Here is a 72,089-nt window from a genome sequence, read left to right as displayed (position 1 = left end):
AAGTTTAGTATGTCAGAAAAACAGCACAAATGAAGACAGAAAAGATAAGCTGGAAAACATTGATGTTAACCAAAAGGCAAAGTTCCTCAATATACAAACAAATTTGCATTAAAATATTATCCTGAGGCACAAAATATGTGAAAAAACAGATCAAAGAAAAGTGGATATCAATAATCAGTAAATGCCCTATAGTAATGTTCAACCTCCCTTGTAAATCACAAAATGCAATTTTTCATGTATATATTTGAATATGTTTTTAAAGTAATCTTTTAGAAAAAGATTCATATTGATGCATGGCACAAACCAGCCACAATATTCTAAAATAATTATCCTCCAATTAAATTAAAAAAATATTTTTAAAAAATAAAACAAAAAATATCAAGTATTGATTATTATATGAAGAAAAAGTACTCTTATATAGTCTGTAGCCTGTACTAATTTATTCAAATTAGTAGAAACTTCATGGAGAGTGATTTGGCAACATCTAAAATATTGTATTTATTTGCAAACAGTGGCTGAAATAGATGACAAAATGTTTCTAGTTTTTTAATTACTTTAAGCAAAAACAAATATTTATCAAAAGAAAATGGATTAAATCTGGCATTTCTGCATCTAAAAGATAGAATACTTTACTCTTATTAATAGCAATTAATAACAATTAAAAACAATTAATAACAATTGTGTTGCTATATAAATATATGTAAAGAATAACATATTGAATAACAATTGCAAAAGGTAGTGAATAATATGATCCATTTTGTTAAACAAAAATCTGAAAATAATTTGTATTTATTTTTTAATCAATTTGTGAAATGAAAATAATTATAGTGTTTAAAAAATGTTTTTCTTTGAACTTGAGGCAGATGATACAGAGAAATAAAAGATAAAAAGATAAAGGCATTTTATAAGGAAATTTCAAATATTAATCATCATAATGAATGTGTCCCTTACCAAATTACCTTGTCTCTAAAGCTTGTGCATTTGGAAATTTTTTAATTTAAATGATAGTAAGATGCTGCGATTCATGGGATCGCAAAGAGTCGGACACAACTGAGCGACTGAACTGAACTGAACTGAACTGAAGATGCCTTTAAATATGATGCTGTTATGTGGAAGTTATTTTGTATTTCACTTTACAAATGTCAGTAAAACAGCAATACTTGATAAATATTACTCTTGTTTTGCAGCTTGTAATGATAGACATAAAATGGATATATTGACAGTCAACCAGGTTATAATTTATAATCTTCTAATTATTACCTTTATTGTTTCTTCATATAGATTATTTCCATACTATTACTGTTCCCTGGATTTACAAATAATAATAAAAAATTGTAGGAAAACTGTTTTCATTTTCTCTTATTCTATTCTATAAGAAGGAGATCTAAAAATAATATGTATATATGCAAAATACCTATATAGTCACCTTTAGGAATTGTATCTAATATGAAATGCCAAATGCTTGAGTTCTAATTAATTCAAATATTATAACCTTTAAGATACAGTTTGCAAGTATTTAAATATTCACAATGTTTTCTTAACCTGGTGTAAAAGCAATAACAATAATGTAGACATGTAAGTTTAATTGGTAATCAAGATTTTATTTGTTAAATAGATACTTGAAGAACTTTCCCAGTGGACTGAGAGAAATGACTTGCCATCAACCAGAAATGTTTGTATTCTCTTAGAGAAAACTTCCATTGTTGGGCCTGCCTATCTGATAATCAGTAAAGCCAGTTTACTGACACCAGTCTGTGGTGAAGAGGACTACTCCACTTATTGCTGGTCCCAAACAAGGAGGTACTTCCCTGTGACTCAGTGGCAAAGAATCTGCCTTCCTTGCAAGAGATCCAGAAGACTTGGGTTCAGTCCCTGGGTTGGGACGATCCCCTGGAGAAGGGCATGGCAACCCACTCCAGTATTTTTGCCTGGAGCAACCCATGGGTAGAGGAGCCTGGCAGGCTACAGTCCATGGGGTCTCAAAGAGTTGGGCACAGCTGAAGCAACTTAGCACATCCACGTTCAAGCGAGGAGAATGGACAGCTCCTGCTCAGAACACTGGAACTACTCGATGGCTTTCAGGGGCAGGTTTTTAAAGCCATTGTGAGAGAGTATCACAGGGGGTGTGATCAGCTTATGAACAATTGTCTGATTGCTTTATTGTGAGGTAAGTGGTGATGAGTCAGGGATTTCAATCAGAAAACTTCTGGTTCTAACTAATCTGGGGGTCTACATGCTAGTGGTAAGCATGCAGTTAATTTCTTCCACTTGGTGTGGGTTTTAGTACCTGCAAAACAGATACTAAAAAATATAGCTCTGAATATTATCTATAGCCTTCGAGAAGGAACTAAAGTTCTCAAAGGACTAAACTATTATCATTTTGTTTTCCTTGACTGCTTTCCTTTATCTCTGTATTTTCTCACTTCTCTGATTTAATCTGTTCTTTGGAACTAGGGGGATGCTTAGAAGAATAAAGATTTTCTATGAATGGGAGGAAAGGGACATAGGATAGGGAATCTGTCCCAGGAATGATCCAAAGATACCTGCTCTGTTTCATTGTCTTGTTTTGCTTCATCATGTATTCAGTTAACCTTCTATAAAGTAATTCTTTGACTCCAAACTAAGCCAAACCTAATGTTCTTCCTAGAAACTTTGGATTTTTTTTAAACAAATAATCCATGTCTACAGAAGTAAAGATTTAAGATTCCAGTGTAGTAAAATTTGATCACAGCATTAGAAGATGACCAAAGTAAAGGGAATATAATACAGGCAGAGAGGTTACAGAAATCAAGTAAAATCAGCAGTAGGATATCTATATATTACCAAAAGTTTATGGATTTTCTAGTTGTTAGAAGAATTGTCTGCCACATCTGTCAAAATAATGAGCCTGGATTTGGATCCCTCTGAGTGTCATTGTTTGGAACAAAGAATCCTAATCTGCATCTATTTATCAGGATTAGGGGAAATAATCAGGAGGAGATACCTCTAAATCTTTTGCAGTGAAGACAATGAAAATGTTAGTCACTCAGGTGTGTCTGACTGTTTATTACCTCATGAACTGTAGCCTGCCAGGCTTCTCCATCCATGGGATTCTCCAGGCAAGAATACTTGAGTGGGTTACCATTCCCTTCTCCAGGTGATCTTCTGGACTCAAGGGTTAAGCCCTATCTCTTGCATTGCAGGCTGAGTCTTTACTGTCTGAGTTACCAGGGAAGCCAAAAGTGAAGTGTTGGTTGCTCAGTTGTGTCTGACTCTTTGCAACCCTATGGACTGTAACCTGCCAGACTCCTCTGTCCATGGGATTCTCCAGGCAAGAATATTGGAGTGGTTGCCACTCACTTCTCCAGGGGATCTTCCCAACCCAGGGATTGAAGCCAGGTCTCCTGCCTTGCAGGCAGATTATTTTCCATCTGAGCCACCAGGGAAGCCTTTGTAATTTCATATGAAATAAAGAGATTTTCTCAACCTATCTGGAGAATCTTTTAGAAATAGTTTACTATGAAGCTAATGAAACACTCTGTGGCCTGAAATTTCTCATGGTCATTCCTATCTTATTTAGGAGTTTTCAGTCCATACATATGCCATCTTCAGTCTGAAACTGATAATTCAGTGTTCGTGTTGCTCAATAAATTAATATGTAGTGCTCATCCTCCAAATTCCCAGTGATAATTAAAGTATTCCTAAAATGTAAAGATTAAACTTTACATGTGTAATTATCAAAGTCCCTTTCTCAAAATTGGTTCAGCAGCTTAAGAGAATTCAGTGAAAGGAATGAAAATCAAATGTGATTATTAAAAGTCAAATAAAAGTGCTAAAGCATTAAACATTTTCTAAGACAAGAATTAGAATATCATGTTATTATATAAGCTTTGGAAAGTGGCTACTGGTAAAAGTTGTTTGATTTCCTCTTATATAAAGAGGAAAAAAACTTTTTAAACTGTGATACTATAAAATTAACTTCATGATAATTCAAAAGAGTCTAAATTTTAATAACATCTAACTTTATGTGCTGTGAGAAAAAATGGATAAGACAAGAGAAAGAATGATAACCTATATCAACCTAATAAATCTAAGAAAAAGTCAAAATTGTAGTAGCTTCCTCAAGGGAATAAAAGCTCTCTTATTCCACTTTATATGTGAAGGAGAAAGTGAAAGGCAGAGAAAAGCATGTAGCAGAAAGTATGGTCTGAATAAATCTCATATATTGTTTTCAGAACCCAGAATCCTGCCAGTGAGTACACTTTCATGGCTAATTATAATCAAAGAAAATGTTTTTGGTCAGGTCTAGATGATGTTAAGGGTTTCCCTGGTGGCCTACTGGTAAAAGAATCTGCCTACTAATGCAGGAGATGCAGGAGGCATTGGTTCAATCCCTGGATCAGGGAGACTCACTGGAGTAGGAAATTGCAACCCACTCCAGTATTTCTGCCTGGAAAATATCATGGACAGAGGAGCCTGGTAGGCTACAATCCATGGGGTCACAAACAGTCGGACACGACTGAGCACAAACACAAGCTGATGTTAAAAGCTGCATAGTTTCCACTATAATATGTTGCATTGGTTGTTTTCTTAACTTGAAAAGTACCTTTTATTAACTGAAAAAATAAAGAATATTTATCTCTCTTTATGTCATATCTTTGGCTTCCCAGGTGGCACAAGTGGTAAAGAACCCAGGAGACATAAGAGACACGGGTTTGTTTCCTGGGTCTAGAAGATCCCTTGGAGTCGGGCATGGCAACCGACTCCAGTATTCTTGTCTGGAGAATCCCCATGGACAGAAGAGCCTTGAGGCCTACAGTCCATAGGGTCGCACAGTCAGACATGACCAAAGTGACTTAGCACGTGCGTGCACACACACACACATACTATTTTAAAAATATTAGCCATTTATATAATATGCATGACATTTATATGGAATTTCATTTAGAAATAAAATACTGGAAAAATTCTATCAAAACAGTTGACAGGGTTATTCTGTGGTAATTCAGATTAAGCATATTTTTGCTTTTCTTAAGAGTACACCCTCTTCCTTCCTTGGTTCCTATTAAGTAATTAAGCAACCCCCTCAGCTGATTCTTTATTAAAAAGAAAGAAAGAAATGAAAAAAGAAAGAAAAGGCTATGGATACTAAAATGATTTCACCTTAGTGTTATAGGTTTCCTGCTTCTTTTTATTTAGTATAATCATACTATTATACAACATCACTATCTACATTGCAAACAGATTTAAAAAAAATTCTAATTAAGTATGACTGATATGAGAACAGACTCTTTATTTCACAGTTTTATGTCATAAATGTGTGATGTTGTGCTAACATGATGAAAACTTTGGGAATGTAGGTATGATCATTAATCACTGAAATAAACTATATTGTATAGACAAATCCTTAAAATTAAAAAAAAAGCTTCAAAACTGTTTTCTTTCCTCAAAATGTCTACAGATTTCGTTTATAGAGTAAACTCTAGAGCTATGAAAACTGAACATAAAAATGAGTGAAAAGTTTCAAGTTACCCTATAATTTCAAAATAAAGAAAAGACCATTAGATCAGTGTGCCCATCTTCAAGAAATACATAGCATCATTTTTTACCTATATTCCTCTGTGATTTGTCCCGCTTAATTTTAAATGACTAAGTCAATGAGACTTCCTCTGAACATCCTTTAGGATATTATCTCACAGCCTCATTCTAATAATGTTAGGAATTTTGGTAGGTTATGTGACTTCTCAAGACATTTTTATGCCTTGATTCAGCAAACTGTTGTTCACAGATGACTTAATAAAAAAAAATTCTTGATATAGAATCAGATGATTGAAAATTCATGTGCATTTTGCATAATATTTGCCAGCTATTACCATCTTGTATAATGTGTGATTATTTTCATGACTCATTTTCCTATATTATGATTTTACATAGTTGGTAAATAGAGTTACTGTGAACTGTCTCGTGATGACTAAAAATGGAAGGTGTGGAAGTTAAGTGCAATCAAGCAAAAAAGATTAATTAAAAAAACTTACACCCTCAGGTAGCTTTAAAGATCATGAGCTTTTTTATACTGTTTCTGTGATATGACTACTAATTATCATAAATTGCAGTTTTGACATTCTTCAAAAAGTCACTTCAGGAAGCAGTGACCATGGGCCAAAGGCCAAATATGTATTTGAATGTACTTCATAGACACACAAACTACAGATACACACATATAGATAGGTGCAAAATATACAGCATACATATGTATGTACATATATCTCTCTATATAAAGTTATCTTTCTGTGTCAGCTGTATTATAATAGTGTTATATGGAGTTGTCAAGTAGAGGATCTAGGTTAAAATGTAGGTTGGAACTATCCCTATATAAAATAGTATATAGAGACATATAAATAAGTGAGAACTCCCCCAGGCATAACTATAGAAGTATCGGTAAAGAAGAGGGAGCTAGAAAAGGTTTGTGGGTGTGCCATCATTGAAATAAAGGACAAACACCAAGAGATAGTGAAGGACAGGGAGCCTGGCATGCTGAAGTTCATGGGGTTGCAGAGTCAGACACGACTTGGTGACTGAATAACAACAAAGGAGACTCTATAGGGAAATCGAAATGGGAGAACTGAGAGATAAGAGGGAATATCAGAGAGTACACAGATTTCAAGGGAGTGATCTAGGCTTATGTCTGCATTAGTTATAAGACATAACAAAGTTTCTAAATGCCTGAATGCTCCATTTATATCTACTAAAAGATGAAAAGGCAGGCTAATACAGATTTTAATAGCAAACTAAATATGATAATACTTAAATCTCTGTGAAACTTAAAGCCATTTTATATTATTTTATTGTATGTATCATTACTCCATTAATTATATTTGTGTAATAAAAGTTAGTTTGCAGTGATCCAAGTGAAGAAAAATTTGTCATGGGAAAAAATAGAATAATATATTCACAGATGACTAAAGAAAGAAGCTTCTATTTATAAATATTTCTGTCATACACTGTACGTGGTGCATTATGCTTACTGTATGTCTGTTATTTTTTACTTCTTTGGTGTTTACCTCAATAATCAAATCTAATAAAATAGTCATATTCAACAGGAAGGACTAGCACAACTAAATTCCACTACAGACTAAATCTTGATCAAAGCATTCCACCAATTTTTGTGAATAATGTTCTGAAAATTATTCTTAAATAACCATAGTTTAGCCCCTGAAAATTCTTTTTATTGCTTTCCATATGTAAAACTTTGAGAATGACATATATCTAATATCTTGGTCAAGAATCATCCCATTCACTATATTACTTTTGCAAGTATGATTCCTCCAATTTTGTTTTTCTATCATTATTGCTTTGTTATTCTGTATGCCTCTATAATACTGAACATTTAAACTGAGTTAGGTCTGGCCTTAAAGTAAGATTATAGAAAAGAGAAATAGTTCAGTTAAACTGTTTTTCAACCATTAAAAGAAAAAAAAAATTAAGTTTATCAGTATTGTGTATGGACTTACCAGGTTACAAGGTAGCACTAGTGGCAAAGAACTACTGTTTCTTTACCACTAGTAAGAAAAGCGGGTTTGATCTCTGGGTTGGGAAGATCTCTTGGAGGAGAGCATGACAATCCACTCCAGTATCCTTGCCTGGAGAATCCCATGGAAAGAGGATTCTGGCGCGCTATGGTCCATAGGATAACAAAGAGTCAGACACGACTGAAGCAAATTAGCAGCAGCAGCATTATATACACAGATTTTTTTCTTATGTAAGATTACCTTAGAATAAAATCCCATCGTATTTGTTTATACATAAGGCCAAGAAAGGTCAAATCTTTTGGAGACCTTCCCAGTCAGAACCGTATTATTTACATTTTTCATTATATTAAATATTATTTTGTTTGTAGACATAAAACCAACTTGATCCCTCTATTATATTAGAGAAATGACAGAAATTAAAAATCCATCCTCAGGTTAGTGAGCCTGAGGAAGGTAATGCCCATTGCTAATTTTACCCACAGCGCAGTGCAACTTTAGACTCAGAAGGTCTCATGTTTGCTACCGCTGGTGTGTGTTATCACATAAAGCGCAAAACAATGAGTTAAGACAAAGTACACATATTCAATAAAAGAATACTTTGCATTCTATATCTAGTTTGTGGATTATTGTAAACGCGTACATATTATAAAGAGTTAGCTGGTATTATCTGGACTAAAAGTGTTTACAAACTTACCTATCTCTATTACAGTAAGTCCCCTACATATAAACGAGTTCCATTCCGAGAGCATGTTTGTTAAGTCCAACCTGTTCTCAAGTCCAACAAAAGCAGCCTAGGTATCCAAATAACAGCAATCGGCTATATAGTACTGTACTGTAATAGATTTATTATACTTTTCACACAAATAATACATGCAAAACAAACCAGCACAAAAATAACATTTTTAACCTTACAATTCAGTACATTGAAAGTACAGTACTGCAGCACAACAGTCAGCATATAAGGGGTGACATAAAGTGAACAACAAGAAGAGTTACTGATTGGAAGAGGGAGAAGGGGCGGGAGATATTAGAGCTGAAGGATCATGAGAAACATGAGACGGAGGGCCAGCGGCCATTTCATTCATGCCTGACGTTCATGGAATACATGTTTCCATCTTTAAAAGTTCTCAACTTGAAGATTTGTATGTAGGGGACTTACTGATCCTTGAATTTGTTATATAATTTTCCATTCTCTGATGTCTTGTATTTCACTGTCAAAGAGTAACAAATATTACCAGTATAATTTCATAATCTATTGACATACAGATATCAATTGAATACTTTATATTAATCACATGGAAACTAAAGTCTGGTAGGATCATATTGAGAATAAAATCAGGAACAGTGAATTTCAAAATCAATTTTATTACCATGGATATTGAAAATATAAAGGCTCATGAGTACTTAACTGATGTGAGGACATTAAATGTGTTACCAATGGATCGTTATTTAGACTTCAAATATATTTTATTTTGACCAACTATGTCAACCAAAAGTGTATCTAAATATCTTTAAATTTGCTGATCAATTTCCAGTTTTCCATAATCCCCAGCACTCTTCTATGTCTACTGATCAGTGTGCTTTTGATTACATCTTTAATCTCTTCTTTATAAGTATTTGAATTTAACAACCTTATTTTTACCCAGTAAACTTAGAAGTGTAGAGATTGTATGTGTACAGTCAGATCAGAGGCACATACAGTAAATGATATAAAATGATGTTTTAGAGTAACTTAAATATGGAGATATTTATTTAAATTACACAAACATTAAAAATAGTTTAAAAAATAACAAACTTCAGGAAGATTGATAAGAACTGCTTAAAAGTCCCACAAGTATTTAGATAAATAGTACTGAGTTCCCATAGATTATCAGTGTGATTATTTTATATCTGTATGACAAGATATTCACAGAGGCAGCAACATATGAAGACAATATATGAGGGCACAAGACATATCATACTGCTTAAAAACAGGCAATGGACTTCTTGGGAAATTAAAAACAATTGCTGGAAAATGAATTCTCTCACTTGTCAGCATGGTAAAGTACCAGAATTTTAACTTAACTCCACTTTAGAAGCCCTATTTCTAAATTCAGTCACACTGGGAAGTGTTACGGATTAAGATTTCAACAGTTACATTTTTGAGGGAAACAATTCAGTGCATACTTTGGGTAAGCATACAAGAAAATGGAATAATGATTTTATAGCATTGGATCTTAAGTTTACGTCAAAAACAGTTTATAGTACTTCATTTATACAGTGTAGTCATAATACTTCTGTACTTTGTGAGTGCATTGGCTGTGTGTGTGTGTGTGTGTGTGTGTGTGTGTATGTGTGTGTATAGTGGTCGGAGAGACCATGCTGACTTCCAATTTACAGTGTTATTATGCAGAGTTTATTTTGTAAAAACTTGGTTATTATAAAACTAAATATATATGATACTTTGATTCTAAAAAATGTTATTTTTCATAAGTTCCTTAATAAACAAGAGATATGAAAAGCAAAGGAGAAAAGGAAAGCTATACCCATTTGAATGCAGAGTTCCAAAGAATAGCAAGCAGAGATAGGAAAGCTTTCCTCAGTGATCAGTACAAAGAAATAGAGGAAAACAGTAGAATGGGAAAGACTAGAGATCTCTTCAAGAAATTTAGAGATATCAGGGAAAATTTCATGCAAAGATGGGCTCAATAAATGACAGAAATGGTATGGACCTAACAGAAGCAGAAGATATTAAGAAGAGGTGGCAAGAATACACAGAATAACCATACAAAAAAGATCTTCATGACCCAGATAATCACGATGGTGTGACCACTCACCTAGAGCCAGACATCCTGGAGTGCCAAGTCAAGAGGGCCTTAGGAAGCATCACTATGAACAAAGCTAGTGGAGGTGATGGAATTCCAGCAGCGCCATCTCAAGTTCTAAAACATGATGCTCTGAAAGTGCTGCACTCAATATGCCAGCAAATTTAGAAAACTCAGCAGTGGCCACAGGACTGGAAAAGGTCAGTTTTCATTCCAATCTCAAAGAAAGGCAATGCCAAAGAAGGTTCAAACAAACCACACAATTACACTTATCTCACACACTAGTAAAGTAATGCTCAAAATTCTCCAAACAAGGCTTCAACAATATGTGAACCGTGAATTTCCAGATGTTCAAGCTGGTTTTAGAAAAGACAGAGGAACCAAAGATCAAATTGCCAACATCTCTTGGATCATCGAAAAAGCAAGAGAGTTCCAGAAACACATCTATTTCTGCTTTATTGACTATGGTAAAGCTTTTGATTGTGTGGATCACCATAAACTGTGGAAAATTCTGAAAGTGATGGGAATACCAGACCACCTGACCTGCCTCTTGAGAAATCTGTATGCAGGTCAATAAGCAACAGTTAGAACTGGACATGGAACAACAGACTGGTTCCAAATAGGAAAAGGAGTACATCAAGGCTGTATACCCTGCTTATTTAACTTATATGCAGAGTACATCATGGGAAACGCTGGGTTGGATGAAGCACAAGCAGGAATCAAGATTGCTGGGAGAAATATCAATAACCTCAGATGTGCAGATGACAGCACCCTTATGGCAGAAGGTGAAGAAGAACTAAAGAGCCTCTTGATGAAAGTGAAAGAGGAGAGTGAAAAAGTTGGCTTAAAGCTCAACATGAAGAAAACTAAAATCTTAACATCCAGTCCCATCACTTCATGGCAAATAGATGGAGAATCAGTGGAAACAGTGGCTGACTTTATTTTCTTGGGCTCCAAAATCACTGCAGATGGTGATTGCAACCATGAAATTAAAGACGCTTACTCCTTGAAAGAAAAGTCATAACCATCCTAGACAGCATATTAAAAAGCAGAGACATTACTTTACCAACAAAGGTCCGTTTAGTCAAGACTATGGTTTTTCCAGTAGTCGTGTATGGATCTGAGAGTTGGACTGTGAAGAAAGCTGTTCGCCAAAGAATTGATGCTTTTGAACTGTGGTGTTGGAGAAGACTCATGAGAGTCCCTTGGACTGCAAAGAGGTCCAACCACTCAATCCTAAAGGAAATCAGTCCTGAATATTCATTCGAAATTCCAATACTTTGGCCACCTGATGCGAAGAAATGACTCTTTAGAAAAGAAGACCCTGATGCTAGGAAAGATTGAAGGTGGGAGGAGAAGGGGGCAGCAGAGGATGAAATGATTGGGTGGCATCACCGACTCAATGGACATGAGTTTGAGTAAACTCTGGGAGTTGCTGATGGACAGAGAAGCCTGGCGTGCTGTAGTCCATTGCAAAGAGTCGGACACGACTGAGTGACTGAACTGAACTGAACAAGTAAAAGTTACTTTCCTTTTTTCAATTCCAAGGTATTTATATTTCATTTAGATTATTTAACCCAAGTAAAAGCAAATAAACAAACCACTTCAAAGCATAATAGAATATTATTTTTTGTATATAAAAAGGAAAAACTGAAATTTATACAAATTACTAAATGCTAACCCATTTCCTTATTGATTATATGAAATTGCTTTGTAAATTAAGACTGAGGGTCAGCACACTGAGAATGAGCATAGTGATTATGTATATATATGTATATAGGGGGTATGTGTGTGTGCTGTAAAATAAATATATATATATAATTATATATTAAATTTACATATAATTATATGAAATAAATTTACATGTATAGTAAATTTATATAACTATATATAATCTTGTAAGAAAGGAAATGAAAAAGTTAGTTCCCATATTAAATATAAAATACCAGTCTTAAACTGGCCCAGTACACAATTTTCTATGACTTATAAATAAGATTATTTTAGTTATGTGAATTATGTGAAATTTTGAAGCTGTTGGACATATTCTCAAGAAGGAAATAAATGAGCAAATGAAAACAGACATAAGCTATAACCAAAATTAAAAGTGAAAAACAGTGAAATTATTCCAGGACCCTGAGCATAATAAAGTTTTTGGTAAGCATTTGTTAAATACAGAGATCTTCAATAGTTACTATGTTGCTGCAGCCAGCCACTTTCCCAGGTAGCTACCCTCTCTAATTAGCTGCAACAAAGCCTACTCTTTTCTGTCTCCTGAGGTCAGTCCTCTGGTGAGAAGGGAAGCAAGGTGCACAATAGGAGACAGCTTAAGTGGAATACTGACAAGAGGGGAAAAGAAGCCAAACAAACCAAACTAAAAATCTAATTTATCTTGTGCTACCCAAGTCCCCTACAAATCTGAAAGGGCAACTGCTCCCAGGTATTCAGAATTGAGAGGAAAAGATTATTTGGGGGTGGAGTGTTTAGCTGGAATAAGTCCTGAAATATGTTTCAAAATATTCTGGACCACTGTGTTCCTGATTCAGGTGGTATATTAAACAGCAGTCTGCGTGTGCTTGCCCTTTGCCCTATTTGATGACATTGACAGAGCAGCTAGTCTAATAGTAAAGCTGAAGTATCTCTGAAATGGGAAGGCAGGAAGGAGGAAGGGGGAAGTCTTCAAATGTTTGAATTCATTTTACTATTTTTATAAGGTGAATTGGGTTGTTTGCTATAGTCTTGATTGAAAACATATCAGTAATCATCAGTCATTGTTTTAGTAAATGTATAAAGGTCATTTGTTGCAGCAGTTCAGGATGTAAAAATAATGACTTTATCTTTAAAACAGTAGATGGTACTGTGAACAGATTGTCACAGGGAATTGCCAAGATATAGATCAGTTTGGGAGGTGGTGGCAGGAAATTAGAATGAGATACAGAGCAACGTGTCAACAGCAGCAAGTGTGCATATCTGCCTTTTTCATCAGATTGCTTTTTTAAAGTGGTAAAGAGGAGGCATGGATGAATAAATCTCCAGAAAATAAGAAAAGAGGAAATCCCTGTAGCATATATGTAAAATAGTATGTAGAATTGGATGCACAAAAGGAGACATCATCTGATGGAATTACGGTCAGTCTTTCCAAACCTGAACACATGCAAAACCATAATCCAATATTAGATTTTTAAAAATGCATATGTAACATTTAAATTAATTGTACACAGCTTAGTAATTCTCATTTATGTTTTTATATGTAAAATGATGAATATATTAAGTATATTTAAACATTCAAGTAACTTATTCACTGTTCTAATCTTATTTTTCAAGAAGGTGAAGGGAATCAGAAGCTAGTTAACACTTAGAAAATGTATGTCTCCCTGTGTAAAGAATCAAGATTTCTGTAGAAAACAGTACCATAGAGGACAGCCACAGTGCAGTTAATATGTAGCCAAGATTGCTGAGAAGGTGAAGTTCATAAATCAAAATTAATAGTACAATCAAAAAATTGAGTGAGGGAATTGTCTGTGAAGGAACTAAGTGAAAATAAGCTATTACAAATCCTAAAAGATTATGCTGTTAAAGTGCTGGACTCAATATGCCAGCAAATTTGGAAAACTCAACAGTGGCTACAAAATTGGAAAGGTCAGCTTTCATTCCAATCCCAAAGAAAGGCAAGGCCAAAGAATGTTCAAATTACCACAAAATTGCACTCATCTCACAGGCTAGCAAAGTAAAGCTCAAAATTTTCCAAACAAGGCTTCAACAGTATGTGAACTGAGAACTTCCATTAAGTTAAAGCAAGATTTAGGAAAGGCAGAGGAACCAGAGATCAAATTGCCAACAGCCATTGCATCTTAGAAAAAGCAAGAGAGTTCCAGAAAAACAGCTACTTCTTTATTAACTACTCCAAAGCCTTTGACTGTGTGGATCATGACAAACTGTGGAAAATTCCTCAAGAGATGGGAATACCAGCCACCTTACCTGCCTCCTGAGAAATCTGTATGCGGGTCAAGAAGCAACAGTTAGAACGAGACATGGAACAATGGGAGTGTTTCCAAATTGGAAAAGGAGTACATCAAGGCTGTAGATTGTCACCCTGCTTATTTAACTTATATGCAAAGTACATCATGTGAAATTCCAGACTGGAAGAAGCACAAGCTGGAATCAAGAGTGCCAGGAAAAATATCAATAACCTCAGATTTGCAAATTACACCACCTTTATGACAGAAAGTGAAGAGGAACTAAAGAACCTCTTGATGAAAGTGAAAGAGGAGAGTGAAAACTCTGGCTTAAAACTCAACATTCAAAAAACAAAGATTATGGCATCTGGTCCCATCACTTCATGGCAAATTGATGGGGAAAAAAGGAAACAGTGACAGACTTTATTTTGGGGGGCTCCAAAATCACTGAAGATGGTGACTTCAGCTATGAAGTTAAAAGACGCTTACTCCTTGCAAGAAAAGCTATGACCAACCTAGACAGCATATCAAAAAGCAGAGACATTACTTTGCTGACAAAAGTCTGTATAGTCAAAGCTATAGTTTTTCCAGTAGTCATGTATGGATGTGAGAGTTGGACTATAAAGAAAGCTGAGCACTGAAGACTCTGTTGAAGAAGACTCTTGAGAGTCCCTTGGACTGCCAGGAGATCAAACAATCTTAAAGGAAATTAGTCCTGAATATTCATTGGGAGGACTGATGCTAAAGCTGAAGCTCCAACCCTTTGGACATCTCATGGGAAGAACTGACTCTGGCAAAGACCCTGATGCTGGGAAAGTTTGAAGGCAGGAGGAGAAGGGGAAGACAGAGGATGAGATGGTTGAATGCCATCACCAACACAATGGACATGAGTTTTAGGAAGTTCTGGGAGTTGTTGATGAACAGGGATTCTTGGTGTGCTGCAGTCTACAGGGTTGCAGAGAGTTTGACATGACTGAAGGACTGAACTGAACTGTGAAAATGATCTTAAATTATCTCAGGGCATGGCTTTCAAAGAAAGGACAATGGCTATGAAAATAAGGAGAAAAAGAAGACAATACAATAAGATAAAACTCTGAGGTTATGAGGGCAGTAACCTGAGCAAATGTCAATTTTAACCTCTTCTACAAATACAGTTTCCAAAGATTTTATTTTAAGTGATGGTGATGATTATTTTTAGAAAAATGGCACTTATGCTAACTAGAACTATTTTACTCTTGCTTTTTCTTTTTCTTTTTTTTCCCATTTATTTTTCCATTTATTTTTATTAGATGGAGTTTAATTACTTTACAATATTGTAGTGGTTTTTGCCATACATTGACATGAATCAGCCATGGATTTACATGTGTTCCCCATCCTGATCCCCCCTCCTGCCTCCCTCCCCATCCCATCCCTCTGGGTCTTCCCAGTGCACCAGCCCTGAGCAGTTGTCTCATGCATCCAACCTGGGCTGGTGATCTATTTCACCTTGATAGTATACTTGTTTCAACTACTCTTGCTTTTTCATTCTCAGATTCTTTATTTGACTCATTTGTGGTTGATTAGTTTCACCTTCTGTTGGGGTTTTATGTTTTATATATTTAAAAAAGATTTCTTCCATTTTTATTGAGTTATAATTGCCATGCAACTCTGTATAAGTTTAAGGTGTGCAGCATAATACTTTGATTTACATACATCATGAAGTGATCATCACACTGAGTTTAGTGAATATCCATTATCTTATACAGATACAAAATTTAAAAGTAGAAAAAAAATATTCTTGTGGTGAGAAATCTTATTATTCAACCTTGTAAATACATATATAACACACAGCAGTGTTAATTATATGTATCATGTCTTACATTACATTCCTAATACTTTTTTATCTTATTTTTAAAATTTTGTACCTTTTAACTACCTTCATTCAGCTCTCCCTCCCCAAGCCCCCAAGTTCTGGTAGCCAGAAATCTCATCTCTTTTTCTTTGTTTGTTTGAAGTATAATAGACCTACAACACTACGCTAGTTCTTTTTCATGGCATAGTAATTCAATATTTCTATACATTTTGAACTGATCAACACCAGAAGCCTAGCTATGATATGCCAGCATACAAACATTGTTATTTACTATTCCCCATGCTGTACACTATATACTCATGAGTCATTTATTTTGAAGCTGGAATTTGTACCTCATAATCTCCTTCACCTATTTTATTCCTCACCTCATCTGCCATCCTACGGCAACTACCAGTTTGTTCCCCATGTCTATGATTCTGATTCTGTTTTGTTACATTTGTTCTTATTTTTTTAGATTCTACATATAAGTGAAATCATATATTTGTCTTCATCTGATTTATTTCACTCAGCATAACTCTGTAGTTTCATCCATGTTGTTACAAATGGCAAGATTTCATTATTTTTAATTGCTGATGCATATAGTAGATAGTAATCCTTTAGTGGAATATTCTCATCGGTGTTAAATAAGCTGGGTGACAATATACAACCTTGATGAACTCCTTTCCCAATTTTGAACCAGTCCATTATTCCACATCTGGTTCTAACTGTTGCTTCTTGACTTGCATTCAGATTTCTCAGGAGACAGGTTAGGTGATCTGGTATTCCCAACTCTTTAAGAATTGTCCACAGTTTGTTGTGATCCACACAGGCAAAATCTTTAATGTAGCGAATGAAGCAGAAATAGATGTTTTTCTGGAATTCTTTTCCTTTTTCTGTGATACAACAGATGTTGCCACTTCTTTTTCCATTCATCTGTTGATGAGCACTTATGTTGCCCTCACTTAGCTACTGTAAATAATGCTGCAATAAGTAGAAGTGCATGTATGTTTTGTAATTACTGTTTTTCTTTTCCTAGACTTAATTCTGTTTTTAATCTTTTGAAGAGCCTCTGTACTGTTTTCCTTAGTGGCTGCACCAATTTACATGTGCACAAGGGTTCCCTTTTCTTCACATTCTCACCAAAACTTATTGTTTGTTGTCTTTTTGATAATAGCCATTCTGACAGGTGTGATTCTGATTTCTCTGAGGTTTTGGTTTGCATTTCTCTGATAATTAGCAGTGTTTGGCTTCATTTCATATGCCTGTTAGCCATCTGTAGTCTTCTTTGGGAAACTATCTATTCAAATCCTCAGCTCATTTTTCAAGGCAGTTGATTTTCTTTTTTTTAAATGTCAAGTTGTCTGAATTCTTTGTACATTTTAAATATTAACACCTTATAAAATATATCCTTTGTAAAGATCTTCTCCCAGTCAGACAGTGGCCTTTTAGTTTGACATAGTCCAAATTGTTTATATTAACCTTTTGTTTTCCTGGCCTCTGGAGATCTATCCAGAAAAGCATTTTGACCTGTCAGGGACAATTTCAGACACAGCTTACTGTTGTGTCTGATTTATTAAAATAAAGCTCTTCCTCACCCATGGTGAGTGGGGCCTGGATCTTAGGGTGAATGACTGAGTGGTCCAAGATGTCTTGGAACTGATGTTAGCTGGCTTCTGGGTAGGGCCAAGGCTGAAATGGTCTTTGTGGCCACTGCTCAGTCACTGATGGATATTGTTGAGTCCTGGGGTCTCTGACAGCAGGGCTCTGGGGGTCCTGGAGCTGGTTTCTGCCCACCGGTAGGTAGGGCTGTTCCCTAGGGCGGCTGACGGCAGTGTCTGTGGTGGGTAGGTCTGAATCCCATGGCTCCTGCCTAAGGATCCCAGGGTATCCCAAAGCTGTGGTTGGCCTGCTGGGAAGCAGGGAGTCCCAGGTGCTGCCAGGCTACTGGTGGATTGTCTGCATCTTGATATGGCAGGCTGTGGGGCTGCAGTCATCCTGGGGCTGTCGTCTTCCCCCTGGTGTGTGAAGATGATTCTAGCCCATAGTGGGTGGAGCCATACCCTGCCCTCTCTGACTTCAGAGTCCAGGGGTCCCAGAGCTGGTGTTGGCCTACTGGTGGGTGAGGCTGGTCCTGGGGCTTTATCCAGTCTGCTACTGCATGGAGCTGGGTCACAGGGCCTCAAGCTGAAGGGCCTGGAGTTCCTGGGCCTGTCTATGCACTATTGTGCAGGGCCAAGGGCTAGGCCCTCTGCTGTCCGGGGCTGAGTCCTAATAGCTATGGGTTCAAGTGGTCTTCAAGTAACTGACTTGCTTCTGAGTGGGAGCTGTGTCTCCACTAGTTTCCTGGTCTAAGAAATTCCAGTACTGGTGACTAAAGTCCAGGGATGGACCGGGGACAGCACTAATAAGCTAAAGAGAGGATTCAAAATGGTGCTTTTCAGCATCAGTGTCCACGTGGTAATATAAGCTCCCTAAAATGGCTGTTACAGTGTCTGTGTACCCAGGGTGAGCTACAGTTGTCTGCTGCCTCTCCAGGGGACTCTTAAGATCAGCTGGTGAGACTGACCCAGGCTCCTTTCAAATCACTGCTTCTGCCCTGGTCCTGGAGCATGTGAGATTTTGTGTGCATCCATTAAGAGTGGATTCTCTGTTTCTCTCAGTCCTCTGGTTCCCCCAGAAGTAAGTCCTGCTGCCCTTGAAGCCAAATATTCTCTGAGCTCATCTACACAGTGCAGGACCCTCAGGCAAGGGAGTCTGATTTAGGGCTCAAACTCTTTGCTCCTTGAGGAGAGCCTCTGCAATTGTAATTATCCTCCTGCTTGTCAAGGTGTGGGACCCAGCTACTTTGTGTCTCATCCTCTCATACTTTCCTTAGCACATACATGCACATATTCTCCTACCCATATTTTTGTGCTATCTTCTTCGTATCTTTAGTTGTAGATATTTTTCTTCCAGTTTTATGATTTTTCTCATCAATTGTTGCTCCATAAATAGTAATAAATGTTGGTGTGCTGTGGGATGAAATGAGCTCATAGTCTTCCAACTCTGACATCTTGACCACTCCATATGACTACATTTATTCTATTTTTAAAATTATCCATAAAAAGTAGAATTATAGATAGGTAGTTATTTTCTATAAAATCATTGGAAATAAAATTTCACTAATTCCTAGCTACCATGGTTGAGGTAGAAAGTCAATAGTCAATTTAGCTTTTACTCTTTCAAAAGTTAATTAACCTTCCCTCTCCAATCCCATCTACTCCCTATTCCACTAGTTACTGTATTCTGGAAATTTATCATGATGTATCTAGGAATGAATTTGCTCATATTTATTCTGCTTTGGATTTGCTGGGCTTCATAGAGATATGAATTGGTATCCTTCATTGATTCTGGAAAACTTTCAAACATTGTCTCTGTATTTTGCTTCTGACTTGCTTCTTGACTTATGTAACTGTACCTAAATATTTGTTAGACCCTTGCTGTATCATTTATAATTCTTAGTGACCTTTGTTGCTCTTAATCACTTTTATATTTTTATGTTCTTCCACACTGTAATCTAGCAATACTTGAATTTTAACTTTTCTGTAGAGCTGAGTTTAATTTGCTGTAATAATAATTTTTAAAATTTTATTATTATATTTCTTATTTGGATATCCTATATTAATCTTCTAGGCTGTTCTTTTTTACTTTTGTCTTAACATTTTAGTGAATACTTTTTCCCGACTGTTGTTTTAAGCTGTCATTTAAAAAAATATAATCCCAGTAGACACCATATTTTATTCCTGCTCTAATTCATGGTGCTTTGTTTCATTAAATTAATACTAGTTGCACTCCAGGAATATCTTTACTAAAAATAAACTATCTTTTGAAATAATCTTAGGGCTCAGCTAAAAGTGACTTCTTCCAGAGGGTCTCTAATAGATTCTGTGAATCACTTTTGATTGCTACAATATAGGCTCTATATAATTAGTTTTATGATCCTTGCAACTTTCAGAAAAAGTTAATCCTTAATAGATCATAAACATAATTATAAAATATAAAATTACAAAATTTGTAGAGAGAAAAAATAGGAAAAATTGTTTTGTGCTTGAGTTTGAAAATGTTTTAAGATATAACATTAAAAATACAATTAATTAAAAAAAACTGATACATTGTATTTTGCTGAGATTGTCTAAAGGCAAATTACATATAAGCCAAGGATGAAAAGAAAATATTTGCAAATCACATATCTGATTAAGGACTATTTTCCTTGCTACATAAAGAACTTAAAAGTTAAGAGTAAGCAATAAACCACCAATTTATTTATCTGTCAATAAATTGATAAATGTTAGGAGCAAGCACTTTAACATAGATGAATGATAGATGGCAAATATGCATATAAAATGATTCTCAACATTATTTGTCATTCAGTTCAGTTCAGTCACTCAGTCGTGTCCGACTCTTTGTGACCCCACGAACCGCAGCACGCCAGCCCTTCCTGTCCATCACCGACTCCCGGAGTGCACCCAAACCCATGCTCATTGTGTCGGTGATGCCATACAACCATCTCATCCTCTGTCGTCCCCTTCTCCTCCTGCCCTCAATCTTTCCCAGCATCAGGGTCTTTTCAAATGAGTCAACTCTTCTCATCAGGTGGCCAAAGTATTGGAGTTTCAGCTTCAGCATCAGTCCTTCCAATGAAAACCCAGGACTGATCTCCTTTAGGATGGACTGGTTGGATCTCCTTGCAGCCCAAGGGACTCTCAAGAGTCTTCTCCAACACCACAGTTCAAAAGCATCAATTCTTTGGCACTCAGCTTTCTTTACAGTCCAACTCTCACATCCATACAGGACCACTGGAAAAACCATAGCCTTGACTAGACGGACCTTTGTTGGCAAAGTGATGTCTCTGCTTTTTAATATGCTGTCAAGGTTGGTCATAACTTTTCTTCCAAGGAGTAAATGTCTTTTAATTTCATGGCTGCAATCACCATCTGCAGTGATGCCATGACCTTAGTTTTCTGAATGTTGAGCTTTAAGCCAACTTTTTCACTCTCCTCTTTCATTTTCATCAAGAGGCTCTTTAGTTCTTCACTTTCTGCCATAAGGGTGGTGTCATCTGCAAAGCTGAGGTTATTGATATTTCTCCCAGCAATCTTGATTCCAACTTGTGCTTCCTCCAGCCCAGCGTTTCTCATGATGTACTCTGCATATAAGTTAAATAAGCAGGGTGACAATATACAGCCTTGACATACTCTTTTTCCTATTTGTTGTCCCATGTTCAGTTCTAACTGTTACTTCCTGATCTGCATACAGGTTTCTCAAGAGGTGGGTCAGGTGGTCTGATATTCCCATCTCTTTCAGAATTTTCCACAGTTTATTGTGATCCACACAGTCAAAAACTTTAGCATAGTCAATAAAGCAGAAGTAGATGTTTTTCTGGAAATCTCTTGCTTTTTTGATGATCCAGTGAATGTTGGCAATTTGATCTCTGGTTCCTTTGCCTTTTCTAAAACCAGCTTGAATATCTGGAAGTTCATGGTTCATGTCTTGCTGAAGCCTGGCTTGGAAAGTTTTGAGCATCACTTTACTAATGTGTGAGATGAGTGCAATTGTGCAGTACTTTGAGCATTCTTTGGCATTGCCTTTCTTTGAGATTGTCACTAGGAATGTGTAAGTTGAGGAAACTATGAGATACCTTTGCATACTATTAAAATGAAACCAAATTCAAAAAGATCGACAATATAGAATGTCAGCAACTATTATTAGAGGAGTCATTTGGCACTTATTATATAATTAAATATAGATTTGCCACACAGTGCTGTAGTCATGCTCCTGGATAGTTGAGTGAAAATTATTTTCACACAACAACCTGTATGTGCATGTGTTGTTGTTGTTCATTTGCTTAGTTCTATCTGACTCTTTGTGATCCCATGGACTGAAGGATTCCAGGCTTACTTGTCCTTCACTATCTCCTGGAGTTTGCTCAAACTCATGTCTATTGAGTTGGTGATGCCATTCAACCCTCTCATCCTCTCTTTCCCCTTTCTCCTGCCCTCAGTCTTTCTCAGCATCAGGGTCTTTTCCAATGAGTCAGCTCATGTGCATGCTTATAGAAAGTTTACTTATTAACAATAACAAAAAATGGAAGCAACCAATTTGTCTTTCTACAGATGCATTAATAAATGAACTATTGCATAGATACAGTGGAGCAGCTATTTGGGGATGGTATTTAAAGGTTAAACTTGCTTATCATTAGCAGTGTTATTTAACACTTCAGAATCTACTATATGCATATATTGAAATTGATGAAATAAGTTAGGTGGAGAGTATATGGTGGGAGATAGAATTCTCACTGAGGGAGAAAGAAGTATGATGTAGAAGGAAAAAAGACAAGATCAACCACTTGATAATTAGATTAGAGCCAGAGACATCGAATCAGTTTAATATTAATACAAATGGCAAGATACACACATAATTATAGATATGTAGGAATGCATAGCTTAGAATGCCTACATGTATTTCCTGATTCATCCTACTGAGAGGGCTTTAAAGCAGTGACATGCCAGTAGCAGCAAGCACACCCAGAATCCATTTCTCACTGTCTGCACACCATTCTCAAACAAAGAACCAGGGATCCTTAGAGATAGCTAATTCTAGAGCTGAATAAAGTAAAACACAATGTTAATTTGGAGGGTCTTGTAGTGACACAAAATAAAGATATGTTCCAAAAAGATAGGGGTATGTAACTTCTCTCTCAAGAAATAAGAATCTGAACACCATATTTTTTTTAACCTCCTCTTGGTTCTGACAGTTTCTGAGTTTTTTCAAACAGAAGACAGAAAAACAAAATCAGAAGACAATTAGTGTACCTTAGATTATAACCCATAGTATAAATTAAATACACATGCTGGAACCCTATCATGGAAATAAAATATCTCCCTGAAGGGTACAAGGATAGTGGAAAATAAAACTTAGGGAGACAGTCCCCAGTCAAAAATAAATAGCTGTCTCATTTCTTAAATGTTTTAGCCAAGAAATTCACAACAGAAAAAACCTGTAGTTTAAAAATACCTAAAATAAAATTATCTTTATAATAATTGAAATATATTATGTAGCCTAATTAAATTATAGATGATACTCATCAAATATTTTGGAGCTGAAGGTCTAATGGAAGAATGGTTAAATATTAAAATGGTTTTGATCTTTGAGAGAAAGTATATTGAGATCTTACCTTCTTTTAAAAATAAGAATAGCCTTAACAATATTTGAAATATTCTGAATCTTTTAAAAACACAATAACTGTATTTATCTATAAAATAATATTAATCTAATAATCAGGGTGAAGCTGGAAAGACCCTGTGGGACTCCTGGTTATGGAAGCCTGAGTGCCTCGTTCCTTTTTCGCAGAGAACAGACTCCAGCCCCCATGATCCTCCCTGAGTCCCAAAGGATAGATTCACACAGTTACTAATCAGGGAAGGGAAGGGTTGAAGAGATAAGAGAGGACCCACCAAGAAACAATAGAGGAGCATTCATAGGTGTTTTCAGATTACTTACTAAAGTACTTAACCATAATAAAAGTTTCAGTAATAATTGATTTTTCTATTAAAATCATTTTCAAAGATCAGATATTTGATAATGACACGTGTTAGAATGTGAGCACACATGTTTAAAACTGGGCAATCCCAGTACTTCTCTGCTGCTGCTGTGTTATGTAGTTTGAATAGCCCAGTATTATACATATGTGCTCACATTTTAACACTTGGTGTTACCAAATGTCTGATCTTTGAAAACGATTTTAATAGAAAATTATTTCTATTAGAAATAGAAATTTTCAATTATTATTGAAATTTTAATATGGTAAGTACTTTAGGGGATTGCCTAAAGTTTGTTTGGGTTACAAACTTTTGAGCCAACCCAACAGCAACTTGATGTCTATTTGTTTTGGAAAACTTATTATTAGTGAATACTTGAAACTGGATTTAATTTTTCAAGTTCAAATATATAAAATACACCTGCTATAAGCAGATCATTTAAAATTTAATGTGGGTTTCAGAGAACAAGAAAAGTACAGTATCTTTGAATCTTAAAACAGCAAATGACCTTTGTTTAACATCTGTCTAAAATTTTTTGCCTCCAGGCATTATGACCTGTTGAGAATAAGGTTGTCTTTTTCTTCATATATTTATGCAGATTTTTAGGAAAAACATTTTTTTCCAGTTTGTCTGAGTTAACCTTCTTGTTCTCAAAGTTACAACACACAGAATCTTCAAAATCTAACGTTTTTGACCTCATGTCTTTTTTTCTCAGAACAATAAAAATAGAATATCCACAATTTGAAACCCAGTCCATTATCCACTATAGTTTATCTGTTAGTGTGTGTATGGTCACTTTTGTGTGTGTGTGTGAGGAGGGGTTGCTATAGGGATTTATTAAGTGAAGATAGTATAGAAAAAAATACTATATAAAGTGTATTAGTATTTGAAGAGACTGTAGAAATCCCCTAGCTCTTTCTCTTTGTTTTATGAATGGATGAGGAAAAAGGAGACTTAAGAGCATACATAACAAAATGGCTCATCATAATATATTAATAGATTCTCATTTTTAATATATATTTATGTTAATTGCTTTGTAATACTTAAATCTAAAGCTCTAGGAATTGTAAGAATTTTAAGATAGAAAATTTAGAATAACAATACTAATAACAATTGAAAGATCTATCAATATTGATCCAGATAATTGGAAAATCATTGTTCATTGTATTATATTAGTGTACAATTTTGAGGACAAATTACCTCTTCCTTTTTTTTTTCTCTTTTTTTTTAACAGATACATAATTATTTGGATGAAGAAGAAAGAATAGATTTAGAGAAGTTTATTTGTGAGGAAATAAAAATATGAATGAACTGAATTATTAATATAACTTTTCTGCTGTATTATATTCCTGTCTTAAAACATATTTTAAAACTTGTCCATTCTCGTGATGTTCATTTTTTATAATGTATATTTAAAAAACTGAGAACAAGCCTTACCTTTTACTCGTGTGTTTCCTTCTTTTCTATTATAAAGTAGGGGAAAAGAGGCAAGATGAAAAGCTGTTATAATGCTGAGTGGCAGAATTTGGCACAATAGCTCTCAAGTGTGTAATGCAGGCTACAGGGAGACTAAACGCATTAGGATGTATTTATATTGACAAAAGAGTCATTCTTTGTAGTGTTTAGAAGAAGGATTCTGCCATGACCCACATAACAAATTACTGTTGTCTGACCTCATTGAAACAAGAATCTAGTGAAGTACAACCACCAGAGCTGATGTACTGGAGGATTTTTTTTTTTTTTTTATCACAGCACTCCTGGAGGGCCACGATTATACCACCCCTTATTTCCGAGACTTCTAAAGCACTCGATAAAGACTCTTATCACCTTGATCCCAGAGCTCTTTTACTTACGAGACAGAAAAGGAGAAGCTGTGCTACCACAGAATGACATGTTATTTTCTGAAGAGTTAAGATTACCAAATGAAAGAAAGAATTCACATAACCTAAAATAAAATCCCATGTTCATGTTGCAGCCAGCAGTTTTCATTAAGAAGAAAGGTGTTTTTTTTTTGTTTTTTTTTTTTTTGTTTTTCCCTTCTCACTTCTTATGCTGTATCCTTCTCACCTTGTAGAACTGGGCAGTCAGTTACGAAGAGGCCTCTGCCTTCAATCATCTCATTTCCACTTACAGCATACCTTTTATTAAAAAGCACATAATAAATTGTTTTTAATAAAAAAAAATAGATATAGTTTGTTTCATAATGCATTGCTGTTTCTTATGGACTTTGTCTCAAACCCGCAGTGGTTTTCTTACAATATAGATATCTCCTATGGATTTATTTCCTATTACTATTCATTAGGAACTTTAAATAAATGAGCTTTTTTTGTGATTGACTGTCCTAGAAAAGAGACATTGAAAATAACTTTTCAAATGTTTCCAGGGTTAGGAACAATTTAGTTGTAATGATTTATTTTAAGTATAATATCATTTTAAATTTTACTCCAATTAAATAACTCAGCTCTGAAAAATTGCAAAATAGTTTATCCAAAATGAAAATGTAAGAACTTTTAGTACTCATTAAGTACTTTCTGCCACTGTGGCTGAGCAGGCAGTTCTATATTCACTTAGAATAACTAAAGTCATCTTGAGTAATTTTTCTAATAGGCAATAAAGAACTGAATCTTACACACCACCAGACAGCTTAAAAGCTAAGCTCTTTAATTGTTATTCTTAATATTCCACTTAATATTTTATGGCTGAATGCAATCAGAAGGAAAGCACTGGTTTATAATTTTCATTTTGAATATATTTTGTGCATTTCTTTATTAACAAATTGATTTTGAAAGAAGTTGTTTCATGCACTTTGTCCTAAATGCTTTAAATTATAAATAACAGTGTTGGAAAAAAAAAATCCAGACTGATTAGTAGTCATGGAGTTTACTCAAGGCTAAAACTCTGATATCTGAAAGCTTTTTCTCAGTGTCATAACACCTTTAATGAAGGGCTGAAAAATTACACTTTGGGATCATAGGTAACATTTGATAGATGGAAATATTTTTAAAAATTGTATTTATATTTCTAGAATTGTAGGAAAAAATCCCGACTAGTAAAATAAAATTTGGAATATGAAAATAAGGCAAAAAAAGGAAAAACTTAGAGGAGGGTAACAACTTCTATCAACCTAGAGAAATATACCTGCTATTGACTCAGTTGTTTCTCCTAAAATTCGTATGTTGAGGTCTTAATGTGCAATGTGACTATATTTGGAGATAGCATCTTAAAGAGAGTAAAGTTAAATGAGGTTACAAGGGTGGAATCCAATTCCAATCTGACTGTGCCCTTACAAGAAGAGAGAGATCGGAAAGATGTATATACAGGAAAGAGGACATATGAGAACACCAAGAGAAAGTGGTCATCTGCAAGCCAAGGAGAAAAGACTCAGGAGAAACCGGCACTGTTGTTGGTCTTTGATCTTGGATTTCCAGTCTCAAGAGCTATGACAAAAGAAATTTATGCTTTATAAGTAACACAGTCAGTGGAAATTAGTTATGGCAGCTTGAATATACCAATACAATACCCAAGTGAAAGCAGAAAAGTAGATGAATATTTTCCATAATGATTTGTTTTACTTTTCTGAAGAATATGCTTAGCAAAACACATTTCCTCCCAGCTGTGCCGGGTTGCACATTTCAGAACGTTTCATTAAATTTTAATAAAAAATGTAGCACTGTATAAGACATGTTTACTTTACATAATTTTCCTAACATTGTAATCATAAGTGTGGTAGGTTAAAAACAATAGCAAAACCACTGACATTTAGAAAAATGTTAGGAAGCATTATGGTTCTATAACTTTTTTGTGTGTCTCTAAAAAAAAGATGTTATTACTTTCTATAAACCTAGCTTTTAATTTTTAAAAAAGTGGCTAGCAGCTTGCCTTCCTGTCTACAACTTTCAACCTTGACTTTATTTACTCTCCCCTAAGCCAGGAAAATCAAGGAAGAGCTAAGTCTTAACAGCCTAAAACTTTAAAGAAAACTGCAGTTCTTTATTATTTTTTTTCCTCAGTAATTGATTTAGGAAATCTATGGGAAAAACTGACTGATACTGTGTGAATTAAAGTCTGTTGAGATTCCTCCAGAAATTGTTTTGTTTTTTGTATGGGGGTGGGGGGTTGTTTGGGAGTGGGGGGGTTCTTGCCATTGCAAAGAATAAAAGCATGAGAAAAATTCACTTATCCCTCTTCATGTGTTTGAGTAAGAACATGGTTGGTTAAACTGTGAATATAAATGGACAAGCTTGAGTGTGGAAATCCCATATGCTACTAGGAAATGAAGGAAATATAAAAGGAGCTTGGCCCTACATGGCATTATTTAGTTGCTGAAATACTAATTCTGGACCTACTTAACCTCTGGATTTGATATTCATGAAAAATACACAATCCTGAATTTTAAGCTTGGTATAATTTACTTGAATAGGGAGGGAAATTCTGGAATAGTGAGGCAAGACTAAAATATCCTATTGAGGATTTATGTTAGTTTGCTTCTATGAAAATACACAGTATAAAAATAATCTCAAATCTCCAGTACTTCTTCCTCGCTTTGCAAGAGGTTTCTTGAAAAATCTGTGTCTTCTAATCTCTGCTGGACTCACCTGAGGTAGGCTTGATTTGACTCAACCTATCTACATTTTCCATAATACAGAATCAAGGAAAGCCATTATATCAGACACTTGCTCTTATGGTGGGGAGCAAGAGTGAGAAGGCCAAGTTGGAACACATAATACCTTTACGTTAGGTCCAGAAGTGATCCTTTACCACTTTGATTCACAATCCATCTGTCAAACAGATCATATGGGATGAGTGTAACTCCAACTAGGAGATAGTGAATAGTTAGGGAATTATTCTAATAAGCCACAAGAATATTATAGACTTGTGTGCATGTGTGTGTATGTATACAGTTATAAGGAAATTAGAAAAATATTGCCTTCTTATGACTCATGAGATAATTGTAGACATTTAGCTTACACATTTATATATTATTGTAATATAATATATGTTATTATATATTATTGTAGACATATATGTACTCTGTACATTGTTTTTGTTGAAAGCACCAGTTAAACTCTGTTCGGGCTTTTCAGTAAAATAGTTGAGAAAGTAAAGATGAATACTGATGGTATTGGAAAAGTTATAAGGCAGTCTAATGGCAACAGAAGTCTAGACAAAAATAACTTAGAGCATGATGAGATCAATAGCAGAGCCAATACAAGGCAACTGAATGTCCAGGATGTAGTCCATGAGTAAAACAAGAATGGATGGAAGAGAAAGTTATTAGATTACATTTTTAGGAAATTTAGGTGAACTTTCTTGCATAATTTTGAGTTCCAAGTATACTTTAAGAGGGAAGAATTAAGTAACATAAAGTAAAATTTTAAGGCAAGCAAAATTTATCTCCTACATCAAAACAAATTGATGCTACAACTAATTATTGAGTCATAATTGTGTTACAATTTTATTAGCTCCTGTGAGTAGAAAGATTAAAATAGAGTATCTGCTTCATTATCAAAGGTATGACTCACATGTATTTACATAATCTATGAATTTCTTACATTAGGTATAAAAGACAGGGAAACATCAATTGTAATTTATAGAAAAATTTAATAAATTATCTGTTAAATGAGCAATTTATGTAGATTTTCTGTGGATTCAGATTATATGAATTGATTCCCCTTCCAAATGTGATATGCATCATGTAGCATATAAAGCCATTAGCTATTAAATCATTGGTTGCTTTTAAACTATTTTGCTTGCTTAGGCAGTAATTGAGACCATTTTCATTTTCACATTTACTTATAAAAATACCTGAAAATGTTATTTCATTTGGAGCTTTATAATAATCTATTTATACTTCCAAATCAATTAATTATGCATTTAACACTGTGACTGATACAAATGAAATATCCAAATAGTAAAAATATCCAAATATGTTTAGGTATAAGACTAGCTCCTCTTCATTTGGAGCTTTATAATAATCTATTTATACTTCCAGATAAATTAATTATGCATTTAACACGATGACTGATACAAATAAAATACCCAAATAGTAGAAATATCCAAATATGTTTAGGTATAAGAGTAGCCTCCTCATTGTAAGAATGTAAGGGGGGAAAAAATTTGGAAATTATTTTTGTTCTGGCTTCTGCATCAGATCTCATTTTGTTTCTTTTGAAAATGCAAAGTGGAATGCTATTTCTTTAGATCAGGTTATCAAAAAATAAATTCTGTGAATTCTTAGTCATAATGTTGTTGCTCAAATATCCCCAATTCCAGAGTTATTTTCAACTGCAGAAAACGTTGATACATGCATTATAACCTACTACAGTGGTTCTCCACCATCTGCATGTGTTGAGAAGGATAGGGATGTTTCTACCAGGCCCCCAGGGGATATTTGTCAATATCTATGGAATGAAGCAGGGAAAAGGCTAATAGAGTTTTGCCAAGAGGACACACTGCTCATAGAAAGACCCTCTTCCAACAACACAAGAGAAGACTCTACACATGGACATCACCAGATGGTCAACACCGAAATCAGGTTGATTATATTCTTTGCAGCCAAAGATGGAGAAGCTCTATACAGTCAGCAAAAACAAGACCGGGAGCCGACTTTGGCTCAGATCATGAACTCCTTATTGCCAAATTCAGACTTAAATTGAAGAAAGTAGGGAAAACCACTAGACCATTCATGTATGACCTAAATCAAATCCCTTATGACTATACAGTGGAAGTGAGAAATATATTTAAGGGACTAGATCTGATAGACAGAATGCCTGATGAACTATAGGCGGAGGTTCATGACATCATACAGGAGACAGGGATCAAGACCATCCTCATGGAAAAGAAATGCAAAAAGGTAAAATGGTTGTCTGAGGAGGCCTTACAAATAGCTGTGAAAAGAAGAGAAGTGAAAAGCAACAGAGAAAAGGAAAGATATTCCCATTTGAAAGCAGAGTTCCAAAGAATAGACAGGAGAGATAAGAAAGCCTTCCTCAGTGATCAATGCAAAGAAATAGAGGAAAACAACAGAATGGGAAAGACTAGAGATCTCTTCAAGAAAATTAGAGATACCAAGGGAATATTTCATGCAAAGATGGGTTCGATAAAGGACAGAAATGGTATGGATCTAACAGAAGCAGAAGATATTAAGAAGAGGAGGCAAGAATACACAGAAGAACTGTACAAAAAAGATCTTCATGACCCAGATAATCACGATGGTGTGATCACTCACTTAGAGCCAGACATTCTGGAATGTGAAGTCAGATGGGCCTTAGAAAGCATCACTACGAACAGAGCTAGTAGAGGCGATGGAATTTCAGTTGAGCTATCTCAAACCCTGAAAGATGATGCTGTGAAAGTGCTGCACTCGATATGCCAGCAAATTTGGAAAACTCAGCAGTGGCCACAGGATTGGAAAAGGTCAGTTTTCATTCAAATCCCAAAGAAAGGCAATGCCAAAGAATGCTCAAATTACCACACAATTGCACTCATCTCACACGTTACTAAAGTAATGCTCAAAATTGTCCAAGCCAGGCTTCAGCAATACATGAACCGTGAACTTCCAGATGTTCAAGCTGGTTTTAGAAAAGGCAGAGGAACAAGAGATCAAGTTGCCAATATCCACTGGATCATCGAAAAAGCAAGAGAGTTCCAGAAAAACATCTACTTCTGCTTTATTGACTACGCCAAAACCTTTGACTGTGTGGATCACAATAAACTGTGGAAAATTCTGAAAAAGATGGGAATACCAGACCACCTGACCCACTTCTTGAGAAACCTGTATTCAGGTCAGAAAGCAACAGTTCGAACTGGACATGGACCAACAGACTGATTCCAAATAGGAAAAGGAATACGTACTTCAAGGCTGTATATTGTCACCCTGCTTATTTAACTTATATGCAGAGTACATCATGAGAAACACTGGGCTGGAGGAAGCACAAGTTGGAATCAAGATTGCTGGGAGAAATATCAATAACCTCAGATATGCAGAAGACACCACTCTTATGGCAGAATGTGAAAAGGAGCTAAAAAGCCTCTCAATGAAAGTGAAAGAGGAGAGTGAAAAAGTTGGCTTAAACCTCAACATTCGGAAAACTAAGATCATGGCATCTGGTCCCATCACTTCATGAGAAATAGGGAAACAGCGGAAGCAGTATCAGACTTTATATTTTTGGGTTCCAAAATCACTGCAGATGGTGACTGCAGCCATGAAATTAAAAGGCGCTTACTCCTGGGAAGGAAAGTTATGACCAACCTGGATAATATATTAATTAGGAGAGTCATTACTTTGCCAACAAAGGTCCGTCTAGTCAAGGCTATGGTTTTTCCAGTAGTCACGTATGGATGTGAGAATTGGACTGTGAAGAAATTTGAGCACTGAAAAATCGATGCTTTTGAACTGTGATGTTGGAGAAGACTCTTGAGAGTCCCTTGGGCTGCAAGGAGATCCAACCAGTCCATCCTAAAGGAGATCAGTCCTGGATTTTCATTGGAAGGACTGATGCTGAAGCTGAAACTCCAATACTTTGGCCACCTCATGCGAAGAGTTGACTCATTGGAAAAGACCCTGATGCCGGGAGGGATCGGGGGCGGGAGGAGAAGGGGACGACAGAGGATGAGATGGCTGGATGGCATCACCGTCTTGATGGACATGAATTTGAGTGAACTCCAGGAGTTGGTGATGGACAGGGAGGCCTGGCGTGCTGCTATTCATGGGGTCGCAAAGAGTCGGACACGACTGAGAGACTGAACTGAAAAGCATTTTTAGTTGCCACAATTTTTGTGTGGGGGACATTACTATCTTCTAGTATTTGGAGTCCAGGGATATGACTTAACACCCTATTAACTGGTCTTCCCTGATATTTCAGCTGGTAAAGAACCTGCCTGCAATGCGGAAGACCTGGGTTCGATACCTGAGTTTGGAAGATCCCCTGGAGAAGGGAAAGGTTACCCACTCCAGTATTCTGGCCTAGAGAATTCCATGGACTGTATAGTCCATGGGGTTGCAAAGAGTCGGACAGGACTGAGCGACTTTCACTTTCAATACAATGCAGGGAGCTGGCCCCACAACAAAGAATTGCTGCTGCTGCTGCTGCTGCTGCTAAGTCACTTCAGTTGTGTCCGACTTTGTGTGACCCTATAGACGGCAGCCCACCGGGCTCCTCTGTCCCTGGGATTCTCCAGGCAAGAATACTGAGTGGGTTGCCTTCCTTATCCAATGCATGCATAAATGCTAAGTCATTTCAGTCGTGTCTGACTCTGTTTGACCCTATGGACAGCAGCCCACCAGGCTCCTCTGTCCACGGGATTCTCTAGGCCAGAATACTGGAATGGGTTGCCATTTCCTTCTCCACAACAAAGATTATCAATCTTCAAATGACACCAGTGCCCAGAATTGAGAAATCCTGATGTAGTAAAACTCCACCGCAGTGGTGATCATTTAAATGAAATAGTACAATTAAATTTCGTTGTAATACAATTCTTTAGCAAAGACTTGAAGAAGTGAAGAAGTTAGTAGCATTATATCTGTGAAAATATCTTTGCAGACAGAGAGAATAGCCAGTGTAAAGGCTCTAAGGTGAACAGTATTTTTTGTGTGACAAAGCACAAAAAATAGCAACATTATTTTTTCAAGTATTGGGGTGAAGAAACTTCGTGAAAATGAACAGAATAATATATTAATTTTCCTCTGAACACTTTATTTTTTAGCGTAATAGACTGCTCAAATTCTGCTCTGGTATTATCCAGTGAAATGAATTGAAAGAGAGAATGAATAAACAATACAAATGATATTAGAATTTTGCATGTTAATTATAGAGGACTCACATTATAAGTTAAATGTGCATATAGATAATGTGAAAATGATATCCTTCATGTAGAATATGATTATATGATTTATATGTTCTATTATGTGATTTATATGTTTATATGTTTTATATGTTCTATATATGTTTTATGTGATTTATATGTTCTATGTGATTTATATGTTCTATAAGAAACATATTTCTAATATAAAGTTATCTATAACACGTTTACTTTGAATACAGTTATTAATATTTTATGAATATAATATAAATGTCTATGTGAATGACATAGTTACAATGCATATGAAAATTGGCATACATAATTCTTTCTAAGTAAAATGATACAACAAATAGATGTATAATTTCTTCAAAATATTAAAAAAACTCACTATATCACATGAACTTTCTCTGTAAGAGGGCTTCTCAGGTGATGCAGTGGTAAAGAATCAGCCTGCCAATGCAGGAAACCCAAGAGACACAGGTTCAATCCCTGAGTGGGGAAGATACCCTGAAGAAGGAAATGACAGCTCACTCCAGTATTCTTGCCTGGAAAATACTTTGGACAGGGGAGCCTTGTGGGCTACAGTTCATGGGGTCACAAAGAGCTGGACACAACTGAGCAACTGAGAAAACACAGGACAGCACAATTTATATATTAGCAAAACATTGAAAGATAATTTATCATTTCGGGAGGTTGTTAGCAAACTACTTCTGTTCATTCTTTTGAGATGATTTTGAAGCTTCTGTCTTCAAACTGTGGAGTCCATTTCCCTACCTCCTGAATCTGGGTTATTATTGTGACTTACTTGGACTACTAGAACATGGTGGTAGTGATATTACAATACTGAACCCAAGGCTCAGCAGCTTTACACGCTTTCAGTCTCTTTTTAGACTCCTGTCTCCATCTTGAGTCAAAGTCCAGATTAGTTTACTGGAGATGAGACATAAAAAGATACAGCTAAACCAACCTGATTGTCCCAGGAAAACACACATGTAAAAAAGTTCATCCCACATAAGTAAAGTCACCTACTTGATCAACTGGTAAACATAGGCACATAAATTTAAACTTAGTGGAGCCCATCTCAGGTCAAAAGGAGAGCGCAGCTAACCCATAGACTTATGGGCAGTAAACTTAAACATCTGTGATTTACGTTGTATTTTTTATGATTTTGTTGTGGTGAAATGTACATAGCATAAAATTAACCAGTTTAAATATATAACTAATTTAAATATGCCTATTCTGACTTCTTATAGAAAATGTTAAAAATGCTGTATGACTTTTTATATCAATACTAAAATGATTGAATATAAGCATGAGTAAAGATTTGATAATTTGGAATCAGCCAAACTCAAAATCTTCCAGGCAGGATTTAAGACAATGAGAGGCAAATGGTAGGAATTTTATGTATCAGTTTTAAAAAATACTAAAATGATAGACAGGAAATACCGAAATATATTAGGGAAAAATAAAGACAAATAAAGTATGTTATGAGTTGGAAATCAAATGGAAATGCCAATGAGCTGCAATATCTCTTTAGGTTAATGGACCATCTCTGTTGTTAGATGAACTTGCATGAAATTTAGAAAAGGCATAGCTTCACTTAGCAATGCCTTATGTCAAACAGTTACATGTTCTGAGATATGTATGGGTATGGGTGACTATAGTATCTGATAATAAACATTACCAATATTTACCTTAAAAATAGGAAAAATCACAATACCCACTCTTGGAAATCTATTGGATGTTGTATTGGCTGTCTTAAGAGATCATTATAATAAAATAAGCAATAAGCAAATTATATAATATGTATACATAATGTGTATACATAAAGTAACACACAAACCTGTCAAACTTATACTTGCTTGTATTCACAAAGACAATGGGGCCTTGTTTTGAAGAAATAATAATAGGTTTCAGCCAAGAGTTTGGATATTTTACTAACATATCAAGAAGAATTAAAATTTCCCATCTGAGTGAACTATGTACTTTAGAGAGTTTTCCCTACTTGCCTGTAAATATAAGTATGTATTTCCGTGTCTGTATCTTCTAGATATTTGCATCAATTTCATGTTATTTCTAAACCAAAATACTTCCTTATTCATGCTGGAAAGATTGTTTATTTTACTTGTGTCTTAAAAAAGTTTTAGAGTAAACAAAGTTAATTGAAATAACTTAGTATCTTTATTTTAGGACAATAAATCGAATGCAGTGATGTTTAGGGAACATTTAAAATGACAGCATTTTACTATTTATTAGGATACTTTTCAGTCCCTTTAATTTCTATTTATTACCTTAATATGTCTTATGTTTTATGACTATCTATAATACATGATGTAAATCACAGTTAGCTATTGGATGAATGATTGATTCATATGTACAGACAGTTCTGTAAATTAATAATAATGTCTAATAACTATGCAAATATTTGTAAAATGAGTGAATATCAAGGTAAAACCACTTATTTTGAAATGATGAGGATTATTCTGGCAGAATGTTCTGGAAAATAAGACATATTGAAATATACTTCTCATTTTTCTGTGTTACATTAAAATGTAATTTACCCTAAAGGAAACATCTGTTTAGAAAATCAAAATAATGTAAGCAATCAATTTTCTTTTGTGTTCAACTTCCATTCAGTTGTATCATAATATAAAAGCATTTATATAATGACATGATGACTATATCTTGAATTAATTTGCCTAGAACTTTAGGGCAGATATTTCATTTTTTCTGTTATTTGGAAAAACATTTAAACTAGATATATTATTTAGTGAGGGTTTAATTCACTAAGCTAAATATTCATTATATTATTTGCAGCCAAATATGGAGAAACTCTATACAGTCAGCAAAAACAAGACCAGGAGCTGACTGTGGCTCAGATCATGAACTCCTTATTGCCAGATTCAGACATAAATTGAAGAAAGTAGGGAAAACCACTAGACCATTCAGGTATGACTAAATCAGATCCCTTACAATTATACAATGGGAGTGACATATAGATTCAAGGGATTAAATCTGATAGAGAGAGTGTCTGAAGAACTATGGACAGAGGTTCATAACATTGTAAAGGAGGCAGTGATCAAAACCATCCCCCAAAAGAAGAAATGCAAAAAGGCAAAATGGTTGTCAGAGGAAGCTTTATAAGCAGATGAGAAATGAAGAAAAGTGAGGGGCAAAGAAAAAAGAAAGATATATCCATCTGAATTCAGAGTTCCAAAGAAAAGCAAGGAAAGATAAGAAAGCCTTCCTAAGTAATCAATGCAAAGAAATAGAGGGAAACAATAGAATGGGAAAGATTAGAGATTACTTCAAGAAAATTAAAGCTATGAAGGGAACATGTCATGCAAAGATGGGCTCAATAAAGGACAGAAACAGTGTGGACCTAACAGAAGCAGAAGATATTAAGAAGAGGTAGCAAGAATACACAGAACTATATGAAAAAGATCTTAATGATAAGCACGATGGTGCTATAAGTCATCTAGAGCTAGACATCTTGGAGTTTGAAGTCCAGTGGGCCTTAGGAAGCATCATTAAGAATAAAGCTAGTGGAGGTAATGGAATTCCAGCTGAGCTATTTCAAATCCTAAAAGATGATGCTGTTAAAGTACCACACTTAATAGGCCAGCAAATTTGGAAAACCAGGACTGGAAAAAGTCAGTTTTCATTCCAATCCCAAAGAAAGGCAATGCCAAAGAATGTTCAAACTACTGCAAAATTGCATTCATCTCACATGCTAGCGAGGTAATGTTCAAAGTCCTCAAAACCAGACATCAAAAGTATGCGAAATGAGAACTTCCAGATTTTAAAGCTGGATTCAGAAAAGACAGAGGAACCAGAAGTCAAATTGCCAACATCCATTGGATCATAGAAAAAGCAAGAGAAATCCAGAAAAACATCTACTTCTGCTTTATTGACTACACTAAAGTCTTTGGCTGTGTAAATAACAGCAAGCTGTGGAAAATTCCTGAAGAGATAGGAATACCAGACCACCTGACCTGCCTCCTGAGAAATCTGTATGCAGGTCAAGAAACAAAAATTAGAAATGTACATGGAACTACAGACTGGTTCCAAATCAGGAAAGGAGTATGTCAAGGCTGTATATTGTAACCCTGCTTATTTAACTTATATGCAGAGTACATCATCTGAAATGCCAGACTGGTTGAAGCACAAGCTGGAATCAAGACTGCAGGAAGAAATATCAGTAACCTAAGATGTACAGATGACACCACCCTTATGTCAGAAAGTGAAGAGGAATTAAAGAGCCTCTTGATAAAAGTGAAAGAGGAGAGTGAAAAAATTGGCTTAAAATTCAATGTTCAGAAAACTAAGATCATGGCATCTGGTCCCATCACTTCATGGCAGATAGATGGGGAAACAGTGGAAACAGTGACAGGCTTCATTTTGGGGGGTTCCAGAATCACTGCATGTGGTGACTGCAGCCATGAAATTTAAAAATGCTTACTTTTTGTAAGAGCAATTAAGACACACCTAAATGGCATATTAAAAAGCAGAGACTTGACTTTGCCAACAAAGGTCTATATAGTCAGAGCTATGGTTTTTCTGGTAATCATGTATGGATGTGAGAGTTGGACTATAAAGAAAGCTGAGCACCAAAGAACTGATGCTTTTGAACTGTGGTGTTGGAGAAGACTCTTGAGAGTCCCTTAGCTGCAAGTAGATCAAACCAGTCAATCCTAAAGGAAATCAGTCCTGAATATTCATTGGAATGGCTGATGTTGGACTTTGGCCAACTGATGTGAAGAACTGACTCATTAGAAGACTTTGATGCTGGGAAAGATTGAAGGTGGGAGGAGAAGGGGACAACAGAGGATAAGATGGTTGGATCGCATCACCGACTCATTGGACATGAGCTTGAGTAAACTCTGGGAGTTTGGTGATGGACAGGGAGGTCTGGTATGCTGCAGTTTATGGGGTCACAACGAGTCGGACATGACTGGATGACTGAACTGAACTGAACTAAATGACTGAACTGAGCTGATAAAGAAGACAGTTCTGATTTACAGTAAATGATAGGACTCATACAGTTGCTTGTAAATTTTAGGCTTTAACAAAAACTGCTGAAACTTCAAGAAAAAAAATTTTAACATGAAAATAAAGTCAAGATTGATATATTTCACTAAGAAGCAATGTAACTATATTCCCAGGCTTTTAATTACTTCCATAGATTTGAAGTTTTATAAACCACTATCAGTTTCCATTCACTAAGAATTCATAAAAGACACTCTATTATCTACATTAAATAAAACACTTTTTTTTTTTTTTATGACAGAGTGTTTGACTGAAAAGAATTTGCCCATATTTTAATTCCCTTTTTCAGTTTTGATGACAGTACAAATGAATCAGTGACTGATTAATTTGGTGTTATTGTTCAGAGGTCCCTTTAAAAATTGATTTAGTTATTAACCCATGACAACCATGCAGACTATTTCCATTCATTTCATAAACTGAACCTGACATTTATTACAAATTCACTTTCTTTACATTGCATTTCTAATTCTACTTTTTAAATACCAAGTAGTGAATGGTATAAAATTCAACGATGCAGTAGTTTATAAAGGAAACTGTTAATGTTGCTTAACCTCCTTCCCAAAAAAGAAAGTCAATCTTGTTCACTTGTACTTTTCAAACTCGATCTTTCATAAATAAAATCAATAATTGGGAGACAAAGAATCACTTCAAAAACAGAAAAGAAAGTACCAAACTATCTTTCAAAAATATTTTTTAGAAGATGTCAGAGGAGTAGGATGGGGAGACCACTTTCTCCCACACAAATTCATCAAAAGATCATTTGAACGCTGAGCAAATTCCACAAAACAACTTCTGAATGATGGCAGAGGACACCAGGCACCCAAAAAGGCAGCCCATTCTCTTCAAAAGAAGGTAGGACAAAATATAAAAGATAAAAAGAAAGACAAAAGAGTTAGGGACGGAGACCCATCCCAGGGAGGGAGGTGCGAAGGAGGAGAAGTTCCTAAATACCAGGAAGCCCTCTCACTGGTGGAACTGTGGGGGACTTTGGAATCTCAGAGAGCAACAAAACCGGGAAGAAAAAACAACAACAACAACACTACACAGATTACGCACCTAACCACAACTCCCAGCAGAGAAGTATCCCAGCAGCGAGTGGGGGCTGAATAGGGAGGTGTGGGTTGCATGCTGAGGGTAAGGACCAGACCTGAATGCCCTGAGGACATTCTGAAGGAGCTAACCTGAGATAGTAACCCAAACTGTGGGATAGCTAGAGAGAGAGAGAAAAAAAGAGAGAGAGAGATGGAACTTTCCCGGCAAAGCTCTAACCTAAGGCACAGCCAGACCTGCTCACAGAACAAAGAGTTGAACAAACACCAGAGGAGAATTAGCTGGCTGAGGACAGGCCCATCTCCCGCTGGAGGCAGAGAGGCAGGCAGGGGACAGCCAGAGCTGGAAGGCAAGGGCATCCATCTCAGGCCCAGAGACGGCATCCTCCACCAAACTGTGAGCCGCCTCCCAGTTGCTAACCAAGTCTTCCTGGGATCCTGGATGGTTGACATTCGCCAGGAGGGTCGCAGTCAGAGATCCGCTCCCCAGAAAAATACACAGGGCACGCCTGAGAGGGTGCTCTCGCTGCGCACGCAGGGAACGGAGGGCCTGGGACCCAGGAGGTGATAAGACGCACTGTCCACCTGGGAGAGTGCACTCGCCAAGCACCTGGTCGCTTGAGCTGCTTGGACTTGGGAAGGGCACAAAATGCAGGCCCAACCGAGTCTCTGCCTTTGTGGAGAACCTGAGAACCTGAACCTGAGTGGCTTAGACCTGGGAAGTGCACTCAACCCAGAGCCCACTTTAGACAGTTCCCCTGCAGAGTAACCTGGAGCCTGAGCAGTGTAGACTGGAAAAACACACACGGGATGAGCAGGGGGAAACCCAGTGTGGCCCAGACACTGTGAGCACTCCCTACACACGCCAGTGGTATTTGTTAATGCAGTGTTCCTCCCTCCCCGCAGCACAACTGAACATGTGAGCCTAAACAAGTGAGTCTAAATAAGTGACCACCTTCACCCCCTTGTGTCAGGGGGGAAATTAGACCCTGAAAAGACTTGCAAACAGGGGAAGCCAAAATAAACTAAGAAGAGGGAACCGCTTTGGAAGTGACAGGTACAATAGATTAAAACCGTGTAGTTAGCATTGACTACATTGGAAGGAGCCTATAGACCTTGAGAAGAAGTATAAGCTGGAACAAGGAACTATCTCAAGCTGAAGTGACCCCACACTGCCCTCAACAGCTCCAGAGAAATTCCTAGGTATATTTTACTATTATCCTTTTTTATTTTTTTTTTATTTTTAAGTTCTTTATTACTCATTTAATTTTCATTTTATAACCTACTGTTACCTTGCAAGAGAAGGATCCTATTTTTAAAGCAAATTTCATATATGTATTTTATAATTTTTGTGATTTTTTAAAAAATATTTTATTTTTGAGAGTCTAACCTCTACTCTAGATTTTGAATCTTTGATTTTTGGTATCTGTTATCAATTTTGTACCTTTAAAAATCCAATCTTCAGTACCCATTTTTACTTAGGAGTGTGATTACTGGCTTGATTGCACTCTCCCATTTTAACTATCCTTTTTCTCCCCCGGGTCACCTCTACCTCCTCCCTCCCCCTTGTCTTCTCTACTCTGTGAATCTCTTTGGGTGTTCTGGGCTGTGGAGAACACTTAGGGAACTGATTAATGGCTAGATCTGTCTCCCTCCTTTTGACTCCCCCTCTTCTCCTCCTGGTCACCTCTATCTCCTTTCTCCTTCACTCTGTGTAACTCTGTGTACCTCTCTGAGTGTTCCAGACTGTGGAGATCACATAGGGAATTGATTACTGGCTAGATATTTCTCTCCCCTTTTGATTCCCCCTCTTCTCCTCCTGGTCATCTCTGTCTCCCTCCTCCCTTTTTTCTTCCCCATGTAACTCTGTGAACCTCTCTGGGTGTCCCTCACTGTGAAGAATCTTTTCACCATTAAACTAGATGTTTTATCATCCATGCTGTATGGATGGAGAAGTATTGAGGCGACTGTAAGAATAAGACTGGAAGCCAGAGGCAGAAGGCTTAAATTCAAAACTTGAGAACACCAGAAAACTCCTGACTCCAGGAACATTAACTGACAAGAGCTCATCCAAAAGCCTCCATACCAACACTGAAACCAAGTTCCACCCAAGAGCCAACAAATATCAGAGCAAGACATATCAAGCTAATTCTCCAACAATCCAGGAAGATCAATTTAATCAATTTAATTAATTTAATCAAATTAATTTAATTAATTAACATTAATTTAATCCTGAGCATTAAAATGCAGGCGGCCAAAAGTCACACCAAACCCACAGACAGCTCAAAACTCACTACTGGACACTTCATTGCACTCCAGAGAGAAGAAATCCAGCTCCACCCACCAGAACACTGGCACAAGCTTCCCTAACCAGGAAACCTTGACAAGCCACTTGTCCAACCCCACCCACAGGGAGGAACCTCCACAATAAAGAGGAACCACAAATTTCCAGCATACAGAAAGGCCACCCCAAACACAGCCATCTAAACAAGATGAAAAGGCAGAGAAATATTCAGCAGGTAAAGGAACATGATAAATGCCCACCAAACCAAACAAAAGAGGAGGAGATAAGGAGTCTATCCGAAAAAGAATCCAGAATAATGATAGTAAAAATGATCCAAAATCTTGAAAACAAAATGGAGTTACAGATAAATAGCCTGGAGATAGGGTTGATAAGATGAAAGAAATGTTTAGCAAGGACCTAGAAGAAATAAAAAAGAGTCAATCAATAATAAATAATGCAATAACTGAGCTCAAAAACAGTTTGGAGGGAACCAACAGTGGAATACCTGAGGCAGAAGATAGAATAAGTGAAGTGGAAGATAGAATGTTGAAAATAAATGAAGCAGAGGGAAAAAAAGAAAAAAAGAATTAGAAGAAATGAGGACAATCTCAGAGACCTCTGAGACAATGTTAAATGCCCCAACATTCAAATCATAGGAGTCCCAGAAGAAGAAGACAAAAAGAAAGGCCATGAGAAAACAGTTGAGGAGATAATAGTTGAAAACTTCCCTAAAATGGGGAAGGAAATAACCACTCAAGTTCAAGCAACCCAGAGAGTCCAAGTAGGATAAACTCAAGGCAAAACACCCCAAGACACATATTAAACAAATTAACAAAGATCAAACACAAAGAACAAATATTAAAAGCAGCAAGGGAGAAATAACAAATAACACACAAGGGGATTCCCATAAGGATAACAACAAATCTTTCAGTAGAAACTCCTCAGGCCAGAAGGGAATGACAGGACATACTTAAAGTGATGAAAGAGAAAAACCTACAACTCAGATTATTGTACCCAGTGAGGATCTCATTCAAATATGAAGGAGAAATCAAAAGCTTTACAGACAAGCAAAAGCTGAGAGAATTCAGCACCACCAAACCAGCTCTTCAACAAATGCTAAAGGATCTTCTCTAGACAGGAAACACAGTAAAGCTTTATAAACTTGAACCCAAATCAACAAAGTAATGGCAACGGGATCATACTTCTCAATAATTACCTTAAATGAAATGGGTTGAATGCCCCCAACCAAAAGACAAAGACTGGCTGAATGGATAAAAAAACAAGACCTCTATATATGCTGTCTACAAGAGACCCACCTCAAAACAATGGACACATACAGACTGAAAGTGAATGGCTGGAAAAAGATATTTCATGCAAACGGAGATTAAAAGAAAGTAGGAATAGCAATACCCATATCAGATAAAGTAGGCTTTGAAATAAAGGTCATGAAAAGAGACAAAGAAGGACACTACATAATGATCAAAAGACAATCCAAGAAGATGTAACAATTATAAATATATATGCACCCAAGAAGAAGATACAACAATTGTAAATATATATGCACCCAACATAGGAGCACTGCAATATGTAAGGCAAATGCTAACAAGTGTGAAAGGGGAAATTAACAGTAACACAATAATAGTGGGAGACTTTAATACCCCACTCACACCTATGGATAGATCAGCTAAACAGAAAATTAGCAAGGAAACACAAACTTTACATAATACATTGGACCAGTTAGACCTAATTGATATCTCTAGGACATTTCACCTCAAAACAATGAATTTCACCTTTTTCTCAAGGGCACACAGAACATTCTCCATGATAGATCACATCCTGGGCCATAAATCTAGCCTTGGTAAAATAAAAAAAAAAATAATTGAAATAATTTCAAGCCACTTTTCTGATCATAATGTGGTAAGATTAGATGTCAACTACAAGAGTGAGTAGCCTGTCCCTTCTCTTGGGGATCTTCCCAACCCAGGGATTGAATCCAGGTCTCCCGCATTGTGGGTGGATTATTTACCAGCTGAGCCATCAATAAAATAAGGTATATCTGTAGACTTAAAGTTTTGAGATTTGGAACCAGACATTTATTTGCTTTGTATATTACTTTGTTGTGTGTTAGTTGTTGCTTATTAATTATATTTATTTAAAATACATAGTTTAAAATGAGTGGGATATGGTCTCTACCCAGAGGAGTTAATAATTTTGTTGCATAGACACATACCTATAAATAAGTAACTTTGATAAGATATGGAGACTATTAAGATAGGAAAAAAATACCAGAAGCTGAGAAGATTAAAGTATTAGTTTCTCAATTGTGTCCAACTCTTTGTGACCCCATAGACTGTAGCCCACCAGAATACTCTGTCCATGGTGTATTCCAGGCAAGAATTCTGGGGTGGGTTGCCATTACCTTCTCCACAGGATCTTCCTGACCCAGGGATAAAAAAGATCAAGGACCAGGCTAAATATTTTTCCACAGTAGTGCTCTATTACTTCTGGTGAGTTAAAGAGATCATGTCTCAGCATTTATGTCTGTCTTTTGTGAACAAAGTTAACCTGTGTTGATTGTACAGACTTTTTCAAAAGTCTTGACTTTGTTCTAAATATAGAGAAGCTAAAGCTAGCTTATATTGCTTCTGTATTTTATGGACTCAAATGTTCACTTATGTAGCTCTTCCACAGGTTTTCAAAAGTTTACTCTCACAATCATTACTCAGTTATCAATAAATATTGGACAAGATTCAAACTCTGTACTCAATCAAATGAATAAGATGAATACATAATTAATTTTAAATGCAGCATATTCCTCATATAAGTATTAACCTTCCTGATAAGTTCACTAAATTAAAGTCAGAATATTAAAATTTGTGAAAAATGCTTCATTTAAAAATGTATTTAAATAAAGTAATTTTTTGTGTGTGTGTTCATCTGGGGAATGCTGATATGCCTTATCTATTGTTAAAGTTGCCAGATCTAAAAGAATGATTATTTTCAGCCTAAATAAGTTTACTTTGATAGTTGATTAAATATCAGGAGTAATTATCATAATAACCAAACCAACATACTGACCTCAAATAATGTACAAACTTTTTTTTTTAACTTCTACAAAGATCATACTGAAGAAAATTTTTAAAAAAGAGAGAATTTCAAGATACAAACTCTTCTTGAAAACTTTGACAAATTTTCACACTATATGTTTTTGAAAGTATTTCAAGATAAAAATTGTGAAAATGACCTTTACTTTATGCTTTTATTTTCTTGACGTGCTAGCTTGGATCATCATTTTATGCACTATTTATACTCCTTTTTATGGGAAATCTGACCTTTACTGGAATTTAGATATGAACAGAATACAAATGTGTAAGCATGCTTCTTATGAGCTGGAAAAAATGAAAGGAACGATAAACAGATGAAGAGAGTATCTGTGAAATGTGCTGTATAAAGTGTATCTTTCAGGCTAGGGTTTATAAAAGCCATTTACAATTCTTTAGCTCTCCAGATTGCTTTATCAGTACATTAAAATTAAAGATGATGAGGCAAGTATCAACATGAAATATCCCTGATCAGATAAATCTTTAAAGTGAACACAGTATAGTAATTAAAAAGTTGTTTAAAAAGTTATACTAAATGTAATGCATTTGAATTGCATGAACAAAGCATTAGCTTCCATTTTTTGAAATATGTCATTATACTTAATTGTTAATAATGATCTCTGAGTAGACTTTTGTACTGGTAACATAAAAGTTAGAGTTCCTTTAGGATTGGCTGGTTGGATCTCCTTGCAGACATACTCAGGGCGAAGGAAAAATAGTTGTTATTCACCCAGTTTCTAGATTCTATCAAGGACAAGTGTTACTTAAATAATTCCCCCCCCCCCCCAGAATTAGAAGTTTACATTAATTATGAAAAAATGACACTGTATTGCTGAACAAAAGATGTGAGCCCACGTTGAAATCAGATGCCCTGAATACAGCCTGTTGTGTTTGGTGATAGTAACAAAAAAATAAATTTGAATTAATGTCACTATCAAGTCATGTCTTTCAATTTGGTATCATTAATATTTCTTTTTTTAAATTATTTTCTCCATCACTAAGTAAGTAATACATGGAGAGCTATAGTGAATATAATGTGAATGAATTCTTTTATCCCTTTTCTCTAATCCTATTTTATTTTCAAGTGACTGCTATTAATTTTCTTGTCATCTCTCTAGTAAACTTGATTGATAGACAAATCTAGTCATAGTAGTTGCCTATGATTAGAATGATTGTATAGTATCCAGAGACTTAATTCATGTATACTAACTTATCTTTTTAAGAATCCTTGACTGTTTTAAACATCTGACCATTCACATCAGTATGTTAATGAACACCTGTGTATATTTACTAGTGCACACAGATCTAGATACATATACACACATAGTATAAACATACATACATAGCACATACATAAATATTATATGCATAAATATATGTAGTATAGTATGTACATATTTAACTTTATGATCAACATTTTATCATTTAAACAATGTATTCAGTAGGAGTCTCTCTCTCAATAATTTCTCATTCAAAGTTCTGGTTCTGTTTGATCTAATGTGTCATATATTCATACTTTCTACAATTCGGTGATTTTATTTTTGTGTTTGCAAAAATATTTGTTTTACTCAACTATTTGTTATGTGTACATCTTTCATTTGACAATTATTGAGCAACTAGAAAACATATTTGCTGTAATATTTGCAAAGATAGTTCTTTGAAAGAGAATAACCAGAAGAAAATGAAAAACATCAAACTCTATTCCCAACACAGTAACTCAAACCACCCTTTAAAATGGCATTCAGATTATCTTGCTTTTCTGATCAAAACTCTATGGCTTCCCATTATAACTCGGAGTAAAATTAATGGTACTTTTGATAATGTAAACTGCTATTACACAATCTTGCACTAGAATAATCCTTGCTCCATTTACAATCTCTTTTCTGTTCAGTCAGCATTTTTCAGCCATAATCACACACACTACCTCTGAGCTTTTTCATCTTCTAGTCCTTCTGTTTGGAATGCTCTTTTCCAGATAGTTACAGAACTAATTCCTTGATTTCTTTCAGGTATTTGCTAACTATGTTCTTGTGGTAAAGACTTCCTGGTCCATCATTACATAAAGACCACACCTCATCTACAGTTCTTTCCTTCTTATCCTGTTGTACTTTACCTTCATTGCATATATTGCCACCAAATATCTCCTATGATTTGTGTATATGTTTAGTAAAAACCAATACTTAATTTATTGATTTATTGTGGTTTAGTTGTTCAGTCCTGTCTGACTCTTGTGACCCCATGGACTGTATCCCACTTGGCTCCTCTGTCCATGAGATTTTCCAGGCAAGAATACTGGAGTGGGTGGCCATTTATCACAACTTTTAGAGCTAAATCATAATGTATATAAGCTTAATAAATATTTGTTGAAACTGAGAGTGAAGGTAAGAGAAATATTAAGTATATTATTGAGTATGTATATCTGAAAATATAGTGAAAAATTCAAATTTGAAACTTGAGAGCCATAAGCATATAGAACTCTGAAACTACCAGCTCTTTTGTGTATGATGTCACCCTAGAAGAGAACAAATGAAAGCTGCAAGTTAATTAAACATGCCATGCTAAAGAAATGTTTTTGTAGATAAGGTTATAGTATGTTCTTAACAGACAAACATTTGCAAAGTTGATCTCTTATGAAAGTTTCTCCTGCTTATGCAAAGAGTTGGACATGACTGAGCGACTGAACTGAACTGATGCCAACTTAAAATTTAACTGTGTATTAACAAGGTTTTTCTCAGTTACATAGGCAATAAAAATGATGTTGATTTTGCAGCTAATTACTTAATTTAACTGTGGTGTGAATTCAAGTAAACATGTCTTGGAAAGTGGCACAAGCTAACCTTATCAGGCATAGCCAGCTAAAAGTGTTTTGACATCATTTACTTCTAAGCCCTGTGTCCTAGGCAAAATGGTTGATGATTAGGTTTAGGAATCTGAAAGTTAATTTTGTCTTCCTTCTTTTGCTACAGTTGTGATTTGGGGAAAAAATATTGTAAGACTATCTGAGCTTTACTTTCTTATAATGTATTTATACTATTTTACCAAGTATAAGTCAACCAACCATATGTTCTCTTTAGCATTGGATTTAGTGTCATGGATCTATCTAAATTATTTTATAACATATTTTAATTAATGACATCACTTGTCATAAACCTTATAATCACCTTTCATCTTTAGAGCAAGGAAATCTTATTTGATGCTTATATACTTTAATTAACAATGATTAAGTATGAGAAAGTTAAAATCAAATGCTATGAAAGAAAAGTAATAAGGTGTGGCTGAAAAATAGTTTAACTTTTATTAATTGAAAGTTAAATTCCCATTACTTTCATAAACCTGCATAATAGAAATAAACATTCATATTGAATTTAAGCTCCATACATAAATTCAAGTCTTTGGATTTATCTAATGTAAACCACATGGCATTTTTGGGGAGCAGCTTTTAAGTTTTCTTTTTTTAATTAAAAGGGAGCTGGAAAATTTAATTTGCAATTATATGTGGAGACTTCTCTCAATTTCAATGAACAGTTACCATGTAGACATTTATCTCTGAGTTCAGTTGATAGTTTGGTAAAAACTCTCCCATTTAGAAAAGGAAATTGTCTTTATTTATCACTTCATTTTTAGTGCTCAAGTTCTATTTGGACATTGGTCTTTTTTTTTTTTTCATTTATTACCTGCACAATGACATGTTTCTCTTTAAATATATTTTTCTGAAAAGTGCTTATTAAAAAGCCCATTACTTTCTTTAAAATCCTTTAAACCTCAAGACAATTAAGGAATTGTTGACATTGATTACTTACTGCTGAATGGAGTTCTTTTAAATTGAGTTAAACCAACAACACTTGCCCAAAATCTTTAAATCATTAGAGTCAAAAAAGTCCTGAATTAGCAGATCTTAGTACAACCTATGTGCAGATGGCTTTTGTTATTGTCTATATTTTCCTAAATAGGTTTTAAGGTTGGAGAGATTAAGTACTTAAGAACATTGTGATAGACATTTCCATCTCTTTTTAAATGTATAATTTTAACAAAATCAAGGCAAGATGTTACTATAAAAGAAGTTATATCAATTCTACTTGTAACTGGCAGAAAACAAAACCCCCCAAAATATAATAACTGAAATTGTGCTTTACTAAACTACAAGTATTTCCATTAAGTTAAAAAAAAAATCTTGAGTTTTCAATACTATTTTTTCAAAACCCTTTCTTTTCTCCTTATAAAATAAATCTTAATTTATCTATTTATTATTTATTTTTTTGATGCTCAAACTAGATTTATTTATTTTTTCCATTTATTTTTTTAGTTGGAGGCTAATTACTTTACAATATTGTAGTGGTTTTTGCCACACATTGACATGAATCAGCCATGGATTTACATGTATTCCCCATCCTGATCCCCCCTCCCACCTCCCTCTCCACCCAATCTCTCTGGGTCTTCCCAGTGCACCAGCCCCAAGCACTTGTCTCATGCATCCCACCTGGGCTGGTGATCTGTTTCACCCTTGATAATATACATGTTTCGATGCTGTTCTCTCGAAACATCCCACCCTCACCTTCTCCCACAGAGTCTAAAAGTCTGTTCTGTACATCTGTGTCTCTTTTTCTGTTTTGCATATAGGGTTATCATTACCATCTTTATGAATTCCATATATATGTGTTAGTATACTGTATTGGTCTTTATCTTTCTGGCTTACTTCACTCTGTATAATGGGCTCCAGTTTCATCCATCTCATTAGAACTGATTCAAATGAATTCTTTTTAATGGCTGAGTAATATCCCATAGTGTATATGTACCACAGCGTCCTTATCCATTCATCTGCTGATGGGCATCTAGGTTGCTTCCATGTCCTGGCTATTATACACAGTGCTGCGATGAACACTGGGGTGCACGTGTGTCTTTCAGATCTGGTTTCCTCAGTGTGTATGCCCAGAAGTGGGATTGCTGGGTCATGTGGCAGTTCTATTTCCAGTTTTTTAAGAAATCTCCACACTTTTCTCCATAGTGGCTGTACTAGTTTGCATTCCCACCAACAGTGTAAGAGGGTTCCCTTTTCTCCACACCCTCTCCAGCATTTATTGCTTGTACACTTTTGGGTAGCAGCCATTCTGACTGGCAGGTAATGGTACCTCGTTGTGGTTTTGATTTGCATTTCTCTGATAATGAGTGATGTTGAGCATCTTTTCATGTGTTTGTTAGCCATCTGTATGTCTTCTTTGGAGAAATGTCTGTTTAGTTCTTTGGCATATTTTTTTGATTGGGTCATTTATTTTTCTGGAATTGAGCTGCAGGAGCTGCTTGTATATTTTTGAGATTAATCCTTTGTCTGTTGCTTCGTTTGCTATTATTTTCTCCCAATCTGAGGGCTGTCTTTTCACCTTGCTTATAGTTTCCTTTGTTGTGCAAAAGTTTTTAAGTTTAATTAGGTCCCATTTGTTTATTTTTGTTTTTATTTCCAATATTCTGGGAGGTGGGTCAGAGGATCCTGCTGTGATTTATGTCAGAGAGTGTTTTGGCTGTGTTCTCCTCTAGGAGTTTTATAGTTTCTGATCTTACATTTAGATCTTTAATCCTTTATCACTGATGAACACAGATGCAAAAATCCTTAACAAAATTCTAGCAAACAGAATCCAACAACATATTAAAAAAAATCATACATCATGACCAAGTGGGCTTTATCCCAAAAATGCAAGGATTCTTTAATATCCACAAATCAATCAATGTAATATACCACATTAATAAATTGAAAGATAAAAACCATATGATTATCAATAGATGCAGAAAAGGCCTTTGACAAAATTCAACATTAATTTAATTAAAACTCTCCAGAAAGCAGGAATAGAAAGAACATACCTCAACATAATAAAAGCTATATATGACAAACCCACAGCAATCATTACCCTCAATGGTGAAAAATTGAAAGCATTTCCCCTAAAATCAGGAACAAGACAAGGGTACCCACTCTCACCACTACTATTCAACATAGTTTTGGAAGTGTTAGCCACAGCAATCAGAGCAGTAAAAGAAGTAAAAGGAATCCAGATAGGAAAAGAAGAAGTGAAACTCTCACTATTTGCAGATGACATGATCCTCTACATAGAAAACCCTAAAGATTCTACCAGAAAATTACTAGAGCTAATCAACGAATATAGTAAAGTTGCAGGATATAAAATTAACACACAGAAATCCCTTGCATTCCTATACACTAACAATGAGAAAACAGAAAGAGAAATTAAGGAAACAATACCATTCACCATTGCAACAAAAAGAATAAAATACTTAGGAGTACATCTACCTGAAGAAACAAAAGACCTATACATAGAAAACTATAAAACACTGATGAAAAAAACCAAAGAGGACACAAACAGATGGAGAAATATACCGTGTTCATTGATTGGAAGAATCAATACTGTCAAAATGAGTATACTATCCAAAGCAATCTATAGATTCAATGCAATGCCTAGCAAGCTACCAACGGTATTTTTCACAGAACTAGAACAAATAATTTCACAATTTGTATGGAAATACAAAAAAACCTCGAATAGCCGAAGTAATCTTGAGAAAGAAGAATGGAACTGGAAGAATCAACCTGCCTGACTTCAGACTATACAACAAAGCCACAGTTATCAAGACAGTATGTACTGGCACAAAAACAGAAATATAGATCAATGGAACAGAATAGAAAGCCTAGAGATAAATCCACAAACCTATGGACACCTTATCTTCAACAAAGGAGGCAAGAATATACAATGGAAAAAAAGACAACCTATTTAACAAGTGGTTCTGGGAGAACTGGTCAACCACTTGTAAAAGAATGAAACTAGAACACTTTCTAACACCATACACCTTAATTTAATATATAGAGCTTTCTGCTAACACCTTTCTTTGCAAGTTCTCTCAGATAAAGTGCTCAGCATTTTTGAATATTATTTCTCCTGACTTCAAAATACTAAAATGATATGCAAATATTTCATATGCTGCTCACTCTTTCATTAAGCTAAATTTATCCTGTGCAAAGAATAGTAGACTTTTACCATACCTTAGTATTTTGAGTGATTTGAGTTAATCTGTATTCATTTAGTCAAAAATGAAAATAATGCCAGATTTGAGAGTAAATCATTTCTCACTGAAAGTATGTAGCTATGGTTAAGGATTTTTTAGAGTGCCAAAGATGTTGGTTTAGTGTGAGCATAATAGACTGATCCAAAGTAAATGCTTAATCTAAATGGGTATCTGTAGTTAGCCATGGATATACATGTTGGATGGACATGAAAAATTCAGCTTAAAGCAAAAACAAAAGTAAATGAATAAATAGAATCATGAAGACCAAAATATAATGTTGCTATTCTTTTTTTTTTTTTTCTTTTTTTTTAAGGAAACAATACCATTCACCATTGCAACAAAAAGAATAAAATACTTAGGAGTATATCTACCTAAAGAAACAAAAGACCTATACATAGAAAACTATAAAACACTGATGAAAGAAATCAAAGAGGACACAAACAGATGGAGAAACATACCGTGTTCATGGATTGGAAGAATCAATATTGTCAAAATGGCTATTCTACCCAAAGCAATCTATAGATTCAATGCAATCCCTATCAAGCTACCAATGGTATTTTTCACAGAACTAGAACAAATAATTTCACAATTTGTATGGAAATACAAAAAACCTGAATAGCCAAAGTAATCTTGAGAAAGAAGAATGGAACTGGAGGAATCAACCTGCCTGACTTCAGACTCTACTACAAAGCCACAGTCATCAAGACAGTATGGTACTGGCACAAAGACAGAAATATAGATCAATGGAACAGAATAGAAAGCCCAGAGATAAATCCACAAACCTATGGACACCTTATCTTTGACAAAGGAGGCAAGGATATACAATGGAAAAAAGACAACCTCTTTAACAAGTGGTGCTGGGAAAACTGGTCAACCACTTGTAAAAGAATGAAACTAGAACACTTTCTAACACCATACACAAAAATAAACTCAAAATGGATTAAAGATCTAAATGTAAGACCAGAAACTATAAAACTCCTAGAGGAGAACATAGGCAAAACACTCTCCGACATAAATCACAGCAAGATCCTCTATGACCCACCTCCCAGAATATTGGAAATAAAAGCAACACTAAACAAATGGGACCTAATGAAACTTAAAAGCTTTTGCACTACAAAGGAAACTATAAGTAAGGTGAAAAGACAGCCCGCAGATTGGGAGAAAATAATAGCAAATGAAGAAACAGACAAAGGATTAATCTCAGAAATATACAAGCAACTCCTGAAGCTCAATTCCAGAATAATAAATGACCCAATTCAAAAATGGGCCAAAGAACTAAACAGACATTTCTCCAAAGAAGACATACAGATGGCTAACAAACACATGAAAAGATGTTGCTATTCTTTAAAAGAAAATCATTAGGTCCGCCTTATCCCCTCCACGGTCCCAGCCTAAGTTGCAAAACAGAAAAAGAAACACAGATGTACAGAACATACTTTTAGACCCCGTGGGAGAAGGCGAGGTTGGGATGTTCAGAGAGAACAACATTGAAACAAGTATACTGTCAAGGGTGAAACAGATCACCAGCCCAGGTTGGATGCATGAGACGGGTGCTCAGGGCTGGTGCACTGGGAAGACCCAGAGGGATGGGATGGAGAGGAAGGCGGGAGGGGGGATCAGGATGGGGAACACATGTAAATCCATGGCTGATTCATGTCAATGTATGGCAAAAATCACTACAATATTGTAAAGTAATTAGCCTCCAATGAATAGAAATAAATGGAAAAAAAATTTTAAAAAAAGAAAATCATTAAAAAAAAATTCAGGTCATATTGAAATATTAGAGAAGGTTATAGTTATTTGGCCAGAAATAATCTTTGATTAAAACCATAGTATTTACTACTTGGGCTATGATTAAATTGTGAAGCATGTTGGCATAATTTAAAATGAAGGTCTTGCTACTCAGCAGCAGCAGAGAATTATTAATTGCAAAGCCTTTGCATTTCTGCCCTGTCAATCAGCACAAGTCACAAGTCAATCAGCTGATTAGAAATGGAATCAAGGCTAGATAGAAAAATAATTTCTGCTTATCTGTAATAGAACACATATTTTTAGTGAAAGGTAACTATTGAATGTGGAGAAGGCAATGGCAACCCACTCCAGTACTCTTGCCTGGACAATCCCATGGACGGAAGAGCCTGGTAGGCTGTAGTCCATTGAGTCGCTAAGGGTCGAACTCGACTGAGTGACTTCACTTTCACTTTCACTTTCGTGCATTGGGGAAGGAAATGGCAACCCACTCCAGTGTTCTTGCCTGGAGAATCCCAGGGACGGGGGAGCCTGTTAGGCTGCCGTCTATGGGGTCACACAGTCGGACACGGCTGAAGCGACTTAGCAACAGCAGCAGCAACTATTTCTTATCATGACTAAAATTCAAGTTGAATGTGAATGCCCACCACCGGTTTAGTGATCCACCCTTTTATTAGTTTATCAAGTTTTTGTTCTGTGAAAGTGCCTCCTTTTAATTGTGTTCAACATCTTCTATGTCTTATAGCATTCTGCTCTACTAAATACCTTCTAGTTTTCCTGAGTAAGTGACAGAGATACAAATGATGGATACCCATTGCCTAAATCAGAAAGTTGGAAAAATATCTTGTTCTTTATAATTAGATACAGTTCAAAATCTAGACAAAAATTTTCTCATGAATATTTTTTGTTATAATTATTTCTTTTATAATAATAAGTGCATCCAAAATATTATTTAATAAAATAATTGAATTTTATTAGCTACTATTTGTGTGATTTTAATTTTACCAAAGTATCTTCATGCTTAGTAAAGAAGACATAATTTGATTTTTAAATCTGTATATACAGATATTAATGCCTTAAATTTGCTGTATCCATCAGTGTATGTTTTAAATAGGTTACAATTATTTTATATAAAATGTAAGATATATTTAATTATACAACTGAATATAGTTTGAATTTTCATTTCAATTTGACATTAATTTAAGGAAAAATGTCTTAGATGAACTGGATTCATTACTGCTAAAATCTTTAATTTGAAAATTTAAAAATATAGTGAAGGGAAATGTTTCCTTTCAAACTTTTATTCATTTATTTAGCTTATATCTGATTTTAAAAAGCTGTAAATAAAATATTTTAAAATTCTACTATCCTTTAATGACATTTCTCATTTAATAACTTTCTTGTCCATATAATATAGTAATCTATTTTTAAATAGCTTCAAAATATATATGTTGAAAATTAGAAAATTGAGATGCATATGATAGTTTTCAAAATGCTGTATCTATTGAGTAAAACTCATGGGCATTTAACAAAAATATTATAAAATAGGTGATCAAATGGTATGTTAATCACATAATAAATTAAAAAATGGCGAACATTAAATGTATTGTCTTTAACAAGCATATCTAACTTATCCTAAATATATTCAGTTTGAATATGGATGTATTCTTTCTGCTAGCAGTTCTGATATAAGCCTCTATTTTGAAACTTTTTTGTTGGTTCTTTTGACTGTATTCAGATAGCAATGATGCCTTATATGTGTTCTATTACACTGAAACCTACTAATGTCATAGACAAAACACATATGTCAAACTACTTTAAACAAGCCAACAAATATGTCCAAATCCTTGATGTACACTGTAGTGTAAACATCAGAGAAGGATGTAGATTCATTTATTCGTCATGCTGAGTGCATGCTATAAACTAAATGCCCATGCATGAGTGCATGCTAAGTTGCTTCAGTCATGTCTTATTCTTTGCAACCCTGTGGACTATAACCCATCAGGCTCCTCTGTCCAGAGGATTCTCCAGGCAAGAATACTGAAGTGGGTTGCCATTTCCTCCTCCAAAAGATCTTCCTGACCCAGGGATCAAAATTGAGTCTCCTGTTGCCTGCATTGGCAGGCAGGTTCTTTATCACTAGATACATTTATACTGAAATAAATTTTGGTAAAAATTATTTTATTACTTGTTTCCACTTTTTTTTAACATCAAGAAACACCAAAAAATAATAATAAAAAAAGAACCTTCTAAGTTTTGGTTTCAAACACACCATTTAAATAGAATATGTTACAATATATGACTGATTGTAATTTGAAAGAGTCTAGTAAACAGCCTAGAAGAGAAACTTTTATTACTGAAGCTAATAATTATATCTATGACATTTAATATCAGCTTCGGAGCTGTTTCTGAATCGCTGTGGAAAACAGATGATGTGGAAAGGGCTGATGTTTTTGGTTTTGTTTCTTCAGGTTCTTAAGTCATGGAAGTAATAGCAGGAATGAGAAAAACAAGTCAATGATATAACAAAGGGGTCAACAAGCTGTATCTAATGGACTAGTTCATTAATAGGATATGCAGACCACAAGGTCTCTGCCAGAATTACTCATGAAAACAGACATAGATAGCATGCAAACAAATGTATATATGGCTGTTTACCAATAAATTTCATTTACAAAAAGAGGTGGTAGGCTGTAATTTGCTAAACTCCTTATGCAATAGAAAGAGTTGACAACAAAAACAACAACAAATAGTTATGGAAGAGACAAAAACAAAATTTGCATGGCCGTGACTTTCTCCTACTCACTAAAGTTTTCTGGCTGTTTATCTTAGAATTACTTAAGAGGTCTTTGTCAAATAGAGCTTATTTTTTGTTGTCTTTCTCCTTGAACATACAGCAGTGTCCCCATATGTATTAAAATCCATACACCTAATTATAAGCATGATCATGTTATGGGCAGACTTGAGTTCTCCTCCAAATTCAAATGTTGAATTCCTAACTTTTACCACTTAAGAATATGAACTGTATTTGGAAATGAAGTCTTTAAAAAGATAATTTAGTTAAGAAGAGCCCTATCCATCATGACTAGTTTCCTTCTAAGTAGAGGCAAGATCTTGTGATGACACAGAGAAAAAACAGCCACATATTAGCCAAGAAGAAAAATACGTTTCACAAGGAAACAACATTGCCATCAGCTTAATCTCAAATTTTCAGCTCCCAGAAGTGTGAGAAAATAAATATGTTTTAAGCCACCTGTGGTATTTTGTTACAGATTCCCTAGAAATCTAATATGGTCTTATTTCAATTTCATTTGAAGCAATACCACAAAGTATCTTTTGTTTGTGTATAGACATATATGGGGGCTTCCCAGGTGGCACTAGTGGTAAACTGCCCACCTACCAGTGCAGGAGAAATAAGAGACACAAGTTCAGTCCCTGGGTTGGGGAGATCCCCTAGAGGAGGGCATGGCAACTCACTCCAGTATTCTTGTCTAGAGAATCCCATAGACAGAGGAGCCTGGCAGACTGGTCCATAGGGTTGCAAAGAATCAGACACGACAGAAGTGACTTTGCACACACACACACATAGACACATATATTATCATAATTCAAATCCAGTTATCACTGGCTTAAATTGATTCTTCCTTGAGAGCATTTATGTGAAATAAAACATTTTATTTAATTTTAATGGGAGAAATGAAACATTTCATCTTGAGATACTCATACAGTTTTCACATGTAAAAACATATATAGATTATATTATGCAAACATATTTTATGTAAGTAATAAAAATAAGAATAAATTAATACTATCTCTACATAAAATACAATATCATTAAGAACTTTTACACTTGCCCTAGTAGAACCAAAAGACCAGAGTGCCTGATAGTTAATAGAAAATGGAGATGGATATATTATTCATTCAAAGATGCACTCTTCTTACTCAATTATACTAAACAATTTTCAAACTTCTGAAGACATATGGATAATTCATATTTACAAAAAAAATTTAACATAGAAAATAATTTAGGACAAAACAGAGAGTGAAATTAAAGGCCTTCAAAATCTGGAAAACAGCAAACATTCAAACATATTGAAAAAGAGTTATGTAAACATTAACATTTCTTGCTTGTCATCTTTATGCAGAGCATAAAGGATCCTTTTGATTTTCTCTTATTATATAAGCTACTAGGTTGAATAAATTGTAGTATCTTTTCCTAAAACAGTAATAAATGAAAAGTCTCTTTTATTATTTAGTGTGTTTTGAGGTAAAAAAATGTTCTAATAAATTTGAAAGATTCATATATTGTCTTGATACAGTGCAATAAGACAGTATGGTAACTTTGGTGCATTGTAAAATGAACCTTCATCTCTTGACTCGAATTTGTCTCATTGAATTTTCTATATCAAAGCCACAAATACAGTAAATTAAAGTTCCTCATGCCAGAAATACCAAAGAGATTATCATTTTGGCTAATGTGTTCTAGAAGGAAAAGAAGGATTATGAATATAAATAGATCTTAAGGGAGTTGGAGAAGACACAATGTCTAATTGTGTTTAAATATAAAGCTAAAGTAGAAAAGCATTTTATATCATGTGGACAGTCAATTATGGGCAGAAATCTGCACATAAGCAAGAAGGTTTAGAATAAACCTTAATAATTTTGATATACTTCTGTGGAGTTTGGACATAAAAGTAGTTTACCTTGAATGAGATGAAAATATCAGAAATTAATTGATTTACTATTTAGGAGTGGGAAGAATCTGGTAGCTAAATGTGCTAGAATGACTTTGCTAAGTAAAATCTAATGCTCGGTCTTGCTAATATTTAGTGGGTGGGTCCAGAGGATGTGGGCGCGCATGCTCAGTTATGTCCGACTCTCTGTGACTGTATGAACTATAGCCCACTAGGTTCTTCTGTTCATGGAAATTTTAAGGCAAGAATATTGGAATCGGTTGCCATTTCCTAATCCAGGTGATCTTTCTGGCCCAGAGATCGAACCCATGTCTACTGTGTCTCCTGCATTGGCATTGGCAGATGGATTCTTTACCACCTCTGCATCACACAAAGGTGGTAAAAATACATTAGCAAGGTAGGACCCTGGTATCTTTAAAAAGCTTCCTGGTAGCAGCCTCTGTAGGCTGGGATTGGAGATAAGAGATGTTTATATGAAATCATAAGTGTGAAAGTAACAGATAAAGTTGAGATTTAAAGGGCCCAGCAATACAATTAAAAATTAAAGGCAAGTTAATGATATTATTATAATGGGCACAATGTCAGGGTTAACAATCAAGGTGTCTCAATCAACAGGTGTTTGTGGGAAAGATGCTTATTAGTTATCTATTTTATAATCTAGTAGTGTATGTATGCTAATCCCCATCTCCCAACTTATCCCTTCCCTCCCCACTTGTCACTATAAGTTTCTTTTCTACAACTGTGACTCTATTTCTGTTTGTAAATAATTTCACTTGTATCATATTTTGTAGATTCCATATCTCAGTGATATCATGTGATATTTGTCTTTGTCTGACATGTATCACTCAATATGACAATCTCTAGGTCTGTCCATGTTACTACAAATGGCACTATTTCAATTCATTTTTATGGATGAGTAATATTCTATGGTATATATATATGCCACGTCTTCTTTATCCATTCCTCTATCTATAGACCTCTAGGTTGCTTCCATATCCTGGCTATTGTAAACAGTGCTGCAGTGGACATTGGGGTGCATGTATCTAATGCAGAGTCTTCTAAACTAACAGATCTATACCAACTGGATAGCCACATGCAAAAGAATGAAAAGTAACCCTTACATTGTACTTTGTATATAAGTTAACTGGACAAAAGTAGGTCAAACAGTTGAATGAAAGAACTAATACTAAAAAATTTTTAGAAGGAAACATAGGGTATATCTTTATGATCCTGAATTTGACAAAAGATTTTAGGATTTGATGCCAAAAGCATAAGGAACAGAATTTAAAATAGAAAAATTAGACATTATCAATATTAAAATATTTTGTCATTCAAGGGACACCATCAAGAAAATAAAAAGGCAGAAAGCAAAATTGTAAAAGTTATTTGCAAATCACATATCTAGTAAGGTAATTGTATCCAAAACAGATAGAAGATTATGATAGACAGATATAGAAATAGGTACAAAAATATATACTCTTACAACTGTGTAATCAAACACAAATAATAATGGGAAAACAAATCTGAATAGATATTTCTTTAAGGAAGATTAAATGTCCAATTAATACATGAAAATATATCAGATGTTATTAGTTATCAGAGAAATGCAGAAGAAAACTACAATGAGATAGCATGTCTCAACCAGTAAGACGGCTGGAATCTTCAACTATGAAATAGTAGCCATTGTTGTACAAGACAACTGATGCTCTCTTCAGCTTTCTTCTTTTTAAATGCAAATTTTAATATTAACTAGGGATATTTATGGAACAACAGACTGGTTTCAAATAGGAAAAGGAGTACATCAAGGCTGTATATTTTCACCCTGCTCATTTAACTTATATGCAGAGTACATGATGAGAAACGCTGGGCTGGAGGAAGCACAAGCTAGAATCAAGATTGCCAGGAGAAATATCAATAACCTCAGATATGCAGATGACACCACCCTTATGGCAGAAAGCGAAGAAAAATTAAAGAGCCTCTTGATGAAACTGAAACAGGAGAGTGAAAAAGTTGGCTTAAAGCTCAACATTCAGAAAATTAAGATCATGGCATCTGGTCCCATCACTTCATGGGAAATAGATGGGGAAACAGCAGAAATAGACAGCATATTAAAAAGCAGAGACATTACTTTGCCAACAAAGGTCCGTCTACTCAAGGCTATGATTTTTCCAGTGGCCATGTATGGATGTGAGAGTTGGACAGTGAATAAAGTTGAGCACCAAAAAATTGATGCTTTTGAACTGTGGTGTTGGAGAAGACTCTTGAGAGACTCTTGGACCGCAATGAGATCCAACCAGTCCATCCTCAAGGAGATCAGCCCTGGGTGTTCATTGGAAGGACTGATGCTGAAGCTGAAACTCCAATACTTTGGCCACCTCATGCAAAGAGTTGACTCATTGGAAAGACCCTGATGCTGGGAGGGATTTGGGACAGGAGGAGAAGGAGACGACAGAGGATGAGATGACTGGATGGCATCACTGACTCGATGGACATGAATTTGAGTAAACTCCGGAAGTTGGTGATGGACAGGGAGGCCTGGCGTGCTGTGATTCATGGGGTCGCAAAGAATCGGACACGACTGAGCGACTGAACTGAACTGAACTGAGGGATATTTAACCAAGGAGTAAAAATATCTCTGGTTTATTGAAATAGGTTAACCTTCTTGATTGGTTTTAGTTTTGGCTACTTGTTTTCATTCTGTATATCTGCATTAATACCTCAAAGATATTGTGGGTTTATTTCCAGACCACTGTGATAAATCAAATATAGCAATAAAGCAAAACACATGAGTCCTTTGGTTTCCAAGTGCAAATATAAGTCATTTTTACACTATGTTGTAGCCTATTAATTGTGCAATAACAATATATCTAAAAAATAAAAATATCTTAATTAAAAAACACTATTGCTAAAAAACAGTTGCTATCATCTGCCAATTCAAGGTTGCCATAAACCTTTACTATATAAAAATGAAATATTTCCAAAGCCCTATAAAAGGATGAAGAAGTAAAATGAAGTGTTTCTGTATCTAGTATCTATCTGTCATCTATCATAATCAACTTACTGTCTATGATTAAAGCCCAAAAAGCATCGTTTTAACAATGTTTGTTAAAGCCTCATAACCAGATGCAATTTAAATATATTGTCAAATATTTACCACTTCAAATTATGTATCATTTTATCTAAACTAGACCTAATGATACCCCTATGCCTTTTATTGTTCTCACACAGAACCAAAGAAGTCACTTGGAATATCTAGTAATTGGCAAGCGCTGCTATCACAGGATATTTAGAAAGGAATACATTTGACCCGATTTCAAAGGCAATGAGTATACTAGTAGGAGACACAGGATCTATCCCTGGATTGAAAGATTCTGTGAAGGAGGCCACAGCAACCCACTCCAGTGTTCTAACCTGGTGAATCTACAGTGGAGACTGGTGGGCTACAGTCCAGAGGGTTGTGAAGAGTTGGACACAACTGAAGCGACTTAGAAGCCATGAACAAGTATACTAGCCCATATGTGCCTTTGTCTGTGTGTGTGTGTGTGTGTGTGTGTATGCACACTCCCTTCCATTCCGTACCTTCTTATATTTTAATTAATTAGTATTAATAGTTTAAGTAAAGTGTTATTCTATTTTATTAAAAGCAAAATTTTGGAAATAAAAACTGTAGAACAACTTCTGGCACTGTAAATTGATTTTCTCCAACTTTTAATATATACAGTTAAGAAAATCTTTCCACTTCAGTGTATTGTATTTCAGAACAACTTAATATACACTTGTCTTGCCAATATGTTGTTTATTTCTATAATTAAAGACAAAATAAGATAAAATGTACTGTATTTTCACTCAAGGTTTCTATAATTTAATTAATGATTATGTATTTGAATTTCCAATTTTTGTATAGCTTTTCATGTTATATATCATTTATTTTTATAAGTGACTGCCTTTATTGAAAGTAAAGTGAATAAAGATAAATATGATGTTCACTAAACAATTATACTGATTTAAATGGGCCCAACTGGTGCCTAAAATTTTGCAAATTAAAAGAGTATCACCCATACATATTATTTCATATTTCTGCAGGCACTAGATTGCATCCTGATATATGACCAATACATGCTAAATAGAAATTGGATTTTGCTAGACTAGCTATGAAAATTTTAGGGTAAAGAACTTTATGAGCAGCATTGAATTTCTCCTAAATTACATCAACATATCATCACTAGTGTATGTAAGCTCCCTCACTTGCTTTCATTATTTTTTTAATTGTCTTCCATTCCTATACTCCACATCCATCATTTCTCTTACCACATTTTTAATGCATTTATTTTCACTTAATGTTACATTTTTAATATTCATGTAGAATACTGTTCATTTATAGCTCCTAACTTATGATTTATGTTTTTTGGTGATTATGTTTATATTATATACCACATTTTACCCATATATATATATATATATATATATACACACACACAGACACACACACACACACACAATATTTTACCCATCTATATCCCAATGATGAACACACAAATTGCTGCCAACTTCCTACTATGACAGATAATACTTGATAAACAGGCTGTATATGTATTCTTGATAATCAATTAACTTGACTTAATTGATAATTATAGAATGTTCCACACAAGCATAACAGAATACACGTTCTCATTTTTGCAAGACTTTTAATCAGTGAGAGAACACCATAGGTATGTTTTTTTAAAATTAATTTCAAATTGAATGAATATAGTTGAATTTGGTTCTGGGAATTTACTCAAAATTTTAAGTTCTTAGAAATTTCCTAGAAATCAAGTTTTTAGAAAGTTCCTGAGGTCTGATTAAGGATGAATATTCCTCTACTGTCTGACCTATTTTCCTTAGGAATGTTTTTTTTCCCTGAACTGTAACATAAGCTGAAAGGCTGAAGGCTGACCTCTACAGTCCCTGCTCTGTCGTCCTCTACCTAGAGTCATAGAAAGCCATAGTATGGTAACTATGTTTGTTCCGTTCTTTGGTTTTCACATTACCAACAGGCCTTAAGTTCATTTCAACTGAATTAGTATTGTATCCTAATTCCCTGTGAACCAGCCACATTCATGAAATGTAGGTTAGAAAGTAAGAAAGAGTGAAAAGTGTGTGGATGTTGTGGCCATGAATATTGTCCTCTTCTGTCAAGAGTGTTGTTTTGGGCCTTAAATGAAAAAATAATTTCAGGATGTTATTACTGATCTTTCCTGGGAGTCATAGGGCACAGGCACTCTCAGATATCTCTGTATGTAGGCTCATTTAGCCTTATTCCTGCAGCTTTGAACTTTATGATGAGAATAATGCTATTTTTCATCATCACGAATTATAACAATGATTAGTGGGGTTTTAGATTTTTCTTCACTTACTGAAAATTTAAAATGTAAAGAAGAAAGAGACTCAATCTACAATTCTATATCCAGTGAAAATATTAAGATCAAGCAAAATAGAGCAGATCACTTAATAGAAAGGCTAAAATAAAACTAAAATGTAGGGAATGATGTAAAATCACCAGGATAGTACAAACACTTGAAAGAATGACTCCAAGGTATTTAATCAAAAGAATTGAAAATTTTCACAAAAAGCCTCTGTGTAACAACATGTTTATAGCAAGTATGTTCATAGTGGCCCATGTTATGTTATAGATCTAATGATTAACAATGGAATATATTAAAAAAAAATATTCCATACTCTAAATCACCACTCAGCAGGCTGAAGGAGACACCAGTTTCCTCAGAGGAAAAAAGAAAAAAATATATATTTTTAATTACACTTCACAGATACCAAAGCTTTTATATGTTAATAATTTATCATCCTATCTCTCTTTCCCTATGGAAGTCTGCTCATTATGCTTTTCGCTCTGATATGGCTTGCTGTTTTAAGTAAACTTTTCTATTCCAGACTAGAAGCAGCCCAACAGCAGGATGTGAATTGGTATCCAGGACCTACATTTGAGCTTTTGGTCTTGAAAATCTGAGATAGACTTGGGTGAATGAAACGAACACAATGTTGTGTAAGGACCCTGTATCAGTCAACGTAATGATTACAATGCAAAAGAAAAACAAAGGTAAAAACTATGACACCCAAAACCAGAAAGAAAGAAAGAATTTAAATATCTAAGGATTGATTCATTCCCAAGATTTATATTCATATCTGATTTGCACATTGTATTAGTCTGTTCAAGCTGCCATAGCAAAATACTGCATACAGAGTGGGTTAAACAATAGAAATTTATTTCCTCCAGCTCTGGATGCTAGGAAGCTCAAATGAAGGCATCAGCTAATTGGATTCCTCCTGAGAACTCTCTTCCTGGCTTGTAAATGCTGGTCATCTTCTTACTGTGTCCTCAAGTGGAGGTTAGAGAGAAGTCAAGTGTCTCTTCCTCCTCTTAAAATGGTACTTGCCCTATTAAGTTAAAACTTTACCCTTATGCCCTCATTAGACCTTTAAAAACCTCTTCATAGACTCCATCTCCAATTCAGTCATTAGGAGAATTGGGGCTTCAACATATAAATTTTAGGGAAACACAAGTTGGCTGTAGTATGCATAATGCAGTATTTTTTTTTAATAATCAATTGTATTTATTGTAAGCTTCCTTTAAAAAAGAATTATTGTATGTGTTTTTACATCCCCATGTTTCATGATTAATTAACTGATTGTTATTTTGTCTTCTTTTTACATGTGGGACTGATTTGGGCCATTTTACCCACCTAAACAAACCTATTATTTTATGGCAGGTTCTTAGGTGCCCTATTCTACTTGGGCCTGAAATACACAGTTGATCTAGAAAGAGTTCCATTTATCCAGTCTCAATTCTGTAAGTTCTTAGAAAGCTTTTAAAGTCTTAATTTGTGATTCACCTCTAGTAAAAGGCATAAGCAGAATTTTTAAAAGTAATTGAAAAGATTTTCTGACACAATAGCGCTGCATAACAGCCAACCTAAAATCTCAGTCAATTACAGCAATACATACTCACTTCTGTTCGTGAATCTGTTCATTGTTCATTCCATCTTCTCCTATAGCCATCTCCGTTTGCCTCACTCACATGACTGCTATCAGCTGGAAAGCTTGCTGAGGACCATTTGGGGTAGGAGGGACTCAACTAGTATGAGGCTCACTTATCTTAGTTACTTGTGGTCTCTCATACCCAGCAAACTTGACAGGGTTTGATCTTTTTGCAGGGACAGAATTGATATAGTTTCTTTTCCTGTCTCTGCTTGTGTTACATTTATTCTGTTCCATTGGCCAAAGCAAGTCACAGGGCACAGCTCAGATCATGGAGAGGGGCTACAAAGTCAGAGTAGGCAAGGGCATAGTTACATGGAAGCCATTACCAGTTGCCATTAATAGAACCAAGCTATTATGAGAGACTTTCAGAAATCTTAAATGCTGGACCTTTGATTTTGGTGGGATAAATTGCTTTGCAGGTGATTAAATACTAAGTGATAATTTTCCTAAAATATTACATGAGATTCTAATGGGTAAATATAAAGAAGCAGTTACCAACTAACTATTCAACTACATGAGCATATATTACACATTTAATTTTAAAATGTTAGGATTCTAAAATTGGGCTTCCCTGATGACTCAGACAGTAAAGAGTCTACCTGCAGCAGGGGAGACCCAGTTTCGATCCCTGGGATGGGAAGATAACCTAGAGAGGGAAACAACAATCCACTTCAGTATTCTTGCCTGAAAAATCCCATGGACAGAGGAGCATGGCAGACTACAGTCTATTGGGTCACAAAAAGTCAGACACAGCTGAGCCACTTCACTTTCTATAGGGCTTCCCTGGTGGTTTAACTGGTAAAGAATCCTCCTGCAATGCAAGAGACCTGGGTTCAATCCCTGGGTTGGGAAGATCCCATGGAGAAGGGAATGGTTACCCACTCCACTATTCTTGCCTGGAGAAGGCCATGGATGGAGAATCCTGGCAGGCTACAGTCCATGGGTCACAAACAGTCAGACACACAATTGAGTGACTAACACACATTCTAAAATTAACAGTCTTTATAATTTAGAGCAGATTTAGTTTTATAGGAAAACTCAACAGAAAATGCAAAGTGTTCCTTCTCATATGCTCCCTGCCCCAGTTTGTCCTAGTTAACATCACATTGGTATGGTATGTTTGTTAAAACTAAACCAGTATTAATATATTAGTATTAACAAATGTCCATAGTTACATTTGGGTACACTCTTCATGTTTCATAGATCTATGGGTTGTGCCAAATGTATAGTATCTTATATCTGCTATAGAATTATGTGGAATATTTGGAGTGCCTAAAAACCCCTGGGGCTTCCCTGGTGGCTCAGCAGTAAAGAATCTGCCTGCCAATGTAGGAGATGTGGGTTCGATTCCTGGGTCAGGAAGATCCCCTTAAGAAGGAAGTGTCAACCCACTCCAGTATTCTTGTCTGGGAAATCCCTTGGACAGAGAAGCCAGTAGGGATAAAAAAAATCTATGGGGTCTCAAAAGAGTCAGACAAAACTTAGTGATTAAGCATTAACAATGAAAAAAAAACCTCTGCGTTCCACCTCTCTGTCCTTCCTATCTCCACCAGAACTCCTGGCAACCACTGATCATCTCATATTATCTATAGTTTTCAGTCCAGGTCAGTTCAGTCACTCAGTCGTGTCTGACTCTTTGCAACCCCATGAAATGCAGCACGCCAGGCCATCCTGTCCATCACCAACTCCCAGAGCTTACTCAAACTCATATCCATCGAGTTGGTGATGCCACCCAACCATCTCATCCTCTGTCGTCCCCTTCTCCTCCTGCCCCCAGTCCCTCCCAGCATCAGGGTCTTTTCCAATGAGTCAACTCTTCACATCAGTTGGCCAAAGTATTGGAGCTTCAGCTTCAGCATCAGTCTTTCCAAGGAACACCCAGGACTGATCTCCTTTAGGATGGACTGGTTGGATATCCTTGCTGTCCAAAGGACTCTCAAGAGTCTTCTCCAACACCACAGTTCAAACGCATCAATTCATCGGCACTCAACTTTCTTCACAGTCCAAATCTCAGATCCATATATGACCACTGGAAAAACCATAGCCTTGACTAGATGGACCTTTGTTGACAAAGTAATGTCTCTGCTTTTTAATATGCTATCTAGGTTGGTCATAACTTTCCTTCCAAGGAGTGTCTTTTAATTTCATGGCTGCAGTCACCGTCTGCACTGATTTTGGAGTCCCCAAAAATAAAGTCTGACACTGTTTCCACTGTTTCCCCATCTGTTTCCCATGAAGTGATGGGACCAGATGCCATGATCTTAGTTTTCTGAATGTTGAGCTTTAAGCCAACTTTTTCTATAGTTTTACCTTTTCCAAAATGTCATATAGTCATAGGCATACAGTATGCAGTCATTTCTGACTGGCTTAGCAGCATGTGTTTAAGTTTCCTCCAGGTCTTTTTGTAGTTTGACAGCTTATTTCTTTTTTAATAATTTGTATTTCTTTGTGTGTGGACCCCAGTTTATTTATCAATTCAGTTATTGCAAGACATCTTGGTTGTGTTTAGTTTTTGCAAATATGAATAAATCTGCTATGAACATTCAGGTGCAGGTTTATGTGGATATACATGTTTAACTCATTTGAGTAAATATCCAATAGTGCATTGCTAGATCATGTAGTAAGATTATGTTTATTTTTGCAAGAAGTTGCTAAAATGACTGTACTATTTTATATTCCCACCAGCAAAGAATGAGAATTTCTATTGCTCTATACCTCATCATCATTCGATAGTGTCTGTGTTTTGGATTTTGGCTGTTTTATAGCTATGTAGTAGTATCTCATTGTTGTATATGTTTAGTTTTTAACACTTTTAAATCTTATGTGTTCAACTGATGTCTTTCTCTTTGTACTAAATTGTGCTGATTCTATCTGGGGTCACATGATTATGTGAACCAGGTAGTCCTAATTTTAGGGGATATAAGGAACCTGATTCTGAATTATTTTGGGTACAGTACAACCTATTTTTTTTTCTACACAACATCTGTCATATGCTTTATGCATATTCAGTTATTCCCACCAATAAATAGGCCAAAAACGTAAAAGACAGTGTAGTAAGTAATGAATAAATAAAGAAAAATAAAACAGAGAAAACAAAGTGACAAAAATAAGTCTTCCTAACTGATAAACCTATTCTCCACTGCTCAGTAGCAAAAAAAAAAAAAGAGAGAGAGAGAATTTGTTTTTCTCTGGAGAGGTTTATCTAACATAAATGTGATCATGGGAAAAAAGTCATAAAATTGTAAGACTCCCTCTCTCTCATAAAATATCCAACTAGACACACTAAATAATTCCAAACAAATCAATAGATGCTCTCAATCTAATAGAATTAATTTTCTTCTTTTCACAAACTTATGTGCTACTCATAACTAGATATTTATAAAATCAATATTTATTTTTAATAGATCTGAGCATAATGCTATTAGTATGTCACTTTAAAAAATATCCCTATGCAAACAGTACTGACAACTTAGAAAATTGGCTAAGCTTTATTATAGAACTAAATAATAAATAATTGAAATTTCTATAATGAATTCAGTGGGATTCCAAATAATAAAATTATCTTTGAAGCAATTGTAACAGAGAAAGTCATATTCTTAACCTGAAATTTTCTTAAGCCAAAACTTCTAAATTTTCCAAAAATAAATGTCTTAATTAAAAGTATATATATAAACACATGGCATGTAACTAAAATGTGTAACAGGAAGGATGTGAAATAGTTCTTCACTGCTATCTTTATAGCATTTTATGCTCTAACACTGTGATTTTCAAACTGGATTGCATTTAACTTATCAATCACATTATTAGTTTAATGGGTGGTGTCCTGAATTTTAAAAATGGAATAAAATAATCAACATTAGAACAGTGAAAAATAGAATAAATACATAAGATTGCTCCCTTTGGTATATCTTTATGAATTTATTATATATAATATACTTTTAACCATAGGCATAAACAAAAATGAAAACTGTTATTTAGCAGTTACCACACATAAATTGATGAAGAGCTATTAGCACTGTAAGAAAACCATCTTTGTCTCTCTTGCGAGGATATTTAAGGATATAGTTCATAGTTTTATTGGCTCCATTTAATTTTGAATTATATCCCTATTAAGTTTGCTGAAACATTTTAGAGAATTCTTAGGGCGTTCTCACAGAACCGGTTGATTCACTGTTATTAAATAAAATAAATAAGCAAAAAATACAATCAACAGGGAGGAGAGAATAGTTCAAAAAACTAAAATACTAATAATAAAAACCACAGAATGTTAATAATTAAACAGTGAAAAACCATGCTTAACCATATGTGGAATGTCACTGTTAAATAAACTTAGCATTAGAAACTAGACTGAAACATGTTCACATGGATATGTAATAGTGCTGCATTGCCAATAAACAACTACTAGATGGAAGCCATGGAAGTGTATTGTAATACACATCACATATAAACATGTATTATCTCCATATCACTATGATTTTAAGATGAGTTTATAAAAGTTAGCTCATGATTGAAATCTCATTTTCTTTCTAACTTGCTCTTGGGCTCACATTTTTGCTAAACAATTTCAGTTTTATATCTGTGAGTTAATGCATATGAATTCTATGTGCAAATCAAGGTGTGAGGGGTTGTCTTAGGACTGGCCTTAAGCAAACTATGACCTATTAACCTAATCCATGGCCTGGCCTGTTTTTATTTGAACATCCAAACCCATTACTTATGTATTGTCTGTGGTTACTTCCACACTACAATATCAGAATTGAATAGTTGCAACACAGACTATATGGGGTTAGGAAAGCATAAATATTTATTACTAAACCCTTTATGGAATAAATTTGCAGATTCATTATCTAAAAGCCAGAAATGAAGAGAAGCATAAGTTAGATCCCTTCAGAATCTCTCTATTTAGATAAATAATCAGTAAAAGAGTATATTTTTTCAATAAGAAAAAATATATATACATATAATGAAATGAATGTGTGTAATAAAAGATATAAACTGAAAGTGTTGGTCGCTCAGTTCTTTCTGATTCATTGCAACCCAATGGACTGTAGCTTGCTGGCTCCTCTGTCCACGGAATTCTCCAGGCAAGAATACTGCAGTGGGTTATCAATTCTCTTCTCTAGGGAATCTTCTCAGCTCAGGGATTGAACCCTGGTCTCCTGCATTGCAGGCAGATTCTTTTACCATTTGAGCCACCAGCGTGAATGTGAAAGTCACTCAGTCATGTCCAACTCTTTGTGACCCCATGGACTATGCAGTCCATGGAATTCTCCAGGTCAGAATACTGGAGTGGGTAGCGGTTCCCTTCTCCAGGAGTTTCCCAACCCAGAGATCGAACCCAGGTCTCCCACATTGCAGGTGGATTCTTTACCAGCTGAGCCACAAAGGAAGCCCAGTAGTCACCAGGGAAGCCCATTAAAGATATAGGTAGTTGGCAAACACAAGTTACCTAGGGATGGTTCCTGAAAGGCTTCCAGCAAAAGTGATAATCAAATTTTGTCTTAAAATTTATTAATGTGAATTACTGTCATTTTTTTCTTTTATCAACATGCTTTTCCTTTTAAAAGAAGTGATTAAGAATGTTTTCCTGTAGTAAGATTAAGTCTGATACTATGTGCAAAACAACAGACTTCCTAAGAACTTTCTTTTGCCTATTTAGCAGTTATGTAGTTCATTCATTTTAGCTGAAATGTAATATTCATTGAATGAATAATCACATTTTATTCATTTGGATGTGATACAATATCCATTATGTGAGTAACCTATGGTTTGATGGGTTGTTCCAGTCCAAGTTTTGCTCTCATTAGTTGTTTCATGGCTCCCTTAGTACATATTCAATCATTTATTTTAAGTGTAAACTAGAGGTGCAGTTTTTCCAGTGGTCATGTATGGATGTGAGAGTTGAACTGTGAAGAAAGCTGAGCACCGAAAAATTGATGCTTTTGAACTGTGGTGTTGGAGAAGACTCTTGAGAGTCCCTTGGACTGCAAGGAGATCCAACCAGTCCCTCCTGAAGGAGATCAGTCCTGGGTGTTCATTGGAAGGACTGATGCTGAAGCTGAAACTCCAATACTTTGGCCACCTCATGTGAAGAGTTGACTCATTGGAAAAGACCCTGATGCTGGGAGGGATTGGGGGCAGGAGGAGAAGGGGACGACAGAGGATGAGATGGCTGGATGGCATCACCGATTCGATGGACATGAGTTTGAGTAAACTCCGGGAGTTGGTGATGGACAGGGAGGCCTGGCGTGCTGCGATTCATGCGGTCGCAAAAAGTCAGACACAACTGAGCGACTGAACTGAGAGATGCAGTTGAGGCATCTGATTTACACATGTGTGTCTTTACAAACACTTTTCTGAGAACTGCAATGAATATATTGTTGAGAAAGTAATGGATTTGTTATGTTGTTTAATTATTAAGATAATCGGGTATGTGTTATCACACAATTTTAATCATGTGTCCTACTTCCTGCCACAGGGGAAGCATACAATTGAAGACAGAATTAAAAAGGTTAATCGGCTGACTTTAACATAGGAGATTATCCTGAATTATCTACAGCATATCTTCAATTTTTTGCAATTCAGAGGTAATCACAAG

The sequence above is a fragment of the Cervus canadensis genome, chromosome 16, assembly GCF_019320065.1.
Source record: "Cervus canadensis isolate Bull #8, Minnesota chromosome 16, ASM1932006v1, whole genome shotgun sequence".
Taxonomy (NCBI): Eukaryota; Metazoa; Chordata; class Mammalia; order Artiodactyla; family Cervidae; genus Cervus; species Cervus canadensis.
The sequence above is the reverse complement of the archived record's forward strand: the minus strand, read 5'-3'. Positions refer to the sequence as shown.